We start from the raw sequence: 72,089 nt of genomic DNA on the forward strand, positions 1-72,089 counted from the left end.
GGATAAAGGTGAAGAGCTCCGGCAGAGCATCACTTGAATTCCCAGGCACATTTAGGATAAAACTAACAAATGGGGGGCAGTCAAGTCCTCTCACCTGAAGGCAAGTGAGTGTTCATCTTGGTGCTTGCGTTGAGTGGGCTCTGCTTGGTGTATCATGAATGGGTGCGGTTTCTGTCTTTACAATGTCTTTAGTAGGTTGTCTGTGACGTGCATCACAGTTTAGTTTGTGCTCATAGAACAAAGTATGTTTTTCTCTACTTTGTGGAGGTCTTGTTTTATTATCTCCCCAACATTGGTCACCGTGTCAAACAGTATCAGATCCAATACAGGTGAAATTGAGAAACCTGGCAAATCCTAAAACACCACCGATTGCAAGAAGGAAGAGTATTTTCTAGTATCAATTCTGTAGGCTAAAGGGGGGGTTAATTACAAATGGCAGGAGAAAACTTTTCTGGTTTCAGAAGTGTAACCCTGTGCCAATGTTTTTCAAACCCTGCACTTAAAATGCATTTTATTTTTAAGTCGATTATACGTAACAAAGCTTTTTAAAAAGCACAATTACGTTCTGGAATGTAGAAGACCACCTTCAGGTTGAATAAATCGCTATCCACACTTGCAGAAGTTAGAGAAGCTACTATGAATTAAGGGCTAATGGTCTGTTACAGTGAAAGGATACAGATGAAAAGCAGGAGAGATGGCACAATAGGACAAAGTCATAGAGAGACCGACCACATTGCCAGTTTCCTCTGCCCTCACTTAGGTCTCAGCATCTGTGGGTGACAATATGAAGTGTACTGCTAACAGGGGGACCTCACACAAGACCTGGTGTTATACAGGGTTTTTCTTTAATATGTCATGCACAAGGGACACCTGTGTGGCTGAACTTACGCTCTAGCTTCTCTGAATGTCAAACTGCTAGAGACCCTAAGGCTCCCCTACCACTGGTATGTCAAGTTATTAGTATAAATTAGCTAGCATGGCACAAGGCCCCGGGTGAAACACTCTTATTTAGTAGTCCAAATGTTTCAAGGGCTTAGAAGTTACCTCCCAAGAGTTGGGCCACTCTGCCAAACGTTTCTTTGGAATGAATACAGATGGACAACGCAGGCCTGTGATGGTAATCCTTTATACAGGTCAAGTAAAAATGCTCAAAACTCGTACCCTTGTTTTAGCATATGTTGGTATTTATTATCTATGTTCTCAACCTTATTTATGGGCATCGTATAGGGGAATAGTAGAAAGGAGTGCTACTGCATGTGGTTCCTAAGTCCACCTTGGATGACCTTGAAACTGTGCCCCATAGGGTTAACAGAAGCTGATGACTAACACTTCTTGAGCTGGAATTATAGAAAAGGGAACAATAGCATGTCAAAACCCCTCTGCTTGTGAACTGCCTTAATTGGTTAAGCTCACGTGGGTGGGGTTTTTTCTCCTACTTTTGCATGTGCTCCAAGCTTTCTCCCTAGTTCGGCCATGTAGGTTTCGCTTCTCTCGTTGTGGAGTGGGCTCAGCAGTCGTGGCATGTAGGCTTAGTTGCCCCACCGCATGTGGGATCTTAGTTCCCTGACCAGGGATTGAATCACCCTCATCCCCTACGTTGGAAGGTGGACTCTTTACCACTGGACCACCAGGGAAGTCCCCCACTGTAGATAACACCTCTGACAGGGTGGGGTCACTGTAGGAAAGGGAGCCTCAGTTGTTTTTTTAGGAACTTGGAGTCAGCTTTTGTCCAGTTATGCGTGAAGAACAGAAAGCCTGTAATGCAGATACACCTGTACACTAAACTCTAATTCCCCTTCCCCCCACCTAGGACCACCCTGCCTCTTTGTCCCCTACAGCACCTCACCTCCAGGAAGGGGGTTGTGAGACTTTTTTGTCTCCTGGCTTGCTGCCTTGTGAGTGAAATTCCTCTCCTGCAAGCTTTGACATCCCAGTGTTTGGCTTCTTGCACCTCTGGTTATAAACCTCCTGTTCACAGTATGAAACTCCCCACAGTTGCAGTATTCATACCAGGGAAATTGGCAAACACAATAATTGGTTTTTTTTTTTTAAGTAGGTGTCTAGACTTCAGTAATGGAAAAACTATGTTTAATAATGAGGGCTACACGTGGGGCACTAAACGTTTATTCCAGCCAGCAAAGTCACTGAGAAAAATCAAGTTGCAACACATTTCTTTTTATTCTCTCCACACTAAAAAAAAGACATTTAATCATAGAAGAAAATCACCTGGCAAATGAACAAGGAATGTTCAACATCATGAATCACTAGGGAAAGGCATCAGACCACAGTGAGGCCTGTATCCACACTTTTAAAACTGGTAATGTTCAAAACAGTGACCATACCAACCCACTACTGGTGAGGAACACAGGGGATGGAAGGTTTCCTATACGGTGAGAATGCAAAAAAGGCTACAACCCTGTTCATTCATTTTGAAATATGAAACCAGGGGCTTCCCTGGTCCAGGGGGTAAGACTCTCTGTATTCCACTGCAGGGGCCACAGGTTTGATCCCTGGTTGGGGTAGATGCCCCATGGTGTGTGATGTGGCCAAAAAAAAATTAGAATATGAAACGATATTAAAAGTCTAGAAAACACTAATTGAATGGGAAAAAAGGAAATCAAATAGTAGTTGCCTGGGAGAGTTGGGGGGGTGTCTGAAGGTTGGTGTGGCAGTGATGGTGGATGTTTGTAATTATGACAATTATGATGGTTCTGGGGGTTTACATGTATTAAAATTTAATCAAGCTGTACATCTTATTAAGTTCAAATTCAATGCATACCCTATACAGCTCAATTAAATTTTGGCTCCTTGTGGGGGTGGTGGTGTACCATGTGCCTTGCAGGAGCAAAGGATCCCCCTGAATCTTACTCTGGCTCTCCTTTGCAGTAGAACTCTGGCAAACCACACATTAACCCCATCCCTGACTCCTTACCTCATGGGAGGGATTCTGTAGCAGTAGCAATGAAGACTGGTGAGCAACGAAAGGTTTTTTAAAATTTATTTTTGCTTGTTGCTGCGCCTGGGCTTTCTCTAGCTGTGGTGAGCAGGGGGGCTACTCTTTGTTGTGGTGTGTGGGCTTCATTGTGGTGGCCCTCTCTTGTTGCAGAGCACAGGCTCTGGTAGTTGTGGCACAGAGGGCCTAGTTGCTCTGAGGCATGTGGGATCAGGCCAGGGCTTGAACCTATGGCCCCTGCAGCAGGTGGATTCTTATTTAACCACCGTGCCACTAGGGGAGAGTCCCTGAAAAGTGTTTCCACTTAAGTATCCAAGAACTCTGCCTGGGTCCTAAAAATCACATGCCTGTACTACGCGATTTCCATGCTCATTCCCCATTGTTTTCACTATGCATCAAATGGCCTTGAGATAAACTATTTGCAGATGCTGAGGGAATCCTAAAACCTTTACGTTATTCAGTCTGACACTGATTGATTGGGGCTCAGGAGGTTTCTGCAAAAACCTTAATGCAAAACAGCCACAGTGATGGGAACATACATGAATGCAACTTTGTATTTTATTCCTTCTTCTGTGGTAGTCTCTCACTCCCTATAATTCCCTGTTTTAGTCCCACAGAGAGCCCTGCACTCTTCCCCAGAAGGCCTTGGACAACAATGCAAAATGGACCAGAACGGGAGTGAAAACTATTCTCTGCCATGATACCACCCCGTGAGGTATATACTAAGTTTGGAATACCCACAAAACCGGTTCCTCTGTCCTGTCCTAGCCAGTTGCTGGAAGAGAATGACAAAACCCAAGTGCACAGGGGGATACAAGAGCACAAAAGGCTACCTACCCTGATCACCCTTAGATGACTGAGCCCTAGTACGGGGATCTGCCACTTGGAAAAGGTAAGAAGCTCACAGTGACAGAGCATAGCTCCTGAAAAGCTTCCTAACCTCGTACTCACAGGCAATCTGCACGCTAGGGCTGTTCAGATGTACGGCGTTCAACTTCCACTGATGGTTGCTCACAGAGCCTATTCAGTATGATGTATTAAATAGGGAGACGGCTCATTTGCTGCTCTCCTCATCTCATCTGAAGGCCTTTCTCCAGGGTGAACTCTGGTGACAGATGAGTCACCAGATGAGACCCTTTGGCTGAAAGCTTTCTTACATTTGCTGCACTTGTGGTCTTTTTCTGTGGTGTGACCTGTTTGGTGTTCAGTAAGCTGGGTGCTTTGGCTGAAGAATTATGGCACTTTGTGAAACACCACTGTGCAGTCAGCATCCTTTTGTGGAGTGACCTGGGGTTGGAGAAGGCTAGAGCTACCAGGCAAAATCCTTCCCAGCCTCCTGGCATGTTGAAAGAGTTCTTGGATGCATGGACTATGTGGCTCCTCATAAAGGCCTTACCCATGTCTCTTCTAAAGAGTTTCCCTCCACTGTGCGGGTGAAAGTTCACACCTGACACACACAGTTTCTGGCCAGGAATTGTTCCCAGGTCTTCAGCTAGATGCAAGCTTACTGTTTAAGGCCAGGCTACACATCTTCCAGGGACAGGACTTCTGGATGGCCAGGTCTCTGAAGTATTTATTCGTGGCACTTCTACAGAAACATTCTACTCAGAAGATGTCTCCTTGACCTCTGCTCCATGACAACAACCTGAAAGCAGAGAAATGACACAATGATGGGTGGAGTGCACACAGAAATGAGGTACAGAGTCACTGGCTTTGGCACCAAAACACTGTGGGGCACAGGATTATGATCCTGATATATAATCTGAACCCCTGATGCCAAATCAATGGAGCCAAGCCCACTTTGAGCCCCTCATGCTGGGGCTTGGAGTCATGTCCACTCCGTCATGTACCCAGGGTTCATCTCCCAGCTCCAGTTGGACAACAACATGGGACCTAGAAAATGCAAGTCCTAGTCCTAAGGGAAAGACAGGACAAGTGAGCATGTCACCACTAGCCCAGGAGAACAACCAATCCCCCCAAAAAAACCTCAGGAAAGAAAAACAGTATTGCAAAATGAACCAGTGACCATGCTGGATCCCAACAATTCCTGGTACAGTCAGGGCCCAGGAAATATCAGCTGGAAGGGGAGAGAACCTGGTGCACAGAGGTGCATGGGTCTACAGAGTCAACCTAGCAGGGAGTGGCAGAGACTAATGGAACCTACTGAACTAACTCCAAGTCTTATGACCCAGAAAAACTTCACTGAAAAAACTTCAGAGCTGCTGGTACTGGGGATACTTCTGAAAGGAGGTTGTACGCACTCAGCCTTGGCATCAACAACACAGATGAGAAGGAAGCAGTAATAGAGATGTGCCCACTGTCTAGCCGTGAAAAGAACAGAGTTGTCCTTGGAAGACAGGGGAAAGGCAGAGACCTGCCCAGGACGCTGGGATAGGTGGGAGGGCCTTACCCAATGATGTAACAAGGGCAAAGGTCTCCAGGATCACATCGCGGTACAGGAGTCTCTGGGCCTCATCAAGAAGCCTCCATTCATTCCTCCTGGGAAAAGTACACAGCCACGTCCTCAAAGGTCACAGAGCCCCTGTGATGACGGGGACAGGTGTGTACATAAGCAGCCTCTCTCCCCAGGACCCCTAAGTACTTCTAACCCTAGCCTGTACTCACTCTGGGTTCATCATCCACCCCAGCTCCGTGACATAGAGGACAGTGGGGTCCAATAACTCTTCATGCTTCCTTGATCAGTATGTACAACCCTGAGCAACAACAGGCAGGTGGACAGATAGATACCATCTAATCTGTGAGCCTGGTATGCAGGGCCCTTTCCTCCAAGACAACGGCCTGAGTGTACCCACTATCATGTCTCCCAGACACAAGCAAACGTAGCCCCATCCTTCTCTCTTATACTTCTAGTACTAGGGCCTGGGGCAGTTACTTCACACACTTTCCCCACATGCATATTACTCAGTGGACCTCCTCATACATTACATGTCTGCCATCATTCTCAGAACAGAAACCTCGTGCTACCGTTCTAACTCTGGCTCCCTTGCTCTCTGTCCTTACCGGTTGCTAACAAAGACTTACAAGTCCTAGAGCACTCCCATCTCAATCACATCCTCAAGCATTTGTATGTAGTAGCCCCATTACTAAGACAACCTTTCATGTCTCAGTCCACTGGCTGCCAAAAATGGGAATCTGTCCATAAAACCTAGGGTCTGCAGACACCAAGTCCACAAAGACACCTGACACCAGTGTAGGGGCCATAAGTGGTTCTGCTGAATGTGAAACATTAATGAGTGAACCACTGAATATTTCAGGCAAAGACAAATACTCAAGAGAAAAATAAGGCATGTAAAAGGGCAAAAATGTTACAGAGTTGTGCCATAAGGTCATGTGGATACCTTGAGAAAAGGCTGTCCAGAAGTGGCACAAACAAGTGCAAAGCCTCTTTATCAGAGTCATGTCTGGTGTGTATGAGCAGCATCCACGAGGCTACTAGTGTGACTGGAGCCCAGTGAGCCAGAAGAATAAGGGATTGTGTTGGGGAGGAAATGGTTCTTTTCAAATTTTACTTTGGTTATATTAAAAATTATTATTTCATAAAAACCTCCACCTTACATAATCCATAGATTAAATTCCAATTTGGGATTACACTAACATTACATAATAGGATTCAAGAATATATACTTTTTATACTTATCCACCATATTCTTTGATATATCCATTTTTTTTCCATACCTGTTCAGAGAGACTATCTGTAATTTCCTACTAGCTTTCTTCTCCAGGGGTAGAGATCATGAACCACAATTTACTGAATTCACAGTGAAAATGACTCTCTGAAAAAGGGGTTTCTTGCCAGAATCAGTAAAAGTGCTTGGCCTCCAGCAGTTGGGGATAACTGGGCATCAGTGCTGACTCTTTAAACTTAAGAGAACTGCAACAAGCAATAGGACTTGACCTCTAGTCCATCCACATTGTAGAAACACAGAAATACCTTCTTGAGTTCTTAACATCTTGCTAGGGATTCATAAAGCATTATAACTTTTTACACTTACAATGATTCATTTTATCATCCTTAAAACAAGTATTTTAACAAGATAACTTAATCATTTATGATTTTCCACTAAAATATGTATTATTCAGGAACTTCCCTGGTGGTCCAGTGGTTAAAAATCTGCCTTCCAATGCAGGGGATGCAGGTTTGATCTCACATACCGTGGTGGGGCAACTGAGCCCGTGTGCTGCAACTAAGACCTGACACAGCCAAAAATGAATAAAATAATACATAAGCATTATTTGAAGAGTACAATCACATAGAAGATAAGGCAATCTACCTGAAAAAGAACTCAGAGTAATAATAGTAAAGATGATTCAAAATCTCAGAAAAAGAAGGGAAAGAGGTGGAGAAGATACAAGAAATGTTTAAAAGAGAGTTGATGAACAATACAATAACTGAAATGAAAAATACACTAGAGGGATTCAATAGCAGAATAACTAAGGTAGAAGAACTAAGTGAGCTGGATGACAGTGGTGGAAATAACAACAATTAATGAACCAACATTTGCATTATAAGGGTCCCAGAAGAAGAGAAAGGGCCTGAGAAAATATTTGAGGAGATTATAGCCGAAAACATCCCTAACATGGGAAAGGAAACACTCACCTGAGTCCAAGAAGTGCAGAGTCCCATACAGGATAAACCCAAGGAGAGACACACCAAAACACATATTAATCAAACTGATACAAATTAAACACAAAGGAAAAATATTAAAAGCAACAAGGGAAAAGCAACAAATAACATAGAAAAGGAATGATAACCATAAGACTATATCAGCTGATTTTTCAACAGAAACTCTGCAGGCCAGAGTGGCACAATATATTTATATTTAAAGTGGTGAAAGGGGAAAAACCTACAACCAACAATACTCTACCCAGCAAGGCTTTCATTCAGATTAGATGGAGAAATTAAAAGCTTTACAGACAGACAAGCAAAAGCAAAGAGAATTCAGCACCATCAGACCAACTTTGCAACAAGTGCTAAAAGAACTTCTCTAGGCAGAAAAGAAAAGGCCACAACTAGAAACAAGAAAACCACAAAAGGGAAAGCTCATCAGTAAAGGCAAACAAACAGTAAAAGAAGGAAATCATCCACAGCCGAAATATGATATCAAAACAGCAACCATGAGGAGAATACAAATGCAGGAAATGGGACTTGCATTTGAAATTAAGACACCAGCACCTTAAAACAATCCTGTATGTGTATATAGACTGCTATATAAAAACCACATAGATGAAGGGGACACGGGTTCGAGTCCTGGTCCGGGAAGATCGCACATGCCACGGAGCAAGTAAGCCTGTGCGCCACAACTACCGAGCGTGCACTCTAGAGCCCCCAAGCCACAACTACTGAGCCCACATTGTCGGAAGCCATCCTGGAGCCATTGCACCATGACAAAGTCATGAGCAAGGGAAGGCGAAACTGCAAGGCAGCGCCATGCCAGGAAGGTGGACTACAGCTCTGTTGTTATGTTTTATGATAATAGATTTAAATATAGGGGCAATTTTGGGGGGATGTTGCTCCACGTGAAAGAAGAATTCCTCTAGGACTCCCCCTCCTGAAACTACCACAGAACGGGAAGTACCCACTAAAGCCCCGGGGAAATGGGTAAAGAATTAAGAGCCTGGAACTAAGGGGATGTTTTTATGAAAAACACCCTCTAGTATGGAATTATGGCCATGGGCCGCAGTTCCTGATGACATAGGAAATTTATGGTTCTATTATAAAGGAAGATTAATTATAGAAAAGCAAATGACTAGAGCAGAATTGGTTGCCAGGATAGGGAGAAAACACTGTCTCAGGTGAAGGAAACGAGAAAGGGCATGCAGGGTATATTGTAAATATTTTCGTGGAACCATTGTAAAAGGTTGCCCGTGCAAGAAGAGAAATAGGAACAAGTAGCTCCAACTTTTATAATTAAAATAATTCTATAATTGCTTGGCTTGATTACTAAGAAATAACCTGTGATTAAATGGGAACTTGGGGAAATATTTTAATAGGACATCTAGAAACTAGGGGATTTTTTTAAAAAAAAATCTTTATAGAATATTTTGAGGTTTGACTGTGCTAAGATTGTTTGGCCACGTACCTGGTAATGTAATCAACTACAATATATAAACCTGTGATTGTAAACAACAGAATAAGAATAAAGACATGAGAAAGAGAAACATGCAATGCTGATACTTTAAGAAGTGTAATAGAATTATTTCCTTTGCCGATACTATCCATCCCTCGGGTATCCCTGGACTCGCTGGAGCTGGACTCTGGCACCACGTGCCTAGAGCCAATGCTGTGCAATGAGAAGCCATGGAAATGAGAAGCCTGCACACTGCAACGAAGAGTAGCCCCCAATTGCCACAACTAGAGAAACCCCGCACACAGTAACAAACACCCAACTCAGCCAAAAAGAAAAAAAAAACACATGCAGACTACAAACCAAAAAATTACAATAGGTTCAAAAAAAGAAAAAAAACCCAAACACAACACTAAAGATAATCATCAAAACGCAAGAGATGAAATCAAAAGGAAGGTAAGACAAAAAACCAGACAAAAACAAATCCAAAACAGTTAAGAAAATGACAAGAATTCTCTAGCAGTCCAGGGGTTAGAACTCCGTGCTTTCAATGCCAAGGGCCTGGATTCCATCCCTGGTTGGGGAACTATGATCCCTCAAGCCATGGGAAGAAGAAAAAAAAACAAATTGCCTATATGAAATCCAAAGAACGCTGGAGTAGCAATACTCATATCAGACAAAATAGACTTTAAGACTATTACAAGAGACAAAGAAGTACTGCACGATGATCAAGGGATCAAATCTATAATGCAAAAAACACTAACAGCCATAAGAAGAGAAATTGACAGCAACACAATGATGGGGGGACTTTAACACCCAACTTACACCAATGGACAGATCATCCAGAGAATCAATACAGAAAAACAAGCCTTAAATGACACATTAGACAAGATGGCCTTAATTGATATCTAAACAGCACTGCATCCAAAAGCAACCGAATACACATTCTTTTCAAGTATACCTAGAACATTCTCCAGGATAGAACACATCCTGGGCCACAAAGAAAACCTTGGCAAATTTAAGATAAGTGAAATCATATCAAGTACCTTTTGCATATGAGATTAGAAATAAATTACACAACGAACTATTAAAAAAAACACCCACACATGGAGGCTAAATAACATGTTACTAAAAAACAATGGATCACTGAATACATGAAAGAGACAATCAAAAACTACCTCGAGGGCTTCCCTGGTGGCACAGTGGTTCAGAGTCCGCCTGCCGATGCAGGGGACACAGGTTTGTGCCCCGGTCTGGGAAGATGCCATGGCCGCTGAGCCTACGTGTCCGGGAGCCTAAAGCAAATAACAGCAAAGATCAATGAAACTAAAAGCTGTTGTTCTGAAAACATAAACCTTGCCAGAGTCATCAAGAACAACGGGGAGGGCTCAAATCAATAAAAACGGACACCACAGAAATACAAAGGCCCCTAAGAGACTACTGCAAGCAACTATACACAATAAAATGGACAACCTAGAAGAAATGGGCAAATTCCTAGAAAGGTACAACCTACCAAGACTGAGCCGGGAAGAAAAAGAAAATACGAACAAACCACGATCAGTACTGAAATTAAAACTGATTTAGAAAAAAACTTCCAACAAACAAAAGGCCAGGACCAGATGGCCTCACAGAAGAATTCTATGAAACATTTAAAAAGAAAACACCTATAAAAAACTGCAGAAGAGAGACACTCCCAAGCTCATTCTGTGAGGCCATCACCCTGATATCAAAACCAAACATACCACCCACACACAAGAAAATTACAGGCCAATATCACTGATGAACATACATGCAAAAACCCCTCAACAAAATACTAGCAAACTGACTACAACACATTAAAAGGATCATACACCACGATCAAGTAAGATTTATCCCAGGGATGCAAGGATTCTTCAATATACACAAATCAATCAATGTGACACACCGTATTAACAAATTAAAGAATAAAAACCATATGATCATCTCAATAGATGCAGAGAAAGCTTTTGACAAAATTCAAAACTCATTTATGATAAAAACTCTCCAGAAAGTTGGCAGGGGGGAACCTACCTCAACATAATAAAGGCCATATACAACAAAACCACAGCTAACATCATTCTCAATGGTGAAACACTGAAAGCATTTCCTCTAAGATCAAGGATGTCCACTCCTGCCAATAGTTTTGGAAGTTCTAGCCACGGCAATCAGAGAACAAAAAGAAACAAAAGAAATGCAAATTGGAAGTAGTAAACCTAACACTGTTTGGAGATGACATGATACTACTCAGAGAAAATCCTAAGGTATCAGAAAACTACTATGCTCATCAGTGAGTTTGGTAAAGCTGCAGAATACAAAATGAATGCACAAAAATCTCTTGCATTCCTATACACTAACAATAAAAGATCAAAGAAAAATTAAGGAAACAATCCCATTCACCACTGCAACAAAAAGAATAAACTACCTAGGAATAAACCTACCTAAGGGGCTTCCCTGGTGGCGCAGTGGTTAAGAATCCACCTGCCAATGCAGGGGACGTGGGTTCAAACCTTGGTCCGGGAAGATCCCACATCCCGTGGAATAGCTGAGCCCCCATACCACAACTACTGAAGCCTGCATGCCTAGAGCCTGTGCTCCGCAACAAGAAAAAAACGCCACTGCAACGAGAAGCCTACGCACCACCATGCAGAAGTAGCCCCTGCTCGGCACAACTAAAGAAAGCCCGCGTGGAGCAACAAAGACCTAATAATGCAGCCCAAGATAAATATATAAATTTATTAAAATAATAAAAATAAATGTACCAAAGGAGGCCAAAGACCTGTACTCAGAAAACTGTAAGATGCCGATGAAAGCAATCAAACATGACATAAACAGATGGAGAGACAGACCATGTTCTTGGATTGGAAGAATCTATATTGTGAAAATGACTCTACTACCCAAAGCAGTCTACAGATTCAGTGCAGTCCCTAACAAATTACCAATGGCATTTTTCACAGAACTAGAACAAATAATTTTACCATGTGTATGGAAACAGAAAAGAACTCAAATAGCCAAAGCAACCTTGAGAAAGAAAAACAGAGCTGGAAGAGTCAGGCTCCCTGAGTCACCAGACTATACTACAAAGTTACAGTAACCCAAAGTTTGGTACTGGCACAAAAACAGAAATACAGATCAATGGAACAGGATAGATAGAAAGTCAAGAGATAAACCCACACACCTATGGTCACCTAATCTATGACCAAGGAGGCAAGAATGTAAAATAAGAAAGGACAGTCTCTTCAATAAGTGGTGTTAGGAAAAGAATGAAATTAGAACACTCCCTAACACCATACACAAAAATAAAGTCAGAATTGATTAAAGACCTAAGTGAAGGCCAGACACTAGAAAACTCTTAGAGGAAAACATAGGCAGAACACTCTATGACATAAATCACAGCAAGATCCTTTTTGACCCACCTCCTAGAGTAACGAGAATAAAAACAAAAATAAACACATGGAACCTAATTAACCTTACCAGGTTGTACACAGCAAAGGAAACCATAAACAAGACAAAAAGACAACCCACAAAATGGGAGAAAGTATTTTCAAACGAAGCAATTGACAAGGGATTCATTTCCAAAATAATCAAACAGTTCATGCAGATCAGTATCAAAAAAACACAAACAACCCAATAAATAAGTTGGCAGAAGACCTAAACAGACATTTCTCCAAAGACATTCAGATAGGCGGAAAGCACATGAAAAGATGCTCAACATCACTACTATTAAAGAAATGTAAATAAAAACTACAGTGGGAACCACCTCATACCAGTCAGAATGGCCATCATCAAAAAGTCTACAAATAATAAATGCTGGAGAGGATTTGGAAAAAAGGGAACCCTCCGACACTGCTGGTGGGAATGCGAATTGGTGCAGCCACTATGGAGAACAGTGTACAGGTTTCTTTAAAAACAAAATATAGAAGTACCATATAATCCAGCAATCCCACTCCTGTGCATATATCCACAGAAAACCACAATCTGAAAAGACACAAGCAGCACAATTGACAACAGCCAAGACATGGAAGCAACCTAAGTGTCCACCGATGGTGGAGCGGGTAAAGATGTGGTACATATACACACGGGGTGAAGAAGCCATAAAACAGCACAAAACAAAGCCGTCAGCAGCAACACGCATGGACCCAGAGACTGTCATACTGAGTGAAGTAAGTCAGACAGAGACAGATGATGAAAAATCAAAAAATAATAGAAATAAGCTTATTTACAAAGCAGACGTAGAGCCACAGGCGTAGAAACAAACTTCTTGTTACCGGGGGAAAGCGGGGAGGGGGGATAATTTGGGAGACTGGGATTGATATTGTATATTATTATTACTGATATTATATACTATTATATATAAAACAGATAACTAATTAGGATTTACTTTATAGCACAGGGAACTCTACTCAGTACTCTGTAATGACCTATATGGGAGAAGACTCTAGAAAAGAACGGATATATGTATACTTATAAGCGATTTACTTTGCTGTACACTTGAAACTAACAAAACATTGTAAATCAACTATACTCCAATAAAAATTATTTTTAAAAAACCCCAAGGGGGCTATTTCGGGAAGATGGCGTAAGAGTAAGATGCGGAGATCACCTTCCTCCCCACAGATACACCAGAAATTCATCTACCCGTGGAACAACTCCTACAAAACACCTACTCAACGCTGGCAGAAGACCTCAGACCCCCCAAAAGGCAAGAAACTCCCCACGTACCTGGGTAGGGCAAAAGAAAACAGAATAAACAGAGACAGAAGGATAGGGCCGGGACCTGCACCAGTGGGAGGGAGCCGTGAAGGAGAAACGGTTTCCACACACTAGGAGCCCCTTCGCGGGCGGAGACTGCGGGTGGCGGAGGGGGAAAGCTTCGGAGCCGCGGAGGAGACCGCAGCCACAGGGGTACGGAGGGCAAAGCAGAGAGATTCCCGCACAGAGGACCGGTGCCGACCGCCACTCACCAGCCCGAGAGGCTTGTCTCCTCACCGACCGGGGCGGGCGGGGCTGGGAGCTGAGGCTCGGGCTTCCGTCAGAGCGCGCTGGCGGCGTGAACACAGCCTGAAGGGAGTTAGTGCGCCACGGCCGGCCGGGAGGGAGTCCGGGGAAAAGTCTGGAGCTGCCGAAGAGGCAGGAGACTTTTCCTTCCCTCTTTGTTTCCTGGTGCGTGAGGAGAGGGGATTCAGAGCGCTGCTTAAAGGAGGCTCCAGAGACGGGCGCGAGGCGCGCCTGAAAGCGCGGACCCCAGAGACGGGCGTGGGACGCTGGGGCTGCTGCTGCCGCCACCAAGAAGCCCGGGTGCGAGCGCAGGTCACTCTCCACACCTCCCCTCCCGGGAGCCTGTGCTGCCCGCCACCGCCACGGTCCCGGGCTCCACAGACAACATCCCCGGGAGAACGCACGGGCGCGCCTCGGGCTGACGCAACGTCACGCCGGCCTCCGCCGACGCACGCTCGCCCCGCCTCCGTGCCCCTCCCTCCCCCGCGGCCTGAGGGAGCCAGAGCGCCCGAATCAGCGGCTCCTTTAACCCCGTCCTGTCTGAGCGAAGAACAGATGTCCTCCGGCGACCTACACGCAGAGGCGGGGCCGAATCCAAAGCTGAGCCCCGGGAGCCGTGCGAACAGAGAAGAGAAAGGGGAATCTCTCCCAGCAGCCTCAGAAGCAGCGGATTAAAGCTCCGCAATCAACTTGATGTACCCTGCGTCTGTGGAATACCTGAAGAGACAACGAATCATCCCAAATTGAGGAGGTGGACTTTGAGAGCAAGATTTATGATTTTTTCCCCCTTTCCCTCTTTTTGTGAGTGTGTACGTGTATGCTTCTCTGTGAGATTTTGTCTGTATAGCTTTGCTTCCATCATTTGTCCCAGGGTTCTATCCGTCTGTTTTTTGTGTGTGTTTTTTTTAAAAAATTTTTAATAATTATTTTTTATTTTAATAACTTTATTATATTCTATCACACTATATTCTATTTTACTTTATCTTCTTCTTTCTTTTTTTCCTACCTTCCCTCCTTCCTCCCTCCCTTTCTTCCTCCCTCCCTCTCTCTCTCTCATTCTTTCTTCTTCAACTAATTCTAATTTTTCTCCCACCTTCCCTCCTTCCTCCCTCCCTTTCTTCCTCCCTCCCTCTCTCTCTCTCTCTTTCTTCTTCAACTAATTCTTTCTACTTTTTCTCCCTTTTATTCTGAGCCGTGTGGATGAAAGGCTCTTGGTGCTGCAGCCAGGAGTCAGTGCTGTGCCTCTGAGGTGGGAGAGCCAACTTCAGGACACGGGTCCAAAAGAGACCTCCCAGCTCCACATATCAAACGGCGAAAATCTCCCAGAGATCTCCATCTCAACACCAGCACCCAGCTTCACTCAACGACCAGCAAGCTACAGTGCTGGACACCCTATGCCAAACAACTAGCAAGACAGGAACACAACCCCACCCATTAGAAGAGAGGCTGCCTAAAATCATAATAAGGCCACAGACACCCCAAAACACACCACCAGACGTGGACCCGTCCACCAGAAAGACAAGATCCAGCCTCATCCACCAGAACACAGGCACTAGTCCCCTCCACCAGGAAGCCTACACAACCCACTGAACCAACCTTAGCCACTGGGGACAGACACCAAAAACAACGGGAACTACGAACCTGCAGCCTGCAAAAAGGAGACCCCAAACACAGTAATAAGATAAGCAAAATGAGAAGACAGAAAAACACACAGCAGGTGAAGGAGCAAGATAAAAACCCACCAGACCTAACAAATGAAGAGGAAATAGGCAGTCTCCCTGAAAAAGAATTCAGAATAATGATAGTAAAGATGATCCAAAATCTTGGAAATAGAATAGAGAAAATGCAAGAAACAGTTAACAAGGACCTAGAAGAACTAAAGATGAAACAAGCAACGATGAACAACACAATAAATGAAATTAAAAATACTCTAGAAGGGATCAATAGCAGAATAACTGAGGCAGAAGAACGGATAAGTGACCTGGAAGATAAAATAGTGGAAATAACTACTGCAGAGCAGAATAAAGAAAAGAACTGAGGACAGTCTCAGAGACCTCTGGGACAACATTAAACGCACCAACATTTGAATTATAGGGGTTCCAGAAGAAGAAGAGAAAAAGAAAGGGACTGAGAAAATATTTGAAGAGATTATAGTTGAAAACTTTCCTAATATGGGAAAGGAAATAGTTAATCAAGTCCAGGAAGCACAGAGAGTCCCATACAGGATAAATGCAAGGAGAAACACGCCAAGACACATATTAATCAAACTGTCAAAAATTAAACACAAAGAAAACATATTAAAAGCAGCAAGGGAAAAACAACAAATAGCACACGAGGGAATCCCCATAATGTTAACAGCTGATCTTTCAGCAGAAACTCTACAAGCCAGAAGGGACTGGCAGGACATATTTAAAGTGATGACGGAGAAAAACCTGCAACCAAGATTACTCTACCCAGCAAGGATCTCATTCAGATTTGATGGAGAAATTAAAACCTTTACATACAAGCAAAAGCTGAGAGGAAAAAAAAAAAAAAAAGCTGAGAGTTCAGCACCACCAAAGCAGCTTTACAACAAATGCTTAAGGAACTTCTCTAGGCAAGAAACACAACAGAAGGAAAATACATACAATAACGAACCCAAAACAATTAAGAAAATGGGAATAGGAACATACATATCGATAATTACCTTAAAGGTAAATGGACTAAATGCTCCCACCAAAAGACACATGTTGGCTGAATGCATACAAAAACAAGACCCATATATATGCTGTCTACAAGAGACCCACTTCAGAGCTAGAGACACATACAGACTGAAAGTAAGGGGATGGAAAAAGATATTCCATGGAAATCAAAAGAAAGCTGGAGTAGCAATTCTCATATCAGACAAAATAGACTTTAAAATAAAGACTATTAGAAGAGACAAGGAAGGACACTACATCATGATCAAGGGATCAATCCAAGAAGAAGATATAACAATTGTAAATATTTATGCACCCAACATAGGAGCATCTCAGTACATAAGGCAAATACTAACAGCCATAGAAGGGGAAATCGACAGTAACACATTCATAGTAGGGGACTTCAACACCCCACTTTCACCAATGGACAGATCAACCAAAACGAAAAGCTTTAAATGATACATTAAACAAGATGGACTTAATTGATATTTACAGGACATACCATCCAAAAACATCAGAATACACATTTTTCTCAAGTGCTCATGGAACATTCTCCAGGATAGATCATATCTTGGTAATAGATAGATTAAGCCTTGGTAAATTTAAGAAAATTGAAATTGTATCAAGTATCTTTTCCGACCACAATGCTACGAGACCAGATATCAATTACAGGAAAAGATCTGTAAAAAATACAAACACATGGAGGTTAAACAATACACTACTTAATAACGAAGTGATTACTGAAGAAATCAAAGAGGAAATAAAAAAATACCTAGAAACAAATGACACTGGAGACACGACAACCCAAAACCTATGGGATGCAGCAAAAGCAGTTCTAAGAGGGAAGTTTATAACAATACAGTCCTACCGTAAGAAACTGGAAACATCTCGAGTAAACAACCTAACCTTGCACCTAAAGCAATTAGAGAGAGAAGAACAAAAAACCCCCAAAGTTAGTAGAAGGAAAGAAATCATAAAAATCAGATCAGAAGTAAATGAAAATGAAATGAAGGAAACGATAGCAAAGATCAGTGAAACTAAAAGCTGGTTCTTTGAGAAGATAAACAAAATTGATAAACCATTAGCCAGACTCATCAAGAAAAAAAGGGGGAAGACTCAAATCAATAGAATTAGAAATGAAAAAGGAGAAGTAACAACTGACACTGCAGAAATACAAAAGACCATGAGAGATTACTACAAGCAACTCTATGCCAATAAAATGGACAGCCTGGAAGAAATGGACAAATTCTTAGAAATGCACAACGTGCCAAGACTGAATCAGGAAGAAATAGAAAATATGAATAGACCAATCACAAGCACTGAAATTGAAACTGTGATAAAAAATCTTCCAACAAACAAAAGCCCAGGACCAGATGGCTTCACAGATGAATTCTATCAAACATTTAGAGAAGAGCTAACACCTATCCTTCTTAAACTCTTCCAAAATATAGCAGAGAGAGGAACACTCCCAAACTCATTCTACGAGGTCACCATCACCTTGATACCAAAACCAGACAAGGATGTCACAAAGAAAGAAAACTACAGGCCAATATCACTGATGAACATAGATGCAAAAATCCTCAACAAAATACTAGCAAACAGAATCCAACAGCATATTAAAAGGATCATACACCATGATCAAGTGGGGTCTATTCCAGGGATGCAAGGATTCTTCGATATATGCAAATCAATCAATGTGATACACCATATTAAGAAATTGAAGGAGAAAATCCATATGATCATCTAATAGAGGCAGAGAAAGCTTTCACCAAAATTCAACACCAATTTATTATAAAAACCCTGCAGAAAGTAGGCATAGAGGGAACTTTCCTCAACATAATAAAGGCCATATATGACAAACCCATGGCCAACATCGTCCTCAATGGTGAAAAACTGAAACCTTTTCCACTAAGATCAGGAAGAAGACAAGGTTGCCCACTCTCACCACTCTTATTCAACATAGTTTTGGAAGTTGTAGCCACAGCAATCAGAGAAGAAAAAGAAATAAAAGGAATCCAAATCGAAAAAGAAGAAGTAAAGCTGTCACTGTTTGCAGATAATATGATACTATACATAGAGAATCCTAAAGATGCTACCAGAAAACTACTAGAGCTAATCAATGAATTTGGTAAAGTAGCAGGATACAAAATTAATGCACAGAAATCTCTGGCATTCCTGTACACTAATGATGAAAAATGATGAAAAATCTTAAAGTGAAATCAAGAAAACACTCCCATTTACCACTGCAACAAGAAGAATAAAATATCTAGGAATAAACCTACCTAAGGAGACAAAAGACCGGTATGCAGAAAATTATAAGACACTGATGAACGAACTTAAAGATGATACAGATGGAGAGATATACCATGTTCTTGGATTGGAAGAATCAACATTGTGAAAATGACTCTACTACCCAAAGTAATCTACAGATTCAATGCAATCCCTATCAAACTACCACTGGCATTTTTCACAGAACTAGAACAAAAAATTTCACAATCTGTATGGAAACACAAAAGACCCCGAATAGCCAAAGCAATCTTGAGAACGAAACACGGAGCTGGAGGAATCAGGCTCCCTGACTTCAGACTACACTACAAAGCTACAGTAATCAAGACAGTATGCTACTGGCACAAAAACAGAAAGATAGATCAATGGAACAGGACAGAAAGCCCAGAGATAAACCCATGCACATATGGTCACCTTATCTTTGATAAAGTGGCAGGAATGTACAGTGGAGAAAGGACAACCTCTTCAATAAATGGTGCTGGGAAAACTGGACAGGTACATGTAAAAGTATGAGATTAGATCACTCCCTAACACCATAGACAAAAATAAGCTCAAAATGGATTCAAGACCTAAATGTAAGGCCAGAAACTATCAAACTCTTAGAGGAAAACATAGGCAGAACATTCTATGACATAAATCACAGCAAGATCCTTTTTGACCCACCGCCTAGAGAAATGGAAATAAAAACAAAAATAAACAAATGGGACCTCATGAAACTTAAAAGCTTTTGCACAGCAAAGGAAACCATAAACAAGACGAAAAGACAACCCACAGAATAGGAGAAAATATTTGCAAATGAAGCAACTGACAAGGATTAATCTCCAAAACATGCAAGCAACTCATGCAGCTCAATATCAAAATAATAACCCAATCCAAAAATGGGCAGAAGACCTAAATACACATTTCTCCAAAGATATACAGACTGCCAACAAATACATGAAAGAATGCTCAACATCATTAATCATTAGAGAAATGCAAATCAAAACTACAATGAGGTATCACCTCACACCAGTCAGAATGGCCATCATCAAAAAATCTACGAACGATAAATGCTGGAGAGGGTGTGGAGAAAAGGGAACCCTCTTGCACTGCTGGTGGGAAAGTGAATTGGTACAGCCACTATGGAGAACGGTATGGACGTTCCTTAAAAAACTACAAGTACAACTACCATATGACCCAGCAATCCCACTGCTGGGCATATACCCTGAGAAAACCATAATTCAAAAAGAGACATGTACCAAAATGTTCATTGCAGCTCTATTTACAATAGCCCGGAGATGGAAACAACCTAAGTGTCCATCATCGGATGAATGGGTAAAGAAGATGTGGCACATATATACAATGGAATATTACTCAGCCATAAAAAGAAACGAAACTGAGCTATTTGTAATGAGGTGGATAGACCTAGAGTCTGTCATACTGAGTGAAGTCAGAAAGAGAAAGACAAATACCGTATGCTAACACATATATATGGAATTTAAGAAAAAAAAATGTCATGAAGAACCTAGGGGTAAAACAGGAATAAAGACACAGACCTACTTGAGAATGGACTTGAGGATATGGGGAGGGGGAAGGGTAAGCTATGACAAAGCGAGAGGCATGGACATATATACACTACCAAACGTAAGGTAGATAGATAGTGGGAAGCAGCCACATAGCACAGGGAGATCAGCTCGGTGCTTTGTGACCGCCTGGAGGGGTGGGATGGGGAGGGTGGGAGGGAGGGAGACACAAGAGTGAAGGGATATGGGAACAGATGTATATGTGTAACTGATTCACTTTGTTATAAAGCAGAAACTAATACACCATTGTGAAGCAATTATACTCCAATAAAGTTGTAAAAAAAAAAAAAAACCAAAACCCTCTAAGTGTGTGTACGCTGTAAAACTGAGTTTATGTAATGTATAATAAGTCTGTATCAAAATCTAACAATGGGATAGTTGAAAAATATGTGTAATTTCATTCAAAGAACTAAGTTAAAATTAGTAAGAACAAAACACAATTAAAAAGTGAACATGTTCATTTAAATAGGATAATTTTAACATATATGCTAGACAAATGCATGCTGTATATACACAAGAACAGATGGCAGGTATGGCTATAAATACAGAAAGTAGACCAAAAAAAAGAAAAAAAGAAGAAAAAAAGAAACACATAAACAAAGAAGAGCCTTCAACAGGAGACCTTATAAAGACATTTTACTCATATACTCGTATCTACAGAATACAGCACAAGAAAGGAAAATGCATGTGTTAGGGAACTGAAACCACCCACCTTGGCCAGGCACAACGATAACCACTTGCCTGAGTTGTCTCACAACAGGAAGTTCCCATAAAGAAAGAGGCGCTGCCTCTGAAAGCTAACTGGGAGAACCTGGGAGGGTCCGAAAGGAGGGAGGAAGGAAATACGTCCTGCCTACCTCCCAGAATCCCCCTCACGCTGGAATCCCGTCTTGGCTGAGAGGTGAGTGCACCACCAGGAAGGACCCTGAGTCAGAACAACTGGCCAGAGACACCCCGGAAACTAACCCTATTACCATAAAAGCTGAGATTGCGAGCATCACAGCAGAGCCGTTCTCCTGGGTTTCCTACTAGGTTGCTCTTCGCCTAGGCACCCCTTTCCAATTAAGTTTCTTGCTTTAGTCAGCATGTGTGTCTCCTTGGACAATTAATTTATGAGTGTTACACAAGTGCCCACTCTCAGGCCCTGCAAGGGGTCCCCCTGAAACCATGCAACTCAGACTGGGACTTGATATCACACACCTGGTCTCAGGACTTAATGAACCTCAGGTTCTTGCAGTCTCCTCACAGAAAGAATTCAATGAGACAACGTGATAGGTAAGAAGTGGACTTATTTAGCGAGGAACACACTCCAGACAGAGTGTGGGCCATCTCAGAAGGCGAGGGGCCTCAAAATATGACGTGGTTACTTTTTATGTCCTACGTAATTTCACAGGCTGAGTGGGAGGATTATTCCAACTACTTCCCGGGAAAGGGCAGGTATTTCCAGGAATTGGAAATTCCACCACCCGCTTTTTGGCCTTTTAGAGTTAGCCTTAGATCTGGCAGGGCGCTGGTGGGTGTGTTATTTACATGCTCATGTATTACAATGGGAGCATAATGAGCCTCAAGATCCACTGGAAATCAAATCTTCCGCCATCTTGGACCTAATTGGTTCAAACCTGTTTGTTTTAGTCAAGTCCTATGGATACGTCATTCCGTCAAAGGCTGTGCCCTGGCCCCTTCCCTCCTGTTTCACCTCTTTCTCCCACAAAGGGATAGGCATGAAAAACATGGGTAAAGTCACACCACATTGCGCAAAAGAAAAACACATCATAAAACATATTACATTCATAAAAAAACTTTTAAAACAAGCAAACTAAACAAGACACGTCAAATAGTTTCCACATAGTTGGCAAAACTATCAAGAAAAGAAAGGAGCTCTCTGGTTTTAAGCCGGCAAACCCACAGGATGTGGGAGACTGCGCTCCTAGGGAAAAGGAAGATTTGAGCCTGCACGCAGCCAGAAACCTGGGCTTAACGTCCTGAGAGAGGGCCCGCGGAGGCCGGGAGAGGCAGCTGGAGCTGGCAGCTCCTGGTTGCAGACCAGGAAAGCCTGGTCCTGAGGGGTGGAGAGTCAGTCACCAGGAAACAGAGGGTTCTCAGCCAGCGGTATTGTGCTCGCCTGTATCAGGAAGTGGAGCTTCTGAGTTATCGTTAAAGTGAAGAAATGTCATTATTTGTTTGAACCTTCTTCTCGTCATAATCTTTGGAAAGGTTATTACATTCAGTAGTCACACCTGACACACCTGCAAAGTCTCCTAATTTTCGTGAAATGTGAAGTCTTCTAATTTTCAATCCAGTCTTCTGTAGAAGCAAAGGAGCATTCTCCAGCACCGTGTCTTAGGGAACGAGTTCAGTATATTAAGATCACCAGGGTCTGTTGTTTTCCGGGATGGAAATTGGCCCATACCAGGAGAGCGAATCCCAGACGTGGCTGCATTGTCCATGGGCTTCTCTGTGAAAGAAGACCTTTCTTGGCCGGGACTCGCAGTGGGTAACCTATTCCACCGTCCTCGGGCTACCATTATGGTGATGGTGAAGGGAGTGGACAAGCTTGCTCTACCCCCAGGCAGTGTCATTTCGTACCCTTTGGAAAATGCAGTTCCTTTTAGTCTTGACAGCGTTGCAAATTCCATTCACTCCTTATTTTCTGAAGAAACTCCTGTAGTTTTACAGTTGGCTCCCAGTGAGGAAAGAGTGTACATGGTGGGGAAGGCAAACTCGGTTTTTGAAGATCTCTCAGTAACACTAAGACAGCTCCGCAATCGACTGTTTCAAGAAAACTCTGTTCTCAGTTCACTTCCCCTCAGCTCTCTGAGTAGAACAATGAAGTTGGTCTGCTTTTTCTTTCCGAACTGCAAGCGCTACATGATATTTCAAGTCTGTTGTCTCGACATAAACATCTAGCCAAGGATCATTCTCCTGATTTATACTCACTGGGGCTGGCAGGGTTGGACGAAATTGGGAAACGTTACGGGGAAGACTCTGAACAATTTAGAGATGCTTCTAAGATCCTTGTTGATGCTCTACAAAAGTTTGCAGATGACATGTACAATCTCTACGGTGGGAATGCAGTGGTAGAGTTAGTGACTGTCAGATCGTTCGACACATCCCTTGCGAGGAAGACTAGCGAAGGACCCATCAACTACCTATAACCTCGCATATAAGTATAATTTTGAATATCCAGTGGTTTTCAACCTGATACTTTGGATAATGATCGCCTTGGCCTTGGCTGTGATTATCACCTCTTACAATATTTGGAACATGGATCCTGGATATGATAGCATCATTTATAGGATGACAAACCAGAAGATTCGAATGGATTGAACTTTCCTTATGCCAACTTAGAAAAGGGGTTTGGAAATCGGCTGTTTTCGTTATAGTAAATCTTTTAGTGTAAAGTAGATAGTGTGAATTTATAAAAAAGCAGATTTGTGTTCTCTATTTTGTGTGCCTGTGATGATGTTCTTTTAGAGTGAATTATAGTATTGATGTGAGTTGATTTGTGTGATATAGGTTCCATAATATGCTCAAATACTGATTGATATAACCATTTAATATAATAAATTTCATTCCATTAAAAAAAAAAAAAAAAAAAAAGGAAAGGAAATGCTTATTTTAAACAGCAGCCAATACATTAACTTGGTGGGGATGGGGATAATTGTTGTGGAAGAACCCCACAGGCTGCTTCTGAGGTCCTATTTATATAGCAATTTCCGCCTGAGTGGTAAACGGATATTAATCTCAGAGCTTCTTCAACCGCACACTGAAGTTCTCTGCAATTTTTTTCCCCACGCAGGTCATATTTCAAACTTCGGAAAGCCAAGTTTTGGGGGTACAAATAACTATAGGACACTAGTAAAAGAACACAGATAAGACACTGCTGAATGAGAAGACGTGGCGGAGGGCCCGAATGACGCAGCATTTACCTGAATCCGACACATCTGCGACGGCGCCAGCGCAGTTTGTGGGCGAAGCTGCGGCACCAACCGCCCAAGACGGAGTCAGGCCGGATGGCGCCCACGCCGAGCCTCAGACGAAGCTCAGAGAAGCGGGCACGGCGCCCTCCTGGCTCCCTGACCTCTGGCCTTCACAGCGTTGCGAAGTTCCCCGCCTGTGAACACAGCCGACTTGCAACCACCTCAGCCGACGCCGGAAAAGCCGCCCAGATCCGTCCTCTAGAACGGAAGTGACTCCTTCCTGAGCCTTCATTGGCCCAGGGGCGCCCACGAACTGGCGGTTTTTTCCGGGTAATGCAGTTCACAGGCGTCTAGAACCTAGCAAGGGGCGGTGCTCCCCGCCTACAGGAAAAGCCCCGCCTCACTGGGGGCTCCTGGGAAAGACCGCCCTGGAGGCTCTGAGGACGGGGGCGGGGTTTCACGCTTCTTAAAGGAGACGAACCCAGATTTCCATGGAATGTAGTCTTCGCTGATCACAGAGACAGTCATAATATTTCAGATGTTTCCGAAACCTGCAAAACCAAACGGGCACATGATACCACGTTGTCACTATGACACAAAGTTCATGCATCCATAGCTGGGGTCTATTAAACATTGTCTTATTGCTCTTCCAAAGGATGCAGGCTAAAGGTTTAGACCTCACTGTGTTAGGTCAGAGTCAAGAGAACAAGACTCCAGACAGGGGGCCATAGTGAACAAGACAGAGGAGGAATGTGGGGCGGCCATAAGCAGGTGGACCATGTGTTGCTTCTCTGGTTCCCTCATTAAAAGAGCCAGTGATGTCCCATTCAGGGACACCATTTTTGAACATGCATCTGTGAAGAAGCATGTAATGAAATACACCTGCACACACCGATTACCTCACCTTTTCTCTAACTGATGGCCTTTCCCCACACCTAAGACCACACTGCGTCTTTATACCGTAAATATCTCAAGCACATCGCCTCCGAGAAGGTGGATCTGAGACTTCTTCTAGCTTGGCTGCCTTCTCCCCTGCAAACCTTGGCATCTCAGCGTTTGGCTTCTTGCGCCTCTGGTGCAGTAAAAACTTCATATTCACTGTTTGGAACTGCCCACAGTTGGAGTATTCATACCAGGGAAATTGGCAAACACAACAATCAAGGTTCGGTTAGTTGTTTTATACGTGTCTAGACTTAAAGTAACGGAGACTATGTTAATAATGAGGACCATATGTGGTGAATAACGATGTGAGCACATTTATTCCACCCAGTGAAGTCACTGAAGAAAAGTCAAGTTCCAACAGATTTTTGCCTTCTCAGTTACTAATAAAAGACAGACATTTTATCAAAGAAGACAAACACCTGGCAAATGAACACAAAAATGTTCATCATGAATCATTAGGGAAATGCAATCAGACCATAGTGAGACACCTCTACACATTTAAACAGGTAATATTGAAACACTAGCCGTATCAACCAAGTACTAGAGAGGAATACAGGAAAACTGGAATGCTCCCATACTGTGAATGGCACACAAAAGGGTATAGTCATTGAATTTTGAATATGAAATCATACGTACATATAAAGAATTTATTAAGCTTATCTGTCATAGCCAAAATGGATACAAACCACAAAACCCCATCCTTTAACAGATGTATGGATAAAAAGTCAGTGGGTGGTATATCCAAACAGTATATTTTTCAGGAAAAAAAATGAATTATAATTATCAGCAACTTAAATGATTCTCAAAATAATTATGCATCATGAAAAAGAGACAAATATAAAAGTAAACATTAAGACCCCAATGATATTAAGTGTAGAAAACACTAATTGAATGGGAAAAAAGTAAATCAATACTAGTTGCCTGGGAGTCCTGGGAGAGATGTCAGAAGGTGGATATGAGAGTGATGGATGTTTGTAATTATGATGGTTCTGTGGGTTTACACGTATTAAAACTTAATCAAGCTGTACATTTTAGGTATGTTCAGTTCAATGCATACCAACTATACAGCTCAATTAAATTTAATAGAAATTGGCTTCACATAAAAAATCTGAATTTCTTTTCTGAATCTCCTTTTCAGTAGAACTCTGGCAACCACATGTTAATAAGCCCATCACATCTCCTTGTCTCATGGGAGGGATTCTGTTGTGGTAGCAATAAAGACTGGTGAGCAATGAAAGGTGTTTCCACTTGAGTTATCCAGGAACTGCTTGCGTCCTAAAAACCACATGCCAGGACTACACGATTTCCACTTTTATTACCCATTATCTTTGCTATACACCAATGACCTTGAGATAAACAATGCTACGGGATCCCAAAACCTTTACATTATTCAGCCTGACACTGACTGGGACCTCAGGAGAGAAACCGCTGTGCAGCTCCTGAGAATTTTTTCAAAAACATTATCCTAAACAGCCCCAGTCACAGGAACATTCATGGATGCAATTTTAGAATAGGTTCATCTCTTTTTGTTTGCTAGTCACTCACTCCCTATTAATTCCCTGTTTCTATACCAAATATGGTTCCCACCTAATGTCTGTAATCTAACGCTCAGCAACACCAGCCTACCATGTTATGGACATTATGGCACATGGCTCTTTTCCAGCTGGACCTAGAGAACTTCTTCTCTTGAACAGTACTGGGGTCATCATATGACATCCCATGTGAAAAAAGAGAACTTATGCAGCTCCAAAAAACACTGGTGGTTCATACAACTGTCCTCATCTCAGGGTGACCTCGGGACCCACCAAAAATTCTAACATTCAGGTCACATTAGTCCCACAAAGCCCTGTAGTCTACCCCAGGAGGCTTTGGACAACAACTCAAATTAGACCAAAACTGGAGTGAAAAACATTCTCTGCCATGATACTATCCTTACTGAAGAATACAAAGATTGGAACACCCACAAAAGACGTGGCTTAAACTATAGTCTTTATTTTTTCACAGAGCAGAGCAAATCGAGGCAGATAGTTCCCAAACAGGGTGACCTGGAGCTAGAAACATCCATCGTGAGCACGACATGAGACAATACCACCAAGGAAAGCAAACTTCTGTCAGCTGCCAAGGGAACCCACGTTGGGTCACCGTGGTCAAAGCTGCTTGGGTCCTGTCCTTGACAGAAGAGAAGGACAACACCCAAGTGCTCAGGCTATCCATGCTTCCCTCCAGGGGACAGGACAGCACGTAGGTCTACCTACCCTGATCACAGTGCGATGACTAATGTCCAGTACTGGGATCTGCCACTTGGGAGAGGTAAAAAACTTACAGTGATGTTGAGTCCAGCAAGGGGCTCGCACAGGTTAGAAGGTAGAGCGTAGCTCCTGAAGAGCTTCCTATGAAGCCGGTACTCATAGGCAATCTGCACACCAGGGCTGTTCAGATGTATGGCATTCAACTTCCAGTTGATGACTTCCTCACAGAGCCTATTCAGTATGATGTATTAACTAAGGAGACAGCTCATTCGCTGCTCTCCTCATGTCATTGGAAGGCCCTTCTCCAGATGAACTTTCTGATATCGAATAAGGTAAGACCTTTGGCTGAAAGCTCTCCTACATTTGCTGTACTCATAGGGTCTATCTGAGCTATGAAGTTTCTAGTGCTCAGTCAGAGCAGACCTTTGACAGAAAACTTTTCCACATTTGCTGTGCTGATGAGGCCTTTCTGGGGTGTGAGCTTTTCAGTGTTGAGTAAGCTGGATGCTTTGGCTAAAGAATTCTCCTCATTCAGAGTTCTCCTCATATGGTTTTTCTCCAATGTGAACTCTGATGCTTAATAAGAGTAGAGCTTTGGCTAAAACACTTCCCACATTCACTGCACTTATAAGGCCTTTCGCCAGTGTGAACTCTCTGGTGCGTAGTGAGAATAGAGTTTTGGCTAAAACATTTCCCACATTCACTGCACTTGTAAGTCTTTGCTCCAGTATGAATTCTCTGGTGGACCTGAAGGTGGGCCCTTTGCCTAAAGGACTTCCCACATTCACTACACTCATAAGGCCTTTCCCCAGTGTGAATTCTTCTATGTTTAATGAGGCTGGCAATGTACCTAAAGACTTTCCCACATTCACTGCACTCATAAGGCCTCTCTCCAGTGTGGACTCTCTGATGCTGAACAAGCATGCGTTTATAGGTGAAGGCTTTTCTGCATTCTCCACATTCATAAGGTCTCTCCCCAGTGTGGACTCTCTGGTGCTGAACAAGTTTGCTTTTAGTAATGAAGGTTTTCCCACATTCACTGCATTCGTAAGGCTTGGCTCCAGTGTGAATTCTCTGGTGCACAATAAGTTGGGCGTTTTGCCTAAAGAACTTCCCGCATTCTCTACACTCATAAGGCCTTTCCCCAGTGTGAATTCTTCTATGAATAACAAGGTTGGAGTTGCATCTAAAGACTTTCCCACATTCACTGCATTCATAAGGCCTCTCTCCAGTGTGGACTCTCTGGTGCTGAGCAAGCCTGTATTTACGGCAGAAGGCTTTCCCACATTCACTGCACTTATACTGCCTTTGTCCATTGTGAGAGGCCTCTACAAACTCGGTGTCCTTTTGTGGAGTGACTTGCTGCTGGAGAAGGCCAGAGGTACAAGGGAAATCCTTCCCAGGCTCCTGGAATGTGAAAGACTTCTTGGATGCATGGACAGTGTGGCTCTTCATAAAGGTCTTACCCACGTCTCTTCTAAAGAGTTCCTCTCCACTGTGCTGGTGAAACGGCACACCTGCCCCACAGAGTCTCTGGCCAGGGTTTGTGCCAAGGTCTTCAGCTAGATGCAAACCACCTTCTAAGTACAGGCAGCACCTCTCCCAGGGATAGGACTTCAGGATGGACAGGTCTGCCTCTGAAGTATTTATTTGTGGCACTTCTACAGAAACATTCTGCTCAGAAGGTAGCTTGTTCTCTGCTATATACCAACACCCTGAAAGCAGAGAAATACGGGTAAACTTGACATAGGATTTTGGTAGGAGGTGGCCCAATCACAAATGTGTGTCTGACATAGAAAAGAATAAATCTATGGGACTGTTTTCAAGACAAGAAGTTGCAGGGAGGTTAGGAAAGCCCTGCTGTACAGTACTGACCTTCTACACATCACAGAACAGGGAGAACTCACCAGGCAAATGACAGAAGGACGGGGTGGAATGCATAAAGGAGCTAGGGGTCCACAACTCATTCCTCCAGGAACAGTTTTCACTAGGACCTTGGCTGCTGGTGACATGTGTGTGCTATGTGGAAAGCTGTGTCCAGGTCCAGGAAAATCTGATTTTCACTGAGCAGCTGGCGTTCAATGACTATTTTGAGGAAAGGTGTAGACCTCATCAAACATTAAGTGTAGGTGAATAGTGGAAAGCACAGCAGAGGGAGGATGGAGAGGAACAATGAGTGGAAGACAGAGAGGTGAGGGATAATTCTGGGTTGGAAGCCAGAGTAAAAATCACAGGAGGCAAGGGTCAAGGATGGAGGAGAAACAGAAACGAGGTACACAGTCACTGGCCTTGACACCAAAACAGTGTCGGGTACGGGACATGTTCCTGAAATAACGTGAACCGAACCATGATGTCACTTCCTCCCTCAATGCCAATTACCAGGGCCAGGCCATATTTGAGCCCCTCTTGCTCTGTCTGGAGTCATGTCCACTCTGTCATGTACCCAGGGTTCTCCTCTCAGCTCCAGCTGGACAACATGGGACCTAGAAGATGAAAGACCTAAGAGAAAGACACGACAGGTGAACAGTCAGTACGGGCCCAGGGGACAACCAATCCCAAAACAACCTCAGGAAAAAAAATATGTAACAAAAAGAATCTTTGAGATGAGGGTCTCACAGAAACAGCCAAGAAGACCCCACAAATACTGACCACATTAAGTCCCAACAATTCCTGGAATGGTGAGGCCCCAAGAAATGTCAGCTGGAAGATGGCAGAGCCTGGAGCACAGAGGTGCATGGGTCTACGGAGTCCACTTAGCAGGGAGTGGCTGAGACTAATGGAACCCACTGAACAAATTCCAAGTCTTATGACCCAGAAAAACTTCTCTGAAAAAACTTCAGAGCCGCTGGTACTGGGGATACTTCTGAAAGGAGGTCATATACGCAGTCACTCAGCCTTGGCACCAACAACACAGATGAGAGGGAAGCAGTAACAGAGATGAGGCCACTGTCTAGCCGTGAAAAAACAGACTTGCCTTTGGAAAACAGGGGAAAGGCAGAGACCTGCCCAGGACGCTGGGATAGGTGGGAGGGCCTTACCCAATGATGTAACAAGTGCAAAGGTCTCCAGCATGACATCGCGGTACAGGAATCTCTGGGCCTCATCAAGAAGCCTCCATTCCTCCTGGGAAAAGTACACAGCCACGTCCTCAAAGGTCACAGAGCCCTGTGATGACGGGGACAGGTGTGTACATAAGCAGCCTCTCTCCCCAGGACCCCATAAGTAACCCTAACCCATACTCACTCTGGGTTCATCATCCTCCCCAGCTCCCTAACTTAAGAGGGCACTGGTACCGAATAACTCTTCATACTTCCTTGAGCACTAGGTACAACTCTCAGCAACAATAGGTAGGTAGGTGGACAGATAGATGCCATCTAAGCTGTGCGCCTGGTATGCATGGCCCCCTCCCTCTCCTGCAAGACAACAGCCTGAGAGTCCCCAGGATCATGTCTCCTAGACACAAACAAACTTGGGCTCATCGTCCTCTCTTAAACTCCTGGTATGAGGGCCCTGGGGCGATTTGGTCACACACCTTCCCCACATGCATATTACTCACTGGCTAACTAACTCCTCATACAGCTGATCCCCATCACCACCACCCGGCCCACAAAATTGGCATGTCTCCTGCCTCCTCACATACCGCTGCACACGGCATCAGAAAGTTCCTGCCAATGCAACAGGATCCCACCGTACCCCAACTCTCCAATGGTCTGCTCTGAAGGCTTCCCCACCAGGCCTTGTTCCTGACTTTAACCTCAGTCAAAACATGCAGATCTAAATATGCCTGTTCATGTTCCACCTCTGTATTGCACATTATGTCTCTTCACCAGTTGCAATCTCTGTCCATATAACACCCATTCAAAATCCACACCCACTTGACACACCTTAGGTAAAGTCATCTGACATTCTGTCAGAAACTACCCAAGTTCCACCACAAAAGCCTAGTGAGTGCACAGGAAGAAAAATAACCACCAGCCTGACTTTACTATCACTTCACCTCCATTCTGCTTTCCCTCTGCATCAATTTATCCATTTCATAGGCACTCCCCCATAAAAACCTGAGCCACCTGCTGGACTTTCCCTCCCCCGCCACCTTCCCACTGATGACCACTCTTCTTATCTGTCTTTGTGACAGCCCCCCTCTCTTCCCTTGTCCCCTAATGGCATCCTGAAGCCTCCCCCAGCACTCTAGATCTGCACGTTCAGCCGTCCCCTTGTCTCCTATACTTGGAGTCACTGGAACATCTGAGAATCAAAACAGCCAAAACCCAATCCCTAATACTCTCACGGAAAAGGACTCCTACCACTGACTTCCCCACCTCAGTTGATGGCACTGCCACCCTCTCATGTGCAAAGGGAAAAAAAACTTGGAGTCATCCGTGAGCCCTCCACATTAGAAAATCTGGTCAGCCCCTACTTTAAAAGCAAATCCAGAAGCCAAGTATTTCTCCTACCTCCTCATGCACCACTTTGGTCCAGCAAGAACTAATGGGCGTCCGGATGACTGCAATAGCCTCCTTCATTATCTCCCTGTCTTTCTCTCCCCCAGTCTCTTGTGCACTCCGCAGCCAGGAGTAGCCTCTTAAAACCTAAGTCACATCACTTTTCCCCTCTGTTCCAAAAATTCTATGTCTGCCATCATTCTCAGAACAGAAACCTCTTCTCAGGCTACCATTCTAGGTCTAACTCTGGCCCCCTTGTTCTCTGTTCTCACCAGACATTAACAGAGACCTAGAAGTCCTATAACACTCCCATCTCAATCTCATCCTCAAACATTTGTACATACTAACCCCCGTACCTAAGACAACCTTTCACATCTCAGTCCACTGGCTGCCAAAAATGGGAATCTGTCCATATAACCTCTGGCCTGGACTTGGAAATCTGGGCTGAGGGTCCCCAGACACCAAGTCCAGGAGGAGTGGCAGCAAAAGACTTCTAGGACACCTGACACTCACCAGTGCAGGGTCCATAAGTGGTTCTGCTGAATGTGGAACCTGTGGGAAGAGCAGGGCCATGTAATATTAATTCCCATCAGCAACACAGACAAAAAAGGTTAATGAATGACCGATTTAATATTTCAGGCGAAGACAAACGCTCAAGAGGAAACTAAAGCATAAAAGAGGGCAGAAAATGTTACAGTTGTACCATAAGGTCATATGGATACCTTGAGAAAAGGCTGTCCAAAAGTGGGACAAACAAGTACAAAGCCTCTCTATCAGAGTCACGCCTGGTGTGTTTGAGCAGCATCTACAAAGCTGGTATGACTGGAGCCCAGTGAGCCCAGAAGAATAAGGGATTGTGTTAGCAAGGAAATGGTGTTGGCAGGTCATAAAGCACTATTATAGTCCTAAGTCACAAATATCAAAATTAAGTCTCATTTTACGTACAGCTCTGTTTCTGACACTTCCATTTGATTCCCTTCGTCTGTCTATTTCTCCCTTGCCAATAATACATTTTTCTCTTCTTGTAGCTTGCAGTTGGCCCTAATATCTGATCAGAAGTTCGTATATTATACTTCCTCTTCCAATTTTACTTGGTTATCTTATAAATTATTGCTTTATATAAAATTTCAGCTTACATAATCCATATACTAAGTTCTGATTAGAAATTATTATAACATTATGGAGACTGGTCCAAGATGGCAGAGTAGAAGGATGTGTGCTCACTGCCTTTTGTGAGCGCACTGGAATTACAACTTACTACTGAACAATCATTGACAGGAAGACGCTGGAACTCAGGAAGAAAGATACCCCACCTCCAAAGACAAAGCAGAAGCCGCAATGAGATGGTAGGAGAGGTGCAATCACAATAAAATCAAATCCCATAACTGCTGGATGGGTGACCCACAGACTGGAGAACACTTAGAGCGCAGAAGTCCACCCACTGGAGTGAAGGCTCTGAGCCCCAAGTCAGGGTTCCAACCTTGTGGTCCGGCAACAGGAGGAGGAATTCCCAGAGAAACACTTTGAAGGCTAGCAGGATTTGACTACAGGACTTCGACAGGACTGGGGGAAACATATACTCCAAGCTTGGAGGGCATACACAAACGAGTGTGTGCATCAGGACCCAAGGGGAAGGAGTAGTGACTCCATAGGAGACTGAACCAGACCTACCAGCTAGTGTTGGAAGGTATCCTGCAGATGCAGAGTATGGCTGTGGCTCACCACAGGGACAAGAACAGCAGCAGCAGAATCTCTGGGAAGTACTCCTTGGCATGAGCCCTCCCAGAGTGCACCATTAGCCCCATCAAAGAGCCTGTAGCCTCCAGTGCTGCATCGCCTCAGGCGAAACAACCAACAGGGAGGGAACTCAGCCCCACCCATGAGCAGACAAACCAATTAAAGTTTTACTGAGCTCTGCCCACCAGAGTAACACCCAGCTCTACCCACCACCAGTCCCTCCCATCAGGAAGCTTGCACAAGCCTCTTAGATAGCCTCATCCACCAGAGGGCAGACAGCAGAAGCAAGAAAAACCACAATGTTGCAGCCTGTGGAATGAAAACCACATTCACAGAAAAACAAACAAAATGAAAAGGCAGAGGGCTATGTACCAGATGAAGAAACAAGATAAAATCCCAGAAAAACAACTAAATGAAGTGGAGATAGGCAAACCTCAGAAAAAGAATGGAGGCAAAGATCAAGAAGAGGCAAAAAATGTTTTAAAAGACCTAGAAGAATTAAAGAACAAACAAACAGAGATGAACAATACAATAACCAAAATGAAAAATATACTAGAAGGAATCAATACCAGAATAACTGAGGCAGAAGAACGGATAAGTGACCTGGAAGACAGGATGGTGGAATTCACTGCCACGGAATAAAGAAAAAAGAATGAAAAGAAAACAAGACAGCCTAAGAGACCTCTGGGACAACGTTAAATTCAACAGCATTCATATTATACAGGTCCCAGAAGCAGAAGAGAGAAACAACAGACCCAAGAAACTATTTGAAGAGATTATAGTCGAAAACTTCCCTAACATGGGAAAGGAAATAGCCACCCAAGTCTGGGAATCACAGAGAGTCCCAGGCAGGACAAACCGAAGGAGTAACATGCTGAGACACATAGTAATCAAACTGACAAAAATGAAAGACAAAGAAAAATTATTGAAAGCAACAAGGGAAAAATGACAAATAACATACAAGGGAACTCCCATAAGGTTAACAGCTGATTTCTCAGCAGAAACTCTACAAGCCAGAAGGGAGCGGCATGATATATTTAAAGTGATGAAAAGAACCTACAACCAAGATTACTCTACCCAGCAAGGATTTCATTCAGATTTGATGGAGAAATCAAAACCTTTACAGACAAGCAAAAGCTAAGAGAATTCAGCAGCACCAAACCAGCTCTATAACAAATGCTAAAGGAACTTCTCTAAGTGGGAAACACAAGAGAAGAAAAGAACCTACAAAAACAAACCCAAAACAATTAAGAAAATGGTAGCAGGAACATCCATATCGGTAATTACCTTAAACGTGAATGGATTAAATGCTCCAACCAAAAGACACAGGCTTGCTGAATGGATACAAAAACAAGACCCATATACATGTTGTCTACAAGAGACTCACTTAAGACCTAGGGACACATAAGACTGAAAGTGAGGGGATGGAGAAAGATATTCCATGCAAATGGAAATCAAAAGACAGCTGGAGTAGCAACACTCACATCAGATAAAATAGACTTTAAAGAATGTTAAGAGACAAGGAAGGACACTACATAATGACAAAGAGATCAATCCAAGAAGAAGCGATAACAATTATAAATATATATGTACCCAACATAGGAGCACCTCAATATATAAGGCAAGTGCTAACAGCTATAAAAGAGGAAATTGACAGTAACACAATAATGATGGGGGACTTTGAGACCTCACTTACATCAATGGACAGATCATCCAGACAGAAAATTAATAAAGAAACACAAGCTTTAAATGACACAGTAGGGCTTCCCTGGTTGAGAGTCCACCTGCCGATGCAGGGGACACAGGTTCACGCCCCGGTCCGGGAAGATCCCACATGCCATGGAGCGGCTGGGCCCGTGAGCCATGGCCACTGAGCCTGCACATCTGGAGCCTGTGCCCCGCAACAGGAGAGCCCACAAGAGTGAGAGGCCCGCGTACCGCAAAAAAAAAAAAAAAAAGACACAGTAGACCAGATAGATTTAATTGATATTTATAGAACATTCCATCCAAAAACAGCAGATAACACTTTCTTCTCAAGTGCACACAGAACATTCTCCAGGATAGATCACATCTTGGGTCACAAATCAAGCCTCAGTAAATTTAAGAAAATTGAAATCATATCAAGGATCTTTTCCGACCACAATGCTATGAGATTAGAAATCAAATACAGGGGAAAAAACGTAAGAAACACACACAGAGGCTAAACAGTACGTTACTAAATAACCAAGAGATCACTGAAGAAGTCAAAAAATATCTAGAGACAAATGACAATGAAAACACGACGATCCAAAACCTATGGAATACAGCAAAAGCAGTTCTAAGAGGGAAGTTTATAGCAATACAAGCCTACCTCAAGAAACAAGAAAAATCTCAAATAAACAATCTAAACTTAGACCTAAAGGAACTAGAGAAAGAAGAACAAACAAAACCCAAAGTTGGTAGAAGGAAAGAAATCATAAAGATCAGAGCAGAAATAAATGAAATAGAAACAAAGAAAACAACATCAAAGATCAATAAAACTAAAAGCTGTTTCTTTGAGAAGATAAACAAAATTGATAAATCTTTAGCCAGACTCATCAAGAAAAAGATGGAGAAGACTCAAATCAATAAAATTAGAAATGAAAAATGAGAAGTTACAATGGACACCACAGAAGTACAAAGCATCGTAAGAGACTACTAAGGGACTTCCCTGGTGGTACAGTAGTTAAGAATCCACCTGCCAATGCAGGGGACACAGGTTCGAGCCCTCCTCTGGGATGATCCCACATGCCAAGGAGCAACTAAGCCCATGCACCACAACTACTGAGCCCATGTGCCACAACTACTGAAGCCTGCGTGCCTAGAGCCCGTGCTCCACAACAAGAGAAGCCGCCACAATGAGAAGCCCGCACACCGCAATGAAGACACAATGCAGCCAAAAATAAATAAATAAATTTATTTTTTTTTAGATTGAAGAAAAGCCATATGAGCATCTCAATAGATGCAGAAAAAGCTTTTGATAAAATTCAACACCCATTTACATGATAAAAACTCTCCAGAAAGTGGGCATCAAGGGAACCTACCTCAACATAATAAAGGTCATATACAACAAACCCACAGCAAACATCATTCTCAACGGTGGAAAACTGAAAGCATTTCCTCTAAGATCAAGAACAAGACAAGGATGTCCACTCTTACCACTATTATTCAACATAGTTCTCGAAGTCGTAGCCACAGCAGTCAGAGAAGACAAAATAAAAGGAATACAAATTGGAAAAGAAGAAGTAAGAGTGTCACTGTCTGCAGATGACATGATACTATACACAGAGAATCCTAAAGATGCTACCAGAAAACTACTAGAGCTAATCAATGAATTTGGTAAAGTTGCAGAATACAAAATTAATACATAGAAGTCTCTTGCATTCCTATACACTAACAACGAAAGATCAGAAAGAGAAATTAAGGAAACAATCCCATTCACCATTGCAACAAAAAAGAATAAAATACCTAGGAATAAATGTACCAAGGAGGTAAAAGACCTGTACTCAGAAAACTGTAAGACACTGATGAAAGAAATCTAAGATGACACAGATGGAGAGATATACCATGTTCCTGGATTGCAAGAATCAATATTGTGAAAATGACTATACTACCCAAAGCAATCTACAGATTCAATGCAATTCCTATCAAATTACCAGTGGCATTTTTTACAGAACTAGAACAAAAAAATCTTAAAATCTGTATGGAGGCACAAAAGACCCTGAATAGCCAAAGCAGTCTTGAGGGAATAAAATGGAGCTGGAGGAATCAGACTCCCTGACTTTAGACTATACTATAAAGCTACAGTAATCTAAACAATATGGTACTGATGAACAAAAATATAGATCAGTGGAACAGGACAGAAAGCCCAGAGAAAAACTCACGCACCTATGGTCAACTAATCTATGACAAAAGAGGCAAGGATATACAATGGAGAAAAGACAGTCTCTTCAATAAGTGGTGCTGGGAAAACTGGACAGCTACACGTAAAGAATGAAATTAGAACACTCCCTAACACCATACACAAAAATAAACTCAAAATGGATTAGAGACCTAAATGTAAGACCAGACACTATAAACTCTTAGAGGAAAATATAGGAATAACACTCTTTGACATAAATCACAGCAAGATCGTTTTTGATCCACCTCCTAGAGTAATGGAAATAAAAACAAAAATAAACAAATGGGACCTAATGAAAGTTAAAAGTTTTTGCACAGCAAAGGAAACCACAAACAAGACGAAAAGACAACCCTCAGAATGGGAGAAAATACTTGCAAATGAATCAACAGACAAAGGATTAATCTCCAAAATATATAAACAGCTCATGCAGCTCCATATTAAAAAAACATACAACCCAATCCAAAAATGGGCAGAAGACCTAAATAGACATTTCTCCAAAGACGACATACAGATGGCCAAGAAGCACATGAAAAGCCGCTCAACATCACTAATTATTAGAGAAATGCAAATCAAAACTACAACGAGGTATCACCTCACACCAGTTAGAATGGGCATCATCAGAAAATCTACAAACAACGAATGCTAGAGAGGGTGTTGAGAAAAGGGAACTGTTTTTCACTGTTGGTGGGAATGTAAATTGATACAGCCATATGACAAACAGTATGGAGGTTCCTTAAAAAGCTAAAAATAGAATTACCATATAACCCAGTAATCCACTACTGGGCGTATACCCAGAGAAAATTGTAATTCAAAAATACACATGCAGGCACTTCCCTGGTGGCACAGTGGTTAAGAATCTGCCAGCCAATGCAGGGGACAAGGGTTCGAGCCCGGGTCCGGGAAGATTCCACATGCTGTGGAGCAACTAAGCCCATGCACCACAACTACTAAGCCTGCACTGTAGAGCCCACAAGCCACAACTACTGAGCCCAAGAGCCACAACTACTGAAGCCCACACGCCTAAAGCCCATGCTCCGCAGCAAGCAACTGCAATGAGAAGCCCATGCACTGCAATGAAGAGTAGCCCCTGCTTGCCGCAACCAGAGAAAGCCGCGCACAGCAACGAAGACCCAACATAGCCATACATACATACATACATACATACATACATGAATGACGCATGCACCCCAATGTTCACTGCAGCACTATTTACAAGAGCCAGGTCATGGAAACAACCTAAATGCCCATCGACAGACAACTGGATAAAGAAGATGTGGTACATATATACAATGGAATATTACTCAGCCATAAAAAGGAACGAAACTGGGTCATTTGTAGAGATGTGGATGGATCTAGAGACTGTCATACAGAGTGAAGTAAGTCAGAAAGAGAAAAACAAATATTGTATGTTAACACATATATGTGGAACCTAGAAAAATAGTATAGATAAACCGGTCTGCAGGGCAGAAATAGACACACAGATGTAGAGAACAAATGTACAGACACCAAGGGGGGAAGTTGGCGGGGGAATGAATTGGGAGATTGGGATTGACATATACACACTAGTACGTATCAAATAGATAACTAATAAGAACCGGCTGTATATAAAAAAAATAATAAAACTCAAGAAAATTATTATAACATTCTATAACAGAATTCAAGAATACATATTTTTGATTTTTATCCATGTTCTTTATATATCCTTTTTCTTTCATAAATACTCAGACAGATTTTCTGTAATTTCCTACCTGCTGTTCTCTCCTGCAGTCGAGCAGGGGACGACCATTTGCCGACTGCACACTGACAGTGAATCTCAGAATTCCCTGGCGGCTCAGTGGTTAAACTCTGGTACTGTCACTGCCGTGGGCTCTATTTCAATCCCTGGTCTGGGAACTAAGATCCTGGTAGCTGCACAGTGTGGCCTAAAAAAAAAAAAAGAGAGAGAGAGAGTTACAAGAAGAAAATGGCACCAGAAAATTAATCTGTGACAAAGGGGTTGCTGCTGGCATCAGAGTAAAAGTGCTTGGCCTCCAGCAGTGTGAGATAAGTGGCTGTCAAAGATGACGCCTTAAACTTAAGACAAAGGAAACAACCTATGAGACCTGACCTCTATTCCACCCTCATTATAAAAACATGGAAATTTCTTTGGTTCTAAACATCTTGATAAGGATTCCCAGCATTATAACTTTTTATCCTTACAAGGATTCATTTTGTCCCCCTTAAAACAAGCATTTTAACAAGATGTCTTAATCATTTTCTCTTCCAATACCACCAGAGGATGATGACATAACAGTAAAGTAAATACTATTAGCAGAGTACAATCACTGCAAAAGCAGAAACCCTCTAAGTGGCTGTGTACTGTAAAACTGTAAGTTTACCTAATGCATGATGAGTGTGTATGAAAATACAACTACGGCATCACTGATCATTAGAGAAATGCAAATCAAAACTACAGTGAGGTGTCACCTCACACCAGTCAGAATGGCCATCATCAAAAAATCTACAAACAATAAATGCTGGAGAGGATGTGGAGAAAAGGGCCCTCTCCTACACTGATGGTGGGAATGTAAATTGGTGTAGCCACTATGGAGAACAGTATGGAGGTTCCTTAAAAAACTAAAAATAGAACTACCATACGACCCAGCAATACCACTACTGGGCATATACCCTGAGAAAACCATAATTCAAAGAGTCATGTACCACAATGTTCACTGCAGCTCTATTTACAATAACCAGGACATGGAAGCAACCTAAGCGTCCATCGACAGATGAATGGATAAAGAAGATGTGGCACATATATACAATGGAATATTACTCAGCCATAAAAAGAAATGAAACTGAGTTATTTGTAGTGAGGTGGATGGACCTAGAGTCTGTTATACAGAGTGAAGTCAGAAAGAGAAAAACAAATACCGTATGCTAACACATATATATAGAATCTAAAAAAAAAAAAAGGTTATGAAGAACCTAGGGGCAGGACAGGAATAAAGACGCAGACGTAGAAATGTACTTGAGGACACGGCGAGGGGGAAGGGTGAGCTGGGACGAAGTGAGAGAGAGGCATGGACATATATACACTACCAAATGTAAAATTGATGGCTAGTGGGAAGCAGCCTCATAGCACAGGGAGATCAGCTCGGTGTTTTGTGACCACCTAGAGGGATGGGATAGGGAGGGTGGGAGGGAGATGCAAGAGGGAGAGGATATGGGGATATATGTATATGCATAGCTGATTCACTCTGCTATACAGCAGAAACTAACACACCATTGTAAAACAATTATACTCCAATAAAGATGTTTAAAAAAATACAACTACGGGATAGATTACGACTAAGTATAACAATCTCATTCAAAGCACTAAATTAAAATTAGTAACATGGAGCAAAACAAGATCAAAAAGTGGAAATGTCCATTTAAATACAATAATAATTTTAACATATACGCTAAACAAATGTGTGCTTTATATACCCCAGAAAGCAAGGAAGGTATGGCTAGCGTAACAGTGTTTATAATTAGAGAAAGGAGACCAAAAAACAAACAAGCAAAAAAAAAAAAAAAAAAAAAACCAAAGAAAGCCTTCAACGGCAGAAAGACATTTTACTCATATACTGTATTCACACTATTAGAACACTGCAAAAGAAGGAAAATTAACTGACAGCCATGAAAAAATGGGTAAAGTCACACCATATTGGGCAAATGAATAAAAACACATCATAATACTTATATGATTCCAGTCATAAAAGAGTTTTAAGATAACTGAGCGAAGGTAAACTACAGTCGTCGAATATTTTCCACACAGCTGAAACTATCAAGAAAAGCAAGGAAATGCTTACTTGAAACATCAGACAATACCTTAACTTTTGGGGTATGGGGATAACTGTTATGGAAGGAACCCACAGGCGGCTTCTGGGGTCCTACTTGTATCTAATTTCTTGACTTGAGCAAAGAACGGGTATTAGTAAGAGCTGCTTATTCAACTGAACATGGAAATTCTCTGCAATTTTTTTTCCCCACGCACGTCTTATTTCAATATTCGGAAAACCAAGATTTTGGGAAACAAATAAACATAGGACGCTCGTAAGAGAACATTGATAAGAACGAAAATACTGCAGAATGAGAAGAGTTGTCTGAGGGCCCGGAGGGAGCAGCATTTACCTGAATCGCACCCATCGGCGTGGCCGTACCAGCGGAGTCTGTGGGCAATGGTGGGGCCCGGGCACGGAGGCCCCTCCCGGCCCCGAGACAGAGTCAGGCCGGATGGCGCCCACGCGGAGCCTCAGCCTTTCCTCAGAGCAGTGGACACAGCACCCTCCTGGCTCCCTTTACCTGGTGCCGACCCAGGGTAGCGGAGCGTACACCAGCAAACAAGTCCGAGTTTAAATATGTCGCCCGCGGTCAACCCCGGAAGGCCCGCCCAGACACCGCCCCCTAGAACGGAAGTGGCTCTCTCCTGAGCCGTCATTGGTTCAGGGACCCTTACGCACCGCGCTTTGCCTTCCGGGTAATGTGGTTCACAGCGCTCTACGACCTGTCAGGCGGCGGTGCTGTACGACCTGTCAAGCGGCGGTGCTCCCCACCTCTGGGAAAGTTCGTCCTCACCCTGAGGGTAGCTGGGAAGGAGTGTCCCAAGGCTCTGAGTACTGGCGGGGTTCACGCTTCTTAAAGGGGACGCACACAGATATCCGCAGAACCACGCTTCTTAAAGGGGACGCACCCAGATTTCCGTGGAATGTAGTCTGTGCTGTTCAGAGGTACTCAGATATAATAAGAGTTATATTCATATATATATACGTATATATATATATATATATATAAACTATAATAGAGTTATAGTTCAGATGTTCCCCAAACGTAAAAAAACACAAATGCGCACGATACCAGATTGTCACTCAGCCACAAAGTGCATCCATCCGTAGTTGGGGTCTAATAAACACTGTCTTACTGCTCTTCCAAAGTATGTAGGCTGATGCTTTAGACTCAATTTATGAGTCTCAGTGTGTTAGGTCAGGGTCAAGAGAGCAAAGACTCCAGACAGGGCCATGGTGGGGAAGACAGAGGGATGTGGGGTGGCCAGAAGCAGGTGGACCATGTGCTGTCTCTCTGGTTCCCTCAGAAGAAACGTAAAGCCAGTGACGGTGTCCCATTCAGGGGTGGACACATATTTCTTACTCCACATTTAGATATGTATTCAGTTCTTTTCTAGAATCTAAGATCTACCTATCTCAAAAGAAGAGTGACTTACCGCATGCCGTTTTCTCCCTGGACAGTGACTCTACGGTCCCAGTCATAGTTTATTTACAAAGGGGGCATTTGAACCCTGAGATAAAGGATTGGTTTACATGCTCCTCTTTCCTTGCTGGGTACAATATAATTTTTTCACCAACAACTGCAGTAACAATGCATGCAGAGTTGATATCATCTCAGAAAAATATTTGTGAAATTTGGAAATTGCTGAAATCCATCATTATTTAATTATTCAAAGTTAGTGGCCAAAACAGCCCTTGGCCATGTGAACAAGGTTAGGCTCTCAGTGCAGTTTCTAGAGACACTGAAGTCTGAGAAGTGAGGGAATGAAACAGAGCACGTAGTTAAACAGGACACTTGGCTAATCTGTGGTTATAGCTTTGTAACATGTGCTCTATTATTTATTTACTTAAAATGTTTTTATTTAAGTACAGCTGGAAGGGCTATGTAAAGAGAGCAGACAGCTTTGCCAAAATGCTGAAAACAAACAGGGCATCTGTAGCATCATATTTACTCCCTCCTTAAGAAACACTCATTAAGTGCCTACCCCGTTCCAGGCACTACTTTGGCTGCATCAAGATCAAAAGAGACAAAGATGCCTGCCCTCATGAGTCTGACCTTCTGGTCAAAGGAGATGGACAGTAAGAATTAATGACAACACAACAATTACAGAATACATTTATGTGTTTTGAGTGTTAGCCAAAATTTCAGAAATGAAGACCTGATTGAACTAAACAGGCATTTATTTAGGGCTTGTTAGGACGCCCAGGAGACGTAGGTACGAGAAGCACTTGAATTGTTACCTGAACTACAAAATGGAGGAAGCCTATAAAGGCAAAAAATGGAAGGCCACAGTTAATTCCATAAGTTGTTTGTCAAGAATTATAATTGGAGCTGTCAAGAAGTAAGGGTGCTTATAAAGCAAGGATTGGTTAGGGTCAGAAATGGCTATATAGTTACAAGGGGGGGAATGTTGAAACTGCAGGTTGTAGTTAGCAGAAGTTTTAAAAATGCCTAGTGTCTGTTATCAAACTGAACCTGGGTCTGCTCACCTACTTTCTTCTGATTGGTTGCTGGTAAGGTCACAGGGTGATTTTCAGGAATCTTCATCATCAACTTTCTGGTTCCAACCAGTCTCAGGCCTATGTGCTTGTTGTCATCATGTAGTCACCATCCTCCACCTGGCTGGAGGTCTTGTTTCTGCAAAACAACTCAAGGATATACATCAGATTGTTATCTATAACCTTTCAGAAGGAACTAGAATTCCTGTGAGTGTTTTATCACTGAACTATTGTTCCAACTGTCATTACTGTTTTTGACTGCTTTTCCTTTCTTTCTGCACTCTCACCTCTCTAATTAGTAACTACTTGAATCTGCTCTTTGGAACTCAGGGAAGGCCTAGGAAACTAAACTCTTTCTCTATGTACAGGAAACAAGGGGGACTTCCCTGGTGGCACAGTGGTTAAGACCCTGTGCTCCCAACGCAGGTGGGCCTGGGTTCGATCCCTGGCCAGGGAACTAGATCCCACATGCCGGCCTCAATTAAGAGTTTACATGCCACAACTAAGGAGTTCACCCACCACAACTAAGACCTGACACAACCAAATAAATAAATAAAAAAAAAAAAAAAAAAAGAAACAAGGGGGACAGACTTTTGTACCCAGGAGGGCCCTGCAGGGTCCTGTTCAGTTTCAGAAACAAGGGTACCATGGCTTGCAGGGCCTGGTTCAGCTGGGCCTCAGAGGCGCCTCTGTAACGTCTCTTCTTGTGCTTTTCCTCTTGGTCACCTCTGCGTGGACCCAGCGCTCTAGAAGCCCATACAGGTGGGAAAAAGCCAGAGCCCATAACAATGCCACCTCTAAAGGATGCAGGAAGTTCCACTCACCTGGTGTGCACTGCATCTTAAGAGCACTTTGCTAAGCCTTCACTGGCTCAGTCACTGCACCTGCAGACTGAAGTGACTTCTGGGTAATACAGTTCCCAAATGAAGCATGTAGATCTCCAAAATGTGATTCTTTTTCATACTTGAAAACACGGGTACTTAACTGCTTAGCAGGAGAGGTGAAGACAATGTTTAGACTTGCCAGAAAGGTAAAAATGAATAAAGAAGCTGTGCTGTGGTGTGTATTCACTGGCCTAACAAATGTACCATAAGCACCTAAGGAGTTTCAACCACAATAGTAGGTGCATGGGACATATTGGGAATAGGGTTGTCAGCTGTTTCATGTATACAGCACAAGTCCTGTATTTCACAATTTTGTCCAGAGTCCTTTGACTTCGTCAGCACGACATAAACATCCTACATCCCACTTTTTGCAATGATTTCCAAAACGCCGGCAGTTAATTTGGACAATGCTTTATGGTTTCTCTCAGGTTTGGCTGAGGGAAGACTAAAAACAGATACTAATAAATAAAGGGCTTACTTTACATAGTCAGGAAAGGGAAAAGGGTGTTCCTTGGCCACAGTCCGAAGTCATGAACAAATAATCATCGTTTCTAAGAGATAACTTTCGATGAATACATGTGTCCTCAAAATCAGCGGGGTCAAGGACAGCCTCAACAGAGAAACTAAGCTTCTGGAAGTTAGCAAATCATTGATAGGGACAAGCTTTTGAAATTAAACCAATCGGTGATAGACTACCGCTCCCCAACCCGAGTCCTGAAAGACAGCCAATCAGTGACAGCTCCAGGCTCCTAAGCAACAGTCAAACAGCAACTACCTCAGTTCCATGCCCCAGCTCCAAACAGTCAGCTGGTCAACAGGAGTGGCCACACTAACACTGCTGAAAGTCCAGAAATCCTTCAACACACACTTTTGAAATTCCTCCATTCCTGGCTCCATAAAAGATACATGCAGCTCAAGCTTCGTTCTAGGACACTGCCTGACAACTACAGCCCTCCCTCATATGCATGCATGAGGTCCACATTTCTTGTATAAGTATTAAGTTCAATTGACTGTTAGCTCAGAAGTTTGCAACCTTTTCAATGGTTCAACATTTGTTTATGGCTTCTTATGAGTTTAGAGTTAATGGCTATATATAGATGGCAAGTTGGGTGGGGATGCAAGGAAAAGAAAAGAGAAGGGCACTGAAACCTTACTGAGGCAACGGGCATATTCATTATGACAACTCCGATGATGGGTTCAATGTCTATACATATGTGAAAATATGTCATGTTGGACACTTTATATAAATGCAGTTAATCTACATCAATAATCCCTCAATGAAGCTGTTTGGGGAAAACTTTTTCCCATAAGGTGTTACAATGCTATTCCTTCTAGAATATCAAACAACTGACAAAGCTGTACTGATCATCAGGACCCTCTCCGCACATCTTACATGAGTCAACTCTGATTCCTTGTCTACAAAATGGGAGAATAATGGAAATATGCCCACTCGTGTCACCGAGAATGGTGGCTAGGACACAACAGACCTGTCCCTGAAGGAGAGAATCTCCCTTTACTCCCTCATGATGTTCCTGCCTTGCCATTATGGTTTGAGGAAAACAGCCCAGAGAGGCTACAGGGATCCATAAAACCTCTGGCTCTGCTGCTCTACCAATAAACTGGCTACGGGGACTGGGCTGTAGGTCATGAGTTCTGTACACTCTCTTTCCACCTGGCCAGTTACTCAGGTATTCACAGATGCCCCTTTGGAAGTGGCTTATCCACTCTATTTTGGGGCAGTCTCCACCAGTCCAGTCCCTATTAATCCAGTCACCATTTCTGTACACAATATGGTTCCCAGCCTGGGCCTTGTTAAGTTTTATGTCCATGGACATAAACCTACATGATTTTTCCTCAAGACACACAGCTCCTAGGTGGGTATCAGGAGAAAGCTCTCTCTCAATAATGCCATGGAACATCCACGAAGTTCATGGTACTGTCAAATACACTATTGTTTGCAAACCAACTGCCCCAAGTGACTGAGGAACCACAAATAATCTTCACGTCCAGGGCAGGAGACCTTGGTGCAGGGGTCCTTCAGACTTTCCTAGGAGGCCTCAAGCAGCAATGCAATGAGGCCAAATCTACACTTAGAGTTGTGCTTTGTCCTCCTGCTATTTCCTTTGAAGCACACAAAGTCGAGAGCCCCAGAACTCCGTACTTTGTATTCTGGCAGAGCCCAATTCTGTTCTCAAACCACAGTATACAGTGAACAGAAACCCAAGAGTAAAGGTGGCTTAAACAATAAGACCTAGGGGAGGGATGGAGTGGGAGGCTGGGGTTAGCAGATTAAGCTTTTATATACAGAATGGATAAACAACAAGGTCCTACTGTATAGCACAGGGAACTATATTCAATATCCTATGATAGGGCTTCCCTGGTAGTACAGTGGTTAAGAATCCGCCTACCAATGCAGGGGACACGGGTTCGAGCCCTGGTCCAGGAAGATCCCACAGGCCACGGAGCAACTAAGCCTGTGTGCCGCAACTACTGAGCCCATGTGCCACAACTACTGAAGCCCGCATGCCTAGAGCCTGTGCTCCGCAACAAGAGAAGCCCGTGCACCGCAATGAAGAGTAGTCCCCGCTTGCCGCAACTAGAGAAAGTCCACGCGCAGCAATGAAGACCCAACACAGACGTAAATAAATAAATTTATTTATTTAAAAAAAAAATCCTATGATAAACCATATGGAAAAAAATATTTGAAAAAAATATACATATATCTGAATCACTTTGCTGTATACCTGTAATAAACACAACACTGCAAATCAACTGTACTTCAATAAAGAAGAAAAACACAAAGAAAAACACCCGATAATAACTTTATCACAAAAGCCAGCACGGTGAGCCAGCACTTCCTAGGCTGGGTAAAATGGAGGCTCGAAAAACTCTGTCAAGAATGTCGTAAGACAATCAATCATGACCCTGAAGCACGGGAAACCTCTGTAAGCTGCCGGCCAGCAGCAGATGCAGTCCTCTGTCCAAAGTGGGTGATGTCCACACCTGAACAAATCAAAGGGGTGGGCATGAGGTTTCACCAAAGGGCTCAAATGGCTGGCGAATACTCCAGAAAAAGCAACAGACTACAGCAATCTGTTCTCCCTGCTTTCTAAAAACAACTGAGATATAATTAACATATAACATTCATTAGTTTCAGATGTATAACATAATGATTCAGTATTGGTTTATATTGCAAAATGATCACAATAGGTCTACTTCACGTTTTCCTCATAGTAAGTTTTTTGTGTTGAGAACTTTGATGATTTACTCTTAGCAAGTTTTAAACACGCAATACAGTATTACTAACTATAGTGACCATACTCCCTGCCAGCTAATACCAGGAGAGTGGCTTCTATAATACACATGGGCAGTGACGGAACTCCAGTGACGGCCCCAGGCAGGTCTGAAACTGCAAGAGTTCTCCAGTTTCCCACAAACCTGGCCCTTACCGTGAACCTCCCTAGTGAGGATGTCTGGATGTACGAGATGCAGTTGCTGGGGGATATCTCCCTCACAGGGGCTTATCTCCAGAGCTTTCATCTGTTATTATGTTGAAAAGCCAAGAGCACAGTGGCTGCACGTGTAAGGTCTTTCTCCAGTGTGAGCTTCCTGGTGCTGAATGGAGACAGACTAGTGGCTGAAGACTGTCCAACATCCGCCGTACTCCTAATACTCTGCTGGGTGTGGAGTTCTGTAAGATCAAAAGGTTCTTGATGGTGGAACACACAGCACAATGACACTGGGATACATGAAAGACAGAACTGTTTGTTACTTACAGCTCGGAATGAGAGAAACACGTTAGACAGGGCAACAAAGAGGGCTGAGCCCAGGGACAGGATTAACAGAAAGCTGGAGCTGTGGTGGGCAGTTTGTATGTGGCAAGAGTGGTGGGATCAGCTAGGTTTCATGAGCTTTCTGTGGATTGGCTATTTTGAATAATTTTGGGTTCCAGAACATAGGGGCTATCACTAAATGTCTGACACCTTGGTGTCTGGTAGTCCAGAGAATGAGAGCCTGATAAGGAAAGTGGTTGGGGTTGTGGGCTTCATCAGCTGCTCTAGAAGGGGAACGGACAGTCCTCCTCCTGCCAGGGCTTCAAAACTGAGTCAAACCACTTTCAAAAACTTAAGTATATATCAAAATGCTGTGTTACTGACATACACACACATATAGGAGAATGGACTAAAAGAGCACAGAAACAAACCCTCACATACATGCTCAGGTGTTTTAAAAGGGTGCAGAGACCATTCAAAGAGAAATGAGTTTTTTCAGCAGGTGGTGTTGAAAAAACTAGATAACCATACATAAAAGAATGAAGTTGCACCTGCACCTTACATGATGTAAGCTTCAAGCTGTACCGGTGTAAAATGGTACAGCTACTATGGAAAACAGCCCCTCAGTTCCTCAAGAAATTTACATATTGAAATAATGATCCAACAATTCTCCATCTGGAGACATACCTAAAAAGGACAGAAACCAGGGCCTCAAAGAAGAATTTGTGCGATCGTGCTTACAACAGCATTATACGCAATAGCCAAATAGTGAAAGCAACCCAAGAGCCCACTGATGAAGGGATACAGAAAAAGTAGCATATACATAAAATGGAGTACTACTCACTCAAAAAGGACGGAAATTCTGACACATGCTAGGACGCAGATGAAACTTGAGGACACTGTCTTCAGTGAAATAAGCCAGCCACAAGAGGAGAAAAACTTTATGACTCTTATATAAGGTACCCAGAGTGGACAAATTCATAGAAAGTAGAATAGTTGTTGTCAGGGGATAAGAGAGGGGGGATGAGGAGTTGTTGTCTAATGGGTTTAGTTTCAGTTTTATAAGATGAAAAGACTTCTGAATATTTGTCTGCACAAAAGGTGAATGTATTATTACCAATGAACTTACAGTTAAACATGGTTAAGACTGTAAATGCTATGTTACAAGCATTTTATCACAATTTAAAAAAATTTTGAACACCTGCATAGCAGTACTTCCCAGTGCTAAATCAGACCAGACTTTTCCCACATCCACTGCATTTATATGGCTTTTCTCCCATGCAAACTCTCTGATGAACAACGAGCGTGAAGTGGTCTTTTAACGCACTTCCCACACTGGCTGCGCTCATAAGGCATTGGCCTAGTGTGAGCTCTCTGGTGTTCAATGAAGCCAGATCTTTGTGTAAAGAACCCTCCACATCCAAGGTGCTCATATAGCCTCGTTTCAGTGTGGACTTTCTGGTACTGAACCACGTAGAACGGTCTGATGAAAGTCTTCCCACTTTTGCTGCAATGGTTTTTCTGGTGCTCAACAAGTATGTGTTCACGGCTAAAGGTTTTCCCACATTCACTGCACTTGTCATCATTCTATCCACTTTCAAAGGTCTCCCTGCCCTCCATGTCACTGTGTGGCTTCCCTCGTGTGAGGGGCCTGGCTCTGGAGAAGGCCTGAACTGGCCGGAAAGCCCTTCCCTCCCGTGCAGCATGTCAAGATCCTTTCTGCCACGGGAAAGCTGCAGTTCTTCACCAGTGAAGTCCTCCCTTCATCCCATCTGGGGAGTTTCCTCCTACTCGGTTCCTTTTGGTGCTGGGAAAGGCTCACCACACACATGTACACTTCTTGCTCAGGGTGTGTCCCATCATACTCAGCCAGGCGCAAAATGTCTTTCAAGAGTGGGCCACACATCACATTAAGAATGAGACTTCTGGGACTTCCCTGGAGGCGCAGTGGTTCAGAATCTGCCTACCAATGCAGGGGACACGGGTTCGAGCCCTGGTCCAGGAAGATCCCACATGCCGCAGAGCCACTAAGCCCATGCCACGACTGCTGAGCAGGTGCTCTAGAGCCCGCGAGCCACAGCTACTGAGCCCGGATGCCACAACTAATGAAGCCCATGTGCCTAGAGCCAGTGCTCCACAACAAGAGAAGCCACCACAATGAAGAGCAGCCCCTGAGTGCTGCAACTAGAGACAGCCCGTGTGCAGCAACTAATACCCAATGCAGCCAAAAATAAAAAGATAAATAAATAAATTTAAAAAAAAAAAGAATGAGACTTCTGGATGGATGGACCTGGCTTTGGAGTCTTGACCTGTGACTCTATAACTGCATCACCTTGCTCTGAAAGCGCCTCCTCATCCTGGGCTCCGTGTTGACAACCTGGAAGGAGAGACATGCCAATAAACGTGGCCCCAGCAGAAATATGTCTCAGACACACCCAGCAGTAAGTCCTTAAGATTGCTGAGATGCGTGGGGCCACAGCCTGTGTGAGGAAGGCCTGCTGTGCAGAGCTGAGCCTGGGAAGCTCATGTGACGGCAGAGCACAGATGATGGGAAAGAACATGAGGAAGGGTCTTCAACTTACCTTTCAACAAAACCTGGCTACTGGTGACTGGTGAGCAATGAGTAGAAGGCTGTGTCCAGACCCAGAATGTCTCAATGCATCACAGCAGCTGGGCTACAAGGAGTATTTAAGGACACGTGCGCATATCCCAACACTTTAAGTGCACGTCAACGTTGATAGCACTGCAAAGGGAGCAGTGGAAGGGAATGGGTGAGAACCAGGGCCAGAAGTGAAGAGTCAAAGCATCAACAGCCGGCTTCCCTGGTGGCGCAGTGGTTGAGAACCCGCCTGTCAATGCAGGGGACCTGGGGTCGATCCCTGGTCCAGGAAGATCCCACATGCCATGGAGCAACTAAGCCCGTGTGCCATAACTACTGAGCCTGTGCTCTAGAGCCCACATGCCACAACTACTGAAGCCCGCACGCCTAGAGCCCATGCTCTGCAATGAGAAGCCACCACAATGAGAAGCCCGCGCACTGCAACGAAGAGTAGCCCCCACTCGCCGCAACTAGAGAAAGCCTGCACGCAGCGGCAAAGACCCAACACAGCCAAAAATAAATAAAATAAAATAAACTTATAAAACAAAACAAAAAACATCAACAGGAAAGTAAAGGTAGAAACTCTTGGACTCTGTTGCTGGTACCACACACTGGTGAATATAGGACACAGGCCTGGTGTGATGGGAACCCAGCTCTGATACCTCACCATTTCCTCACCCCCATGCACGAGGGCCACGTTCCTTTCAGCCTCCCTTGATGTTGCAGGAAAAACATCCACCCTGTCAGGCACCCAGGGCCCTCCTATTGCTCAAGGTGAGCAACCACCTGGGCCTGAGGAGGCCAGTCAAAGAGGAAAGACAGGGAAAGGGAGAGGGCCCCATCCCATGAGATCACACATTCTAAAATTATAAGGACATCAAAGCAAGGTCTTAAAAGAAACAAGCCAGTGGTCCCCTCAAGTAGTGACCAGGTCAGTATGTGAACAGCCTGGCATAAGCAGGCCCCAAAGTCTGTCAGCAAAAGACAGTGGAAGGCCTGGGACACCGAGGTTCCATGCCTCTGGAGAGTCACCCAACCACGGGCAGGGAAGGCTGGTGGGATCTTTCACACAAACATCAAAGTTTCTGCCTCCTGAGCCCTGTCTTACAAGACCCCAGAGCAGCAGGGATGGGACTGCTGGGAGAGAAGGACTACAGTGCACAGGGCCCAGCCCTGGCACCGACGACACACATGCCAGGAAACCAGGAAAGGAAGCAGCGCCCATGGTCTCCCTGTGGGAAGCTCAGAGGTTTCACTTGGGTGCTCTGACTCTGGTTTGGTAACAACCCCGTATTAACAGCTTGAAACTGCCCAGAGTTGGAGCATTTATACCAGGGAAATTGGCAAGTGCAACAATCAAGGGTTGGCTGGGGTTTTTTTCTTTTTACTAACTGTCTAGACTTAAAGTAATGGAGACTATGCTAATGAGGACTACACATGGTGAGTAATGTTGTGAATAGCAGAAACATTTATTCCACCCAGCAAACTCACTGAAGAAAAGTCAAGTTCCAACACATTTACTGTCTTCTTACTTACTAAAAAGAGTACACCTGGCAAATGAACACAAAAATGTTCAACATCATGAATCACTAGGGAAATGCAATTAGACCGCAGTGAGATACATCTCCACACTTTTAAAACAGATAATATTAAAAATACTGACCATACCAACCTAGTTCTGGTGAGGAATATAGGGGAACTGGAATGCTCCCATACTGCCAATGGGAAAGCAAATGGGTACAGTCATTCACTTTAGAATAAGAATCCCTATGTTCATATAAAGAATTTTATGTACACGTTCATAGTAAGCTTATTTGTGATAGCCAAACTGGAAACAAACCACAAACTCTCATCCTTTTAACAGAGAGATGGATAAACAGTCAAATGGTGGTATATCTAAACGGTACATTTTTCAGATATTAAAAAAATGGTCTCTTCATGTAGACAAATTAGATGATTCTCAATATAATTATGCATCGTGAAAGAAGAAAACAAAGACAAAAATAAACATTAAGGTCACAGTGATATTAAAAGTCTAGAAAACACTACCTAATTGAATGGGAAAAAAGTAAATCAAAGGACTTCCCTGGCAGTCCAGGGATTGGAAATCTGTGCTTTCACTGCCACAGCCAAGGTATAATCCCTGGTTGGGGAACTAAGATCACGCAAGCTGTGCAGCATAGCTGGGGGGGAAAACAAAAAAAAAAAGTAAATCAATACTAGCTACCTGAGAGTCCTGGGAGAGATGTCAGAAGTTGAGATGGGAATGATGGATGTTTGTTATGATGATGATGATTCCATGGCTTTAGAAGTATTAAACTTTACCCAGCTGTCCATTTTAGGTATGTTCCTTTCAATGCATACAAATGACACAGCTCAATTAAACTGTAATAGGTATTGGTTCCACGTAAACCTCCGAATCTCTTTTCTGCACCTCTTTTCAGTGAAACGGGGGCAACCACAGCTCCATTCCATCACCTCTCCTGCTCCCACGAGGGGATGCCGTCACGGCAGCAACGCAGGCTGGCGAGCAGTATAACGTGTTCCCACTTGAGGTATCCAGGAACTCTGCCTGGGTCCTACAATTCACGTGCCTGAACTACGTGATTTCCACTCTCGTTCCCCATTGTCTTCGCCGTGCAGCAGTGGGCTTCAGAAAAACAATTTGCAGATGCTATGAGATTCCTAAAACCTTTACATTATTCAGCCTGACACAGACTGGGGGCTCAGGGGGAGAGAAATAGCTCTGTAGCTCCTGAGAATTTCTGCAAAAACCTTATCCTGAACAGCCATAGTCATGGGAACATGCATGGATGCAGCTTTAGAAAAGGTTCATCCCTTCTTGTTGCTAGTCTCTCACATCCTATTAATTCCCAGAGTGTTTCTCTGCCAAATATGGTTCCCTCCTGATATCTGTAATCTAACACTCATGAACAACAGCCTAACACTTTGGGCACATTATGGCACATGGCTCTTTTCCAGCTGGACCTAGAGAACTTCTTCTCTTGAACAGTACTGGATGGAGGCATGATGTGACATCCCATGTGAAAAAGAGAACCATTCATACTGCTCCAAAAATCACTGGTGGTTCTCACATCTGTCCTCATCACAGGGTGATCTTGGGACCCACCAAAAATTCTGACATCCAGGTCACAACATTAGTCCCACAGAGCCCTGCAGTCTACCCCAGGAAGCCTTCAACAACAATTCAAATTAGTGAAAACTATTCTCCACCATGATACTATCCCCAGTGAGGTATACAAACTTTGGAACACCCACAAAACCTGTTCCTCTTCATCCTGACAGTCCAATTTGGTTCTCAACATCAGTCTAACAGCGAACAAACCCCCAAATGAAAGGTGGCTTAAATAATAGACTTTATTATGGCATAGAGCAGAAAAAATGAGGCAGATAATTCCCAAACAGGGTAACTTGGACCTAAATAAAATCCACCATTAGCATGGTATTAGAGAATGCCATCAAAGAAGGCAAACCACTGTGAGCCACCAGGAGAAACTGGACTGGATCCCCATGATCAAAGCTGCTTTGGTCCTGTCATACGCAGTTGACAGGAACTAAGAGAATGACAAAACCCAAGTGCTCAGGGTATCCATGCTTTTCTACAAGGGATAGGAGAGCACAAAAGCTGACCTACCCTGATCACACTGAGGTGACTGATTCCCAGTACTGGGATCTGCCACTTAGTAGAGATAAGAAACTCACAGTGACATTAAGTATGGCAAGGGCCCTGCACAGGTCAGAAGTACAGCACAGCTCCTTAAAAACTTCCTACGAACCTGGTACTCATAGGCAATCTGCACACTAGGGCTGTTCAGATGTACGGCATTCAACTTCCAGTTGATGACTCCCTCACAGAGCCTATTCAGTATGATGTATTAACTAAGGAGCTCTCCTCATCTCATTTGAAGGCCTTTCTGCATTAGGAACTTTCTGGTGACAAATGAGGTTGGACCTTCAGCTGAAAGCTTTCTTACGTTCACTGTGCTCACAGGATCCATCTGGGCTGTTAAGTTTCTGGTGCTCAGTCAGAGCAGACTTGATGACAGAAAAATTTTCCGCATTTGCTGTACTGGTGATGCCTTTCTGTAGCATGAGTTTTTCGGTGTTGAGTAAGCTGGGAGTTTTGGCTGAAGAATCCTCCACATACAGTGCACTCATATGGTTTTTCTGCAGTGTGAACTCTGGTGCTTAATGACAGTGGAGTATTGACTAAAATGTTTCCCATATTCAATGCACTTACAAGGCCTTTCCCCAGTGTAAACTCTCTTGTGTAAAACGAGACAAGTTTGACTAAATCACTTCCCACACTCACTGCCCTCATAAGTCTTTGCTCCAGTGTGAATTCTCTGGTGTACAATAAGGTTGGAGATTTGGCTAAAGAACTTCCCCTTTCACTGCGCTCGTAAGGCCTTTCTCCAATATAAATTCACTGGTGCCAAACAAGTGTGAGTGGGTCGCTATTTAAAAGTTTTTCCCAGGGGCTTCAACTAAAGATGCCGCAACTAAAGATCCTGCATGCCACAACAAAGATCAAAGATCCCGGGTGCTGCAACTAAGACCCAGCACAGCTAAATCAATCAACCAATCAATTAATATTTAAAAACAAAAGTTTTCCCACATTCACTACACTTATAAGGCTATTTTCCATTGTGGACTCTCCGGTGCTTAACAAGCGAGTCTTTGCGGCTAAAGGCTTTTCCACATTCACTGCACTCATAAGGCCTTTCTCCAGTGTGAACTCTCCAGTGCCGAACAAGACCATCTTTATAAATGAAGGTTTTTCCACATTCACTGCATTCATAAGGCCTTTCTCCAGTGTGGACTCTCTGGTGACGAAAAAGGTTTACTTTAGAAATAAAGGTTTTCCCACATTCACAGCACTTATAAAGCAGTTCTCCAACATGGATTCTCTGGTGCTGAACAAATGACTTTTTGTGTCTGAAGCCTTTCCCACATTCACTGCACTTATAAGGCCATTCTCCAGTGTTGACTCTCTGGTGAACAAGTGACTTTTTGTGTCTGAAGGCTTTCCCACATTCACTGCACTTATAAGGCCGTTCTCCAGTGTGGACTCTCTGGTGCTTAACAAGTGAATTTTTGTGTTTGTAGGCTTTCCCACATTCGCTGCACTTATAAGGCCATTCTCTGGTGTGGACTCTCTGGTGCTCAACGAGTGAGCTTTTCCAGCTGAAGCCTTTCCCACACACACAGCACTCATAAGGCCTCTCTCCAGTGTGGATTCTCTGGTGCTTAACAAGTACCCCTTTAAAGCTGAAGGTTTTCCCACATTCACTGCATTCATAAGGCCTCCTTCCAGTGTGGACACTCGGATGATGAGCCAGGTTGTGTCTGCAGCTGAAGGCTTTCTCACATACATAGTATTTATAGAGGCTATGTCCATTGTGAAAGGCCTCTGCACACTTGGCGTCCTTTTGTGGAGTGACCTGGTGCTGGAGAAGGCTAGAGCTACCAGGCAAATCCTTCCCAGTCTCCTGGCATGTGAAAGAGTTCTTGGATGCATGGACTATGTGGCTCCTCATAAAGGCCTTACCCATGTCTCTTCTAAAGAGTTTCCCTCCACTGTGCTGGTGAAATGTCACACCTGACACACACAGTTTCTGGCCAGGAATTGTTCCCAGGTCTTCAGCTACACACAAACTACTGTCTACGGCCAGGCAGCACCTCTCCGAGGGATAGTACTTCTGGATGGACAGGTCTGTCTTTGAAGTATTTATTCGTGGCACTTCTACAAAAACATTCTGCTCAGAAGTTATCTCCTTGACCTCTGCTCCATGCCAACAACCTGAAAGCACAGACATATGGATGAACTTCATGTAGATTCTGGAAGAAGGAGGTGGCCCCATCACAAATATGTGTGTGACGTACCAAGAAATAAATCCATGGGACTATTTTCTGGACAAGGGAGCTGGCAGCATGTTAAGGAAAGGGCCTCTGTGCAGCACTGTGCCTCTCCATGTCACAGAACAGGGAGGACTAACCGGGCAAAAGACACAAGGGTGGCGGGAGCTCACAGAGGAGCCAGGGGTCCACAACTCACTCTTCTGGAAACAGTTTTGACAGGCCTTGGTTGCTGGTGACACTTGTGTGCTGTGTGGAAAGCTGTATCCTGGACCAGGAAAATCCGACTGTCACTGAGTAGCTGGTGTAAAAGGAGTATTTTAAAAATAGGTGCAGACCTCATGACACATTAAGTGTAGGCCAAGAGTGGAGAGCACAGCAGAGTGAAGATGGAGAGGTCCAATAAGGAGTGGAAGACAGAGAGGTGAGGGGTAATCCTGGGTTGAAAGTCAGAGTAGAAATGAAAGAACGAGCAAAGTACCATGAATGGGTAGGGAAGACAGAAATGAGAAAAACAGTCACTGTCCTTGGCACCAAAACAGTGTTCAGCACAGGACATGTGCCTGATACGATCTGAACCCAGCCATGGTTATCACTTCCTCCCCCTGATGCCAATCACCAGGGCCAGGCCCACTTTGAGCCCCCCTAGCTGTGGTTGGAGTCATGTCCACTCTGTCACGTACCCAGGGTTCTCCTCCCAGCTACAGTTGGAGAACAACTGGCCAGGGGAACAACCAATCCTCCCATAAAAAACCTCAGGAAAGAAAAATAATTTCACAAAAATACTCGTTGAGGAGGGTATCATAGAAACAGTCTAGTGGACCCCACAAATAGTGACCATGTTGGTTCACAACAATGCCCGGTACACTCAGGGCCCAGAAATGTCACCTAAAAGAGGACAGAAGCTGGAGCCCAGAAGTGGTAGGGCCTATAGAGTCAACTTAGCTGAGAGTGGCTAAGAATTATGGAACCCACTGAACTAATTCCAAGTTTTTGAAGCAGAAAATCGTCACTGAACAAACCTCAGAGCAGGTGGTATTGGGGCTCCTTGTGAAAGGAGGCGGTCTACACGCTCACCCAGCCTTGGCACTTACAGCACAGATCACAAGGAAGCATTAATAGAGATGTGCCCATTGTCTCGCAGTGAACAGAGCAGACTTCCCCTTGGAAAAAGAAGGAAAGGCAGGGAGCAGCCCAGGACGCTGGGATAGGTGGGAGGGCCTTACCCAATGACGCAACAAGTGCAAAGGTCTCCAGGATCACATCACGGTACAGGAGTCTCTGGGCCTCATCAAGAAGCCTCCATTCCTCCTGGGAAAAGTACACAGCCACGTCCTCAAAGGTCACAGGGCCCTGTGATGATGGGACAGATTTGTACATAAGCAGCCTCTCTCCCCAGGACCCCATAAGTACTTCTAACCCTAGCCTGTACTCACTCTGGGTTCATCATCCACCCCAGCTCCGTGACTTAGAGGGCAGTGGGGTCCAATAACTCTTCATGCTTCCTTGATCAGTATGTACAACCCTGAGCAACAACAGGCAGGTGGACAGATAGATACCATCTAATCTGTGAGCCTGGTATGCAGGGCCCTTTCCCTTTCCTCCAAGACAACGGCCTGAGTGTACCCACTATCATGTCTCCCAGACACAAGCAAACTTAGCCCCATCCTTCTCTCTTATACTCCTAGTATTAGGGCCTGGGGCAATTACTTCATACACCTTCCCCACATGCATATTATTCAGTGGACCTCCTCATACATCTGATCCCCATCACCACCACCCAGCCCACAAAATTGGCATGTCTCCTGCCTCCTTACATACCCTTCTGCACACGGCATCAGAAAGTGCCTGCCAATGCAACAGGATCCCACCATACCCCAACTCTCCAATGGTCTGTTCTGAAGGCTTCCCCACCAGGCCTTGTTCCTGACTTTAACCTCAGTCAAAACATGCAGATCTAAATACACCTGTTCAGGTTCCACCTCTGTATTACACATTATGTCTCTTCACCAGTTACAATCTTTGTCTATATAACACCCATTCAAAATCCACACCCACTTGACACACCTTAGGTAAACTCATCTGACGTTGTGACAAACTCCCCACGTTCCACCACAAAAGTCTGGTGAGTGCACAGGAAAAGAAAGAAGCACCAGCCTGACCTTGCTATTACTTCACCTCCATTTCTGCCTTACCTCTGCATCAATTTCATGGCCAATCTCCCATAAAAACCTGGGCCACCTGCTGGACTTTCCCTACCCCGTACCTTCCCGCTGATGACCACTCCTCTTGTCTGTCTTTGTGACAGCCCCCCTCTCTTCCCTTGTTGCCTAATGGCATCCTGAAGCCTCCCCCAGCACTCTAGATCTGCATGTTCAGCTGCCACTTTTCTCCTATATTGGGGAGTCACTGGAACATCTGAGACTCAACATGGCTGAAACCCAGTTCACCTGGTGCTTTCACTGCCATGGGCAAGGGTATGATTACTGGTCAGGGAACTAAGATCCCTGCAAGCTGCATGGTACAGCCAAAAAAAGAGGGAGAGAGAAGGAGCAACAAGAAGGAAATAGCACCAGAAAATTAATTTGTGATAAAGAGGTTGTGAGTAGAATCAGAGTAGTTTGAGGTAACTGGACATCACTGATAACTCTTTAAACTGAAGACAAAGGAAACAACCTATGAGACCTGACCTCTATTCCACCCTCATCATATAAACATGGGAATACCTTCTTGGGTTCTAAACATCTTGATAGGGATTCCCAGCATTATACCTTTTTATCCTTACAAGGATTCATTTTATCCCCCTTAAAAAGAGGATTTTAACAAGATGTCTTAAGCATTTTCTCTTCCAATACCACCAGAGAACGATGATGTAACAGTAAAATAAATACTATTAGAAGAGTAAAATCACTGAAAAAGCAAAAACCCTCTATGTGCCTGTATACTGTAAAACTGTTAAGTTTACCTAATGCACAATGAGTGTGTATGAAAATACAACTATGGGATAGATGAAGACTAAGTATAATCATCTCATTCAAAGAACTAAGTTAAAATTAGTAACTTGGAGCTCAACAAGAGCAAAAAGTGGGAATGTTCATTTACATATAATAGTAACTTTAATATACATGCTAGACAAGTGCATGCTTTATATACCCCAGAACACACAGCAGATGACTGCAGTATGAAGTTTATAAACACGAAAGTAGACCAAACAAAAAAGCAAACAAAAAACCATAAACAAAGAAAAGCCTTTAAGAGGTCTATAAAAACATTTTAATCATATAGTAATGTCTATAAAATACTTCGCAGAAAGAAAAATGAATGGATACTCACGAAAAACATGGGTAAAATAACACCATATTGTGCAAATGAAGAAAAACACAGAATTCTTACATGATTCAATTCATAAAAAATTTTAAAACAAGCGAGCAAAAGTAGAATCATCAGGCTTCCCTGGTGGCGCAGTGGTTGAGAGTCCGCCTGACGATGCAGGGGACACGGGTTCATGCCCCGGTCCGGGAAGATCCCACATGCCGCGGGGCGGCTGGGCCCGTGAGCCATGGCCGCTGAGCCTGCGCGTCCGGAGCCTGTGTTCCGCAACGGGAGAGGCCACAGCAGTGAGAGGCCCGCGTACCGCAAAAAAATAATAATAAAATAAAAAGTATGTGCATTAAAAACAAACAAACAAAAACTAGAATCAGCAAATATTTACCACATGGTTGGCAAAACTATCAAGAAAAGAAAGAAAATGCTTACTTGAAACATCAGCCAGTACACTCATTTTGGGGGGATGCGGATAATTGTTTTGGAAGAACCCCACAGGCGGCTGGCTTCTGGGGGGGTCCTATTTATATCGCATTTTTCGACCTGAGCGGTGAACGGATATTAGTTTTAGAGCTTACTGAACTGCACATTGAAGTTCTCTGCAATTTTCTTTTTCTACGCAGGTCATATTTGAAAATCCGAAAAACCAAGGTTTGGAGGAATAAAAATAACTATAGAACACTGGTAAGAGAACACAGATAAAATAAAACACCGCTGAATGAGAAGAGTTGGGTGAGGGCCCGGATGACGCAGCATTTACCTGAATCCGACACATCTGGGCTGTCGCCGTCGCTCGAGTTTGTGGGCGAAGGTGGGGCCCGAGCACGGGCGCCCCTCCCGGCCCCGAGAGAGAGTCAGGCCAGAGAGCAACCACGCCGAGCTTCAGACCAAGCTCAGAGCAGCGGGCACGGCTCCTTCCTGACCCCCTGACCTCGGGCCGGCCATGCGTTGCGAAGTTCCCCACCTTTGAACACATCCGAGTTTACAAAATGACGACCACGGCAGACGCCGGAAAAGCCGCCCAGACGCAGTCCTCCAGCTCGGAAGTGCCTCTTTCCTGAGTCTTTATTGGTCCAGGGGCGCCAAGGAACGGGCGCAGTGTCTTCAGGGTAATGTAGTTCACAGGCCTCCGGGACCCGGCAAGGGGCGGCGCTCCCCTCCTCCAGGAAAGGTGCCGCCTCTCCGCCAGGGTTTCTGGGAGTGAGGCTCTGAGGAAGGGGGCGAGGTTTCACGCTTCTTAAAAGGGACGCACCAGATTTTCATGTAGTCTTTGCTGATCACAGAGAGGTACACGGACATAATATATGAGACGTTCCCCAAACCTACAAAACCAAATGGGCAGATGATACCAGGTTGTCACTCAGACACAAAGTGCATCCATCCAGAGCTGGGGTCTAAATAACACTGTATTATTGCTCTTCCAATGGATGTAGGCTAAAGCTTTAGACTCAATTTATGAGTTTCACTGCGTTAGGTCAAGGTCCAGACAGGGCCATGGTGGCCAACACAAAGGAGGAACGTGCGGCGGCCAGAAGCAGGGGGACAATTTGTTGTTTCTCTGGTTCCCTCAGAAAAGACTAGAGCCAGTGACGTTGTCCACTTATGGACACCACTTTTGAACACACATCCGTGAGGAAGCATGTAATTAAACTCACCTGTACACACCAATTACCTCGCCTTTTCTCTAACTCTGATTGGCCTTTCCCCACACTTAAGACCACCCTGCCTCTTTATCCCCTAAATATCACAGGCACCTTGCCACCGAGAGGGTGGATCTAAGAATTGTTCTTCTGTGTCCTCACTTGGCTGCCTTGTGAATGAAAATACTCCCCAGCAAACCTTGGCATCTCAGCGTTTGGCTTGCTGTGCCTCCGGGTCAGTAATAACCTCATACACACAGCTTGAAATTGCCCACAGTTGGAGTATTCATACCAGGGAAATTGGCAAACACAACAATGAAGGGTCGGTTGGCTTTTTTATTAAGTGTCTAGGCTTAGAGTAATAGAAGTATCTTAATAATGTGTATGTACTAATAATGTTGAGTACAAATACCTATTCCACCCAGCAAAGTCACCGAAGAAAAGTCAAATTCCAACACATTTATTAACTTCTCAGTTACTAATAAGAAAACAGACATTTTGTCAAAGAAGACATACACTTGGCAAATGAACACAATAATGTTCAACATCATGAATCATTAGGGAAATGCAATCACACCACAGTGAGATACGTCTCCACGCTTTTAAAACGGGAAATATTCAAACAACTGACCATACCAACAAAGTAGTGGTGAGGAACACAGGGGAACTGGAATGTTCCCATACTGTCGATGGGAATGCATTTGGGTACAGTCATTCATTTTAGAATGAAACCATGTGTTCATATAAAGGATTTTATGTACGTTAATAGTAAGCTTATCTGTGAGAGACAAACTGGAAACCACAAAACGCCATCCTTTAACAGATGAATACCAGTGAAATAATGGTATATCCAAACAGTATATTATCACGAGAAAAATGAATTATTCACATCGGCAACTTAGATGATTCTCAAAGTAACTATGCATGGAGATTAAAAAAGACAAACACAAAAGTAAACATTAAGGCTCCAACGATATTAAAAGTCTAGAAAACACTAACTAATTGAATGGGAGAAAAGTCAGTCAATAGTAGTTGCCTGAAAGTCCTGGGAGAGATGTCAGAAAGTAGATATGGCAGTGACAGATGTTTGTTATGATGATGGTTCCGTGGCTTTACAAGTACTAAAACTTATCAAGTTGTGCATTTTAGGTATGTTCTGTTCCGTGCATACCAACTATACAGCTAATTAAATTTCAAAAGAAATTGGCTTCACATAAAAATCTTAATCTCTTTGCTGAATCTCCTTTTCAGCAGAACTCTGGCAACCTCACATTAACCCCATCACTTCCCCTTGCCCATGGGAGGGAATCTGTAGCAGTAGCAAAGAAGACTGGTGAGCAATGAAAGTTGTTTCCAGTTAAGTTATCCAGGAACTCTGCCTGGGTACTAAACTTCACATGCCTGGACTACACAATTTCCACTTTCATTCCTCACTGTTTTCACTGTGCAGCAATGGCCTTGAGATAAATTATTTGCAGATGCTGATTCCTAAAACCTTTACATTATTCAGTCTGACACTGACTGGGGGCTCAGGAGGAGAGGAACAGCTCTGGAACTCCTGAGAATTTCTTCAAACACTTTATCCTGAACAGACACAGTCACTGGAACATTTGTGGATGAAACTTTAGAAAAGGCTCATCCCTTCTTGTTTGCTTGTCTCTCACTCCCTATTAATTCCATGAGTGTTTCTGTACGAAATATGGTTCCCACCTGATGCCTGTAATCTAACACTCAGGAACACCAGCCTAACACTTTGGGCACATTATGGCACATGACTCTTTTCCAGCTGGACCTAGAGAATTTCTTCTCTTGAACAGTACTGGGGGCACGATGTGACATCCCATGTGAAATAGAGAACCATTCATGCTGCTCCAGAAATCACTGGTGGTTCTCACAACTGTCCTCATCTCAGGTGACGTAGGGACCCACCAAAACTTCTGACATCCAGAATTCAACATCAGTCCCACAGAGCCCTGCAGTCTATCCTAGGAGGCCTTGGACAACAGATTGGACCGAAACTGGAGTGAAAACTACTCTCTGCCATGATACTACCTTCATTGAGGTATACGAAGTTTGGAACACTCACAGAACCAGTTCCTCATCATCCTGACAGTCCAATTTGGTTCTCAACACCAGTCTGACAGTGAACAAACCCCAAGACGAAAGGTGGCTTAAATAATAGTCTTCATTATGATATAGAGCAAAGCAAACTGAGGCGAATAGTTCCCAGAGTGAGATAAACCTTGAAACACCTATCCTGAGCATGATATGAGACAATGCCACCAAAGAAGTTGTCAGCCACCAGCAGAGCCAAGGTGGCTTCCATCGGTCACAGCTGCTGTGGTCCTGACAGGACCAAAAAGAATGACAACACCCAAGTGCTCAGGCTACTCATGCATTTCCAAGGGGATGAGCGAGCACACAGATCTACCTACCCTGACCACACTGAGGTGACTGGTGCCAAGAATGGGGATCTACCACTTGGGTGAGTAAGAAACTCACAGTGACATTAAGTCAGAAAGTACAGCACAGCTCCTTAAAAGCGCCCTACGAACCTGGTACTCATAGGCAATCTGCACACTAGGGCGGTTCAGATGTACAGCATTCAACTTCCAGTTGATGACTCCCTCACAGAGCCTATTCAGTATGAGGTATTAACTAAGGAGCTCTCCTCATCTCATTGGAAGGCCTTTCTCCAGTAGGAACTTTCTGGTGACGAATGAGGTTAGACCTTCAGCTGAAAGCTTTCTTACATTCACTGCGTTCATAGGGCCCATCTGGGCTGTTAAGTTTCTGGTGCTCAGTCAGAGCAGACTTTGACAGAAAAATTTTCCACATTTCCTGTACTGGCGATGCCTTTCTATAGCATGATCGTTTCGGTGTTGAGTAAGCTGGGAGTTTTGGCTGAAGAAATCGCCACATTTAGTGCACTCGTGGTTTTTCTCCAATGTGAACGCTGGTGCTTAATAAGAGTAGAGCTTTGGCTAAAACGTTTCCCACATTCACTGCACTCATAAGTGTTTGCTAGAGTGTGAATTCTCTGGTGGGCTTTAAGGTGGGAGCTTTGCCTAAAGAACTTTCCACATTCCCTACACTCATAAGGCCTTTCCCCAGTGTGAATTCTTCTATGAGTAATGAGGCTGGAGTTGCATCTAAAGACTTTCCCACATTCACTGCACTTATAAGGCCTCTCTCCAGTGTGGATTCTCTGGTGCACAGTAAGTTGAAAGCTTCGGCTAAAGAACTTCCCACATTCCCTACACTCATAAGGCCTTTCCCCCGTGTGAATTCTTCTATGAGTAATGAGGCTGGAGTTGCATCTAAAGACTTTACCACATTCACTGCACTCATAAGGCCTCTCTCCAGTGTGGATTCTCTGGTGCTGAACAAGCATGCGTTTACAGCTGAAGGCTCTCCTGCATTCTCCACATTCATAAGGCCTTTCTCCTGTGTGGACTCTCTGGTGCTGAACAAGTTTGCTTTTAGTGGTGAAGGTTTTCCCACATTCACTACACTCATAAGGCTTGGCTCCAGTGTGAATTCTCTGGTGCACAGTAAGTTGAGAGCTTCGGCTAAAGAACTTCCCACATTCCCTACACTCATAAGGCCTTTCCCCCGTGTGAATTCTTCTATGAGTAATGAGGGTGGAGTTGCATCTAAAGACTTTACCACATTCACTGCACTTATAAGGCCTTTCTCCAGTGTGGATTCTCTGGTGCTTAAATAGTATGGGTTTACGGGTGAAAGTTTTCCCACATTCGCAGCACTCATAAGGCCTCTCTCCAGTGTGGACTCTCTGGTGCTGAGCAAGTCTGTATTTGCGGCAGAAGGCTTTCCCACATTCACTGCATTTGTAAGGCCTTTCTCCAGTGTGAATTCGCTGGTGCCGAACAAGTGTGTGTCTCTCACTAAAAGCTTTCCCACATTCGCTGCATCCATAAGGCTTTTCTCTAGTGTGGACACTCTGGTGCTGAACAAGTATGTATTTACAGCCAAAGGCTTTCCCACATTCATCACGTTCATAAGGTCTCTCTCCAGTGTGGACTCTCTGGTGCTGAGCAAGCCTGGACTTCCGGCAGAAGGCTTTCCCACATTCGTGGCATTTATACTGCCTTTGTCCATTGTGAGAGGCCTCTACACACTTGGTGTCCTTTTGTGGAGTGACCTGGTGCTGGAGAAGGCCAGAGGTACAAGGGAAATCCTTCGCAGGCTCCTGGCATGTGAAAGACTTCTTGTATGCACGGACTGTGTGGCTCTTCATAAAGGTCTTACCCACATCTCTTCTAAAGAGTGCCTCTCCACTGTGCTGGTGAAAGTTCACACCTGCCCCACACAGTTTCTGACCAGGGTTTGTGCCACGGTCCTCAGCTAGATGCAAGCCACCTTCTAAGTACAGGCAGAACCTCTGCCAGGGATAGGACTTCAGGGTGGACAGGTCTGTCTCTGAAGTATTTATTTGTGGCACTTCTACAGAAACTTTCTGCTCAGAAGGTGTCTCCTCATCCTCTGCTCTATGCCAACACCCTGAAAGCAGAGAAATGTGGGTGAACTTCATGTAGATTTTGGTAGAAGGATGCAGCCCCATTACAAATATGCGTCTGACATAGAAACGAATAAATCCATGGGACTATTTTCAGGACGAGAGAGCTGGGGCAGGTTACCAAAGGACTGCTGTGCAGTATTGGGCCTCTACATGTCACAGAACAGGGACGACTCACCCGGTGGAAGACACAGGATGGGGTGGAGCACACGGAGGAGCTGGGGTCCACAACTCACTCCTCTGGGCACGGTTTTCACCAGGGCCTTGGCTGCTGGTGCCACATGTGCTGTGTGGAAAGGTGTGTCCAGGCTCAGGAAAACTGACTGTCACTGAGGAGGTAGTGTTCATGGACTATTTTAAGGATATGTGGGGAACTCATGACACGTTAAAGTAGGCCAATATTGGAGAGCACATCAGAGTGAGGATGGAGAAGACCAATAAAGAGTGGAAGACAGAGAGGTGAGGGAGAATCCTGGGTTCGAATTCAGAGTTGAAATGACAGAAGGAGCAAAGTATCAAGAATGGGTAGGAAAGATAGAAATGAGGTACATAGTCACTGGTCTTGGCCCTAAAACATTGTGGGGCACAGGACGTGTTCCTGATATGATCTGAACCCAGCCGTGATATCACTTCCTCCTCCTGATGCCAATCACCAAGGTGGTTCCCACTTTGGGTCTCTCTAGCTATGCCTAGAGTCATGTCCACTGTGTCATGTACCCATGGTTCACCTCCCAGCTCCAACTGGAAAACAACCTGGGACCTAGAAAATGCAAGTCCTAAGGGAAAGACACGATAGGTGAGCAGTCAGTACGGGCCCAGGGGGACAACCAATCCCAAAACAACCTCAGCAAAGAAAAATATCGCAAAAAACATCTTTGAGAAGGGTCTCACAGCAACAGCCAAGTGGACCCCAAAAACAGTGAACACATCGAGTCCCAACAATTCCTGAAATAGCGAGGCCCCAGGAAACGTTAGCTAGAGGGCAGAGCCTGGAGCACAGTGGTGTGTGGGTCAACAGAGTCCACTTAGCAGGGAGTGGCTGAGACTAATGGAACCCACTGGACTAATTCCAAGTCATTTGACCCAGAAAACCTTCCCTGACAAAACTTCAGAGCATCTGATATTGGGGCTCCTTCTGGAAGGAGGTTGTACACACACTCACTCAGCCTTGGCATCTACAGCACAGCCGACAAGGAAGCAGTAACAGAGATGAGGCCACTGTCTAGCCGTGAACAGAGCAGAGTTGTCCTTGGAAGACAGGGGAAAGGCAGAGACCTGCCCAGGACGCTGGGATAGGTGGGAGGGCCTTACCCAATGACGCAACAAGTGCAAAGGTCTCCAGGATCACATCGCGGTACAGGAGTCTCTGGGCCTCATCAAGAAGCCTCCATTCCTCCTGGGAAAAGTACACAGCCACGTCCTCAAAGGTCACAGAACCCTGTGATGACGGGGACAGGTGTGTACATAAGCAGCCTCTCTCCCCAGGACCCCGTAAGTACCCCTAACCCATACTCACTCTGGGTTCAACATCCTCCACAGGTCCCTAACTTAAAGGGCACTGGTACCCAAAAACTCTTCGTACTTCCTTGAGCACTAGATACAACTCTCAGCAACAACAGGCAAGTGGACAGATAGATGCCATCTAAGCTGTGCGCCTGGTATGCATGGCCCCCTCCCTCTCCTGCAAGACAACAGCCTGAGAGTCCCCAGGATCACGTTACCTAGACACAAACAAACTTGGGCTCATCGTCCTCTCTTAAACTCCTGGTATGAGGGCTCTGGGGCAATTTGGTCACACACCTTCCCCACATGCATATTACTCACTGGCTAACTAACTCCTCATACAGCTGATCCCCATCACCACCACCCGGCCCACAAAATTGGCATGTCTCCTGCCTCCTCACATACCCTCTGCACACGGCATCAGAAAGTTCCTGCCAATGCAACAGGATCCCACCGTACTCCAACTCTCCACTGGCGGTTCCCCAGCCCTGTTCGGAAGACTTCCCCACCAGGCCTTGTTCCTGACTTTAACCTCAGTCAAAACATGCAGATCTAAATACCCCTGGTCTGGTTCCACTTTTATATTGCAAGTTATGTTTCTTCAACGGTTACAATCTTTGTCCATATAACACCCATTCAAAATCCACACCCACTTGACACACCTTAGGTAAACTCATCTGACATTGTGACAGAAACTCCCCAAGTTCCACCACAAAAGGCTGGTGCGTGGGCCTCCCTGGTGGCGCAGTGGTTGGGAGTCTGCCTGCCGATGCAGGGGATGCGGGTTCGTGCCCCGGTCTGGGAGGATCCCATATGCCGCGGAGCGGCTGGGCCCGTGGGCCACGGCCGCTGGGCCTGCGCGTCCGGAGCCTGTGCTCCGCAACGGGAGAGGCCACAACAGTGAGAGGCCCGCATACCGCAAAAAAAAAAAGAAAAAAAAAAAAAAAAAAAAAAGGCTGGTGCGTGCACAGGAGGGTAAAAGCACCAGCCTGACTTTGCTATCACTTCACCTCCATTACTGCTTTCCCTCTGCATTAATTTCATGGCCACTCCCCCATAAAAACCTGGGCCACCCGCTGGACTTTCCCTACCCCCTACCTTCCCGCTGATGTTCACTGCTCTTGTAGTTCTTTGTGACAGCCCAAGTCTCTTCCTTTGTCCCATAAGGGAATACTGAAGCCTCCCCCAGCACTCTAGCGCTGCATGTTCAGCGGGTTGTCTCCTATACCTGGGAGTCAATGGAACATTTGAGACTCAACACAGCCAAAACCCAATTCCTAATATTCTCACTGAAAATGACTCCTACCACTGACTTCCCCGTCCCAGGTCATGGCACATACCCCCTTCCAGATGCAAAGGGAAAAAAACTTTTGGAGTCATCTGTGAGCCCTCCACATTAGAAAATCTGGTCTACCTCTACTTAAGAAACAAATCCAGAAGCCAAGTTATTTCCTACCTTCATATCTGTCACTCTCGTCCAGGGACAACAAATGTGCTTCTAGATGATTACAAGAGCCTCCTTGATTATCTCCTTGTCTTCCTCTCCCCGAGTCTTCTGTGCACTCCACAGCCAGGAGTAGCCTCTTAAAACCTAAGTCACATCACTTTCCCTCTCTGTTCCAAAAATTCCGTATCTGCCATCATTCTCAAAACAAAAACCCAACTTCTCAGGCTACCATTCTAGGCCTGACTCTGGCCCCCTTGTTCTCTGTTCTCACCAGACAGTAACAGAGACCTAGAAGTCCTAGAACACTCCCATCTCAATCTCATCCTCAAACATTTGTACGTACTACCCCCGTACCTAAGACAACCTTTCACGTCTCAGTCCACTGGCTGCCAAAAATGGGAATCTGTCCATATAACCTCTGGCCTGGACTTGGAAACCTGGGCTGAGGGTTTCTCTAGGGTCTACAGCCACCAAGTCCAGGAAGAGTGACAGCAAAATACTTCCAGGACACCTACACTCACCGGTGCAGGGTTCATAAGTGGTTCTGTTGAACGTGGAACCTGTAGGAAGACCAGGGCCATGTAATATTAATTCCCATCAGCAACATAGACAAAAAAGAAGATTAATGAGTGAACATTTAATATTTCAGGCAAAGGCAAATACTTAAGGGAAAAACAAAGCATGTAAAAGAGGGCAGAAAGTATTCTGGAGTTGTGCCATAAAGTCATGAGGATATCTTGAGAAAAGGCTTTCCAGAAGTGGAAAACACAAGTGCAAAGACTCTTTGTCAGAGTCACGTCTGGCGTGTTTGACTACTATCTATGAGGACAGTGTGACTAGAGCCCAATGAGAAAAAAGAATACAGGATCATGTTGGCAAAAAAATGGTTGTGTCAGGATATATAACACTATTATAGCCCTAAGCCACAAATATCAAAATTAAGTCTCATTTCATGTACAGCTCTGTTTCTGACACTTGCATTTGATTCCCTTATTCTGTCTCTCCCTTGCCAATAACACATTTTTCTCTTCTTGTGGCTTGTAGTTGGCCATAAAAGCCGACCAGGAGTTTTTATACTTCTTTTTCAAATTTACTTTGGTTATGTTAAAAATTGTTTTATATAAAATTCCAACTTACATAATCCATAGATTAAGTTCTGATTTGAAATTATTATAACATTATATAATAGGATTCAAGAACATGTACTTTTTTCATTTATTTCTATTCTTTGATATATCCATGTTTTTTTTCCCACAAATGTTCAGAGATTATTTGTAATTTCCTAAACGCTTTTTTCGCATGTGATAGAGAATGGAACTACCGCTTACTGGCTTCACATCCAAAGTGAATCTGTGATAAAGGGGTTATTGCTAGAATCAGAGTAAAAGTGCTTGACCTTCAGCAGTTTGGGATAACTGGTTGTCATTTCTGATACTTTAAACTTAAGAGAGGGGAATCCCCTGGCAAACCAGTGATTAGGCCTCCATGCTTTCACTGCCAAGGACGCGGGTTTGATCCCTGGTCTGGGAAGTAAGATCCCAGCACCATGGTGGGGAAAAGAGTAAAGTAAAAGTAAAGTAAAATAAAATAATCTTAAGAGAAAGGAAACAAGCTATAGGACCTGACCTCTATTCCATCCTCTATGGAAATATCTTCTTACTTTCTAAACGTCTTGAAAGGGATTCGAAGCCTTATGACTTATTACCCTTACAATGATTCACTTCGTCCCCCTTCAAACAAATATTTTAACAAGATATTTCTTAATCATTTTCTCTTCCAATACCACCAGAGTAAGAAAACTTAACAGTAAAATAAATATTATTATAAGAGTACAATCACTGAAAAAGCACAAACTCTCTAAGTGGACGTACACTGTAAAACTGTAAGTTTACCTAATACATAATAAATGTTTATCAAAATGTAACTATGGGGGACTTCCCTGGTGGTCCAGTGGGTAAAGCACTCCCAATGCAGGGGGCCCAGGTTTGATCCCTGGTCGAGGAACTAGATCCCACATGCATGCCACAACTAACAGTTCACATGCCACAACTCAGAATTCTGCATGTCGCAACTAAGGAGTCCACATGCCACAACAGTCCACGTGCCACAAGGAAGAGTCCACATGCCGCAATGAAGATCCCACGTGCTGCAACTAAGACCCAGTGCAGCCAAAATAAATAAACTATTCCTTTTTTAAACGTAACTATGGAATAGATTAAGTAGAATCATCTCATTCAAAGACCTAAGTTAAAATTAGTAACATGGAGCAAAACAAGATCAAAAAGTGGAAATGTTCATTTAAATACAATAATTTTAACATATACCCTAGACAAATGTATTCTTGATATACCCCAGAAGACATGGCAGGTATGACTATAGTAGCAATGTTTATCAATACAGAAAGCAC

At 43.9% G+C, this 72,089-nt stretch overlaps 3 protein-coding genes and 1 pseudogene across 7 annotated transcripts in view; 1 reads left to right on the top strand and 3 right to left on the bottom strand.

The window, feature by feature from the left end:
• Positions 1 to 2,122: 2,122 nt before the first annotated feature.
• LOC309794934 (zinc finger protein 671-like) lies at positions 2,123 to 39,624 on the bottom strand. The gene is made up of 7 exons (XM_082606889.1): positions 39,536 to 39,624; positions 32,645 to 32,683; positions 30,728 to 30,854; positions 30,069 to 30,188; positions 25,459 to 29,404; positions 24,508 to 25,049; positions 2,123 to 4,598 (listed from the first exon to the last, which is right to left on the bottom strand). Exons 2-5 carry the CDS (start codon positions 32,657 to 32,659, stop codon positions 28,233 to 28,235), a joined length of 1,434 nt encoding a protein of 477 aa, XP_082463015.1. The 5' UTR covers positions 32,660 to 32,683; positions 39,536 to 39,624; the 3' UTR covers positions 2,123 to 4,598; positions 24,508 to 25,049; positions 25,459 to 28,232.
• On the top strand, positions 13,098 to 24,022 carry LOC309794844 (renin receptor-like; annotated as a pseudogene). The gene is made up of 2 exons: positions 13,098 to 13,109; positions 22,889 to 24,022. The product of its transcript is annotated as a renin receptor-like (transcript).
• Positions 39,625 to 54,421: 14,797 nt separating the features above from the next.
• LOC309795151 (uncharacterized protein) lies at positions 54,422 to 61,409 on the bottom strand. The gene is made up of 3 exons (XM_082607228.1): positions 61,313 to 61,409; positions 58,455 to 58,581; positions 54,422 to 57,172 (listed from the first exon to the last, which is right to left on the bottom strand). Exons 1-3 carry the CDS (start codon positions 61,325 to 61,327, stop codon positions 56,007 to 56,009), a joined length of 1,308 nt encoding a protein of 435 aa, XP_082463354.1. The 5' UTR covers positions 61,328 to 61,409; the 3' UTR covers positions 54,422 to 56,006.
• Positions 61,410 to 61,462: 53 nt separating this feature from the next.
• The window catches only part of LOC309794610 (uncharacterized protein), a 12,131-nt gene continuing 1,504 nt past the window's right edge, over positions 61,463 to 72,089 (bottom strand). Inside the window, exons 2-4 of one of the 4 annotated variants that reach the window (XM_082606314.1) lie at positions 70,204 to 70,242; positions 68,044 to 68,170; positions 62,621 to 66,716 (exon numbers count right to left, since the gene is read on the bottom strand). In XM_082606314.1, the coding sequence (XP_082462440.1) occupies positions 65,053 to 66,716; positions 68,044 to 68,170; positions 70,204 to 70,242 (1,830 nt within the window). In that variant the 3' untranslated portion in view covers positions 62,621 to 65,052. Of the gene's footprint in view, positions 61,875 to 62,620; positions 66,717 to 68,043; positions 68,171 to 70,203; positions 70,243 to 72,089 lie in introns of those variants that run through there. The other 3 variants (XM_082606315.1, XR_014292153.1, XR_014292154.1) reach the window with 3 other exon arrangements.

The sequence above is a fragment of the Mesoplodon mirus genome (assembly GCF_964341445.2).
Source record: "Mesoplodon mirus genome assembly, chromosome: 19".
Lineage (NCBI taxonomy): Eukaryota > Metazoa > Chordata > Mammalia > Artiodactyla > Ziphiidae > Mesoplodon > Mesoplodon mirus.

What these genes read in the sequence shown, in the direction of transcription:
- LOC309795151 (XM_082607228.1), bottom strand. An exon ending in TGCACTTGTTGCGTCATTGG is followed by an intron (nt 57,173 to 58,454) that starts GTAAGGCCCTCC and finishes CTGTGCTTTCAG; the next exon opens with GTTGTTGGCATGGAGCAGAG.
- LOC309794934 (XM_082606889.1), bottom strand. An exon ending in TGCACTTGTTACATCATTGG is followed by an intron (nt 30,189 to 30,727) that starts GTAAGGCCCTCC and finishes TCTTTCTCTTAG; the next exon opens with GTCTTTCATCTTCTAGGTCC. An exon ending in TCAAATATGGCCTGGCCCTG is followed by an intron (nt 29,405 to 30,068) that starts GTAATTGGCATT and finishes CTCTGCTTTCAG; the next exon opens with GGTGTTGGTATATAGCAGAG.